The following is a 70,374-nucleotide window of genomic DNA, read 5'->3' as shown; positions in this document are numbered from 1 at the left end:
TTGGTCATACACTGTCTTTCAATCCCTGCCTCAAAATATTGTAAATTTTGCTTCCTCACCCTGTATGTATTCCTGTAGATATGTATTTTAACCCAGTGATAAAGTGGTGCACAGGAAAAATTTGAAAATGACCCTTAAAACAGCTTGAAAAGTACTTGAATTTGACCTTGAAAAATGTACTTTTATTAGACTTATACAGTGACAGCGCTAAGTTAACAAAACAAACAATAATACTGTTAATCACAATTATTTGTATCACAGGTTTCAACATTGTGACAGATCTACCATTAACTGGGGATTTCACTGTCCTTGTGTTTATACAACTTGGAAAATACTGTTTATGTTTTATTTTTACGTTGTATGTTTACAGTTAATGTTGTTTTATCACTTCACATCATTGTAAATGAGGGTCAGTGAGGAATCAAAGATCATAATTTTAATCATCAAAACAATAAATTACATGATCACCTTTACTTTTTTCACATTTCTGTTCATTCCAGCTATAGACAAACAAACATTTGGAAAGAAAATAATTTCACTTATTTGATTAAGTTCATTTAATTACCTTGGCATGCCAGGGTTGGAGGAGTCCACTGACCGTTTTCATTACAGACTGATATATTTGATATATTATGTCCTCCATTGTAATAAAAGCCGTCTTTACACATATAAAGTACCGTGCTGCCAGGGGTCGAGTTACCGTTCCACATCTGTTCTGTGGACTCAACTACAGGGGGATTTCCACACAAGATCTCTACATGCAACCAAGAGATGTGATAACAAAAGCCATGTTATTGCAGAAATTTGGAGGAAATTGGACTTCCACTAAATCTAAACTATCGGATAAAACAGTGACTGTACCTTTGCAGAGGACAGACGGTCCCTCCCACTGTCCAGCAGCAGAACAGGTAGAGACACTGCCCTCTCCAACATTACGATATCCAGAGTTACACTGATAAACCACCTCAGCGCCCATCCTCGAGCTCTTATTCCACAGCATACGTGAGTGAGGCAGAGCAGGGGGGGGGCCACAGTCGACCTCTGAGAGCCAAAGCACTGACATGAAAGTGTGTTCGCTGGAAAAAGCTCCAGGAACAGGGAGAGTCTGGGAGGGTCTCATGATCCCTGCACCCCTGAAACTGGTAAAAACTCACTGTATATTTAAAATAATGCATATAATCATGTTACTGATCCCTCCAAAGAATTGAAAAACACCTCATTCCTCTACTGCACTTCCTGCTGCTTTGTCTGTAAGTGCAGTACCTAACCCTTTTACCCCTGACGCCCTGAATGTATGATTAATTTTAAATATTCAAAGCAATTCAACCATTTGCTAAATAGGAAAAAATTCAAAACATACTGACAGAAAAGACCTTGTTCTTTCCATAGACAACTGAGCATGCTCAGTGCGCCTCACTGCTACCTATGTAATGAGCGGCAAAACACAGAGCAGTAAGCAAGATGAACTTGCTGCAAAAATTGACTTTTTTTTTTTTACACCTTTTTCATGATTGTTTTTTTTGTTTTCACTGCTGTTTGCAGTGTTGTTGTGATTTTCCTTTTTTTTTTTTCTTTTTTTTTTTTTTTCCTGTGTTTTTACTGAGTTTTGACTGTATAACTGCTTTTTGGGGTTCAACCAGTTGCCAAAAAGCAGATGGACTGATTTAGAAAAAAAGAGCCACAAAATAAAGACTACTGGGCCAGAATTCAAATCCCTGTTATTGTTCAGTGTGTTCCAGTTCACAGTTCATGTTAAACATCCTAAATCTCTTATCGATGTCCATTCTGAGTACCTTATTTAGTAAAAACCTGTAAAACTTAAACTTCCTCTCTCTGTCTTTTTCTATTATTCCATCTGTTTTGACCCTAAAACACACAATAAAACAAAACCACTGAAGAAAAGAAACACAAGTACACACTCACAGCAGCTTTTATGACACTGAAACATATGCAAATTCACAGCAGCATGTTTACCTGAAATCATGTCTTAGGGGTTAAAGAGTTAATATTACTAGTGAAATGTGAGTGTCTTTAACTACCTGGCGTGTGAGAATACAAAATGAAATAATTAATACTGGATGATGAATCTAAACTGACTCATTTCAGCTATTTACAGTTTCATAATTAATTAAATAATTATTGTAGAAGTGGTGGAAATTAGTGGGACTATAATTAATGCTGACAAACAAAAGTAAGAAGGCATGTTGAAGAAAATGTAATGCACTGACTTTTAGAAAACAGCATGTTTAACTTTGCTAAGTGTTTTTTTTTTTTTTTTTTTTTTTAATGTAAAATGCCATTTACAGTCGTGGAAAAAATTATTAGACCATCAAAAGTCATCAAAAAAAAAAATGGTTATGCAATCAAGTACTAACTCCTGTGTGTATCATGTGACTAAAACAGACAGAAAAGAAAACATGGAATGCCTAAAAGCACTGTTTTTGTCAGTACAATGCCATAGATATTGATGTAAGAACTGAAGTGATTTTGGTTATTATCAAGAAAACATGGAAAATGGATAGATATCAGCTCTGAAATTAAACTATTATGAGCTATTTTTGTTGTTATCATTATATTTGTCCAAACAAACATACCTTTAGTTGTAACAGGCATTAAAATCAAAAAGAAATTGAAGAAGAAAAGGGTGGTCTAATAATTTTTTTTGCGACTGTACGTGTGGAAAAGAGGCCAAGTGTGGAGAAAAATGTCAGTATGGGGCATCAAGACAAAAAATACAACCCTATACTTTATAATCTCCCATTTGTATGAACCATCAATGAAATGAACGTCAGTTAAGCTAAATTATAACAAAACATGACATTATCTCAAAGTGCTTGTGTTAGTGCATGATGAAGTAAACATTTATCACATTTGCTGTTATTCTGGCATCAAAATCAGTCATATAAGGAAAGAAAAAAATAAAGGGGTTTATCTTGTGTGTTACCTTCACAGACCATGGTCGGTCGTCTCCACTGTCCATCAGCTCCACACACAGACGTGTTGTCTCCTCGTCTCCATAGGAAACCCTCGTCACAGGTAAATGTGGCCATGCTGTTGTATGTGGTCCCTGTGATCGACAGCAGTGTGGCATCCTCCACTGAGACCGGGGGTCCACAGTCAACCACTGAGAAGAATGAAGACATGAAAACATGACCGTCCACTGTCAGCATGATTTATTATGTCCAATAGATTATGCATGCATAATTGTAAAATGTATGCTAGTATTTTCTATATCCAAATGATCCTATTCATGTTCTGTAATATTCATATTTTTTTCTGAAATGCATGGTCACACACATGCATACACATTACATGTGTTTTTCTTATATATTTTTGTTTCTTGGATCATTATTTTTTATTACCTCCACCAAGGAGGTAATGTTTTCATCAGGGTTTGTCTGTTTGTTTGTCTGTTAGCAAGATAACTCAAAAAGTTATGGACAGATTTGGATGAAATTTTCAGGAAATGTTATGACACAAGAAACAAATGATTACATTTTGGTGGTGATTGGGGGTAGACTGATCTGCCATGGCGGTGGTCTGTGCTCTCCAAGTGCTTTTGTAGTTTGTTTGTTTGTGATCAGGGGGGATTTTTTGTTTGTCTGTCTGTTTGCAAGATAACTCAAAAAGTTATGGAAGGATTTTGATGAAATTTTCAGGAAATGTTGATACTGGTACAAGGAACAAGTGATTACATTTTGGTGGTGATTGTGGGGGTGGGGGGGTTTGGGGGGACTGATCTGCCTTGGCGGAGGTCTGTGCTCTCCAAGTGCTTTTCTAGTTATTATTATGCCATTTACAGGTCGGGAACCAATTATAGTAACTTCATTGACCTTGATTGTCTACATAACAATAAAAAATGTTGAAAAATTAATAACAAGTAACAAAGTCTTGTTAGGTCCTCCAATAACACACTAAGGCTGACATTTTGAATTTCAGAGTTTTTCTATGAGTGACCTATAAAGGGTTAAGGATGTTTTAAGTATCCCATCAGTGCTGTGTTACCTTCACAGGTAGCCTCGTCTCTGTCGGGCTGGAAGGGCTCGTGTCCATTGTGGACTCTGTATCCCAGTTTGCAGCTGCAGTCGTAACTCCCCTCCAGGTTCCTACATTCGGCTCCTTCTCCACACAGCCCTGTGATCCTGCACTCATCAATATCTGGAAGATGTTCAGGTTGGTATCAGTCATTTTACTCAACTTTCTGAGATGTAAATGGTAGTTGGTGATTCCAGTCTCACCCTGGCAGTGGGTGCCATCATTTGGGATGAAGATGGCCATGTTGTTGGAGGGGCTGTAGCCATCGAGGCAGGTACAGTAGTAGCTGCCAAATGTATTGTGGCAGGTTGTGTGATGTCCACAGATCTTAGTGGCTCCTATCTGACACTCATCTTTATCTGGAAAAAAAGCACTTTAGTATAAAATAGGAAGTGTCTCAATAGTTTTAAGATGATGAACCATTTTTACCAATAGATTTGCTCTAATATGACACACAGAAGTGATTTCAGGCAGTGGTTCCCAGTCTTCTCTATTTCAAGACCAAAAAGATAAATATTATGTCTCAGGACTCAAATTTCCATATTACATCTTGTACACTGTTTTTGTCTCATTGCATCTTTTATATCAATTTGGCATTTATGTTGTATTCACTTTCTTACATATTTTCTTGTTTATTATGCTGTTGTTTTTGTTTTTAAAATGTATTTTATGTATGTATTTTATGACAGAACCCGGTCCTCTGCATTTCACATGGTTTCAGGATAAATGTCAATATTTCACCATAGTCCTAACTCTATATTTGTTTTTACAATTTTTGTCTAATTAACTAAGTACCTGATTAATTTAGTAACATTTTCTCTTCTGACATGTTTTTGAGGAAAAAAATAAAATAACCTTGCAGAATGGTTTGGTTTGACTTCCCTAAAGTCTATTTTCAGTGAATAAGCTGTGATGGTTTCATGTTTTCACATTGCACTTGTAAAGTTGTTCAATAAATCTTGATTAGCACCAAATTTTTTGTGATGTAAATCCTGCCTGTAGGATTGTCCCAGAAGCTTAGATTTTCAACTCAGATAAACTTCACTGATAAATGTCAAAATACCAGCACACAACCACTTACACGATAATTCTGCTCTTTTTGTCTCTGATTTATAGTAAAACAGGATTCATACAGGATCCAATGGTCATGATCATAAAGACAGAGATTGATCATACACTGGGATTTGTACATGTATGTTTTGTACCTTGACAGAAGGTTCTTCCATTTCCAACAAAGCCGTACTTGCAGTTACAAACTTTTCCAGAGCCGTCAAGTTTGTCTTCACATGTGGCGTTAGCGTGACAGGAAGCACAAACATCCAGAGAGTGGCCTGCTACTGGCATGTCTGAAACTAGAGAAAAAACCCACAGATCAATAGTCTCTACTGCAGAGGTGTCAAACATATGGCCCGTGGGCCAAAACTGGCCCGCCAGAGGTACCAGTCCGGACCGTGGGATGAAATTAATTGTTTAATGCAAAAATTGCACTGAAGATACAATCAATCAAGATACAATCAAGTGTGTCACACACGGTCAAACACAGCCCAATTCATTTTAAAGTGGGTCAGACCAGTAAAGTACCATCATAATAACCCATAAATAATGACCACTACAAGTGTCTCTCTTTGCATTAGTGTAAATAATTCAAATTGCACAAAAATGTTTGCGTTTACAAACTATCCTCTCCACACAAAGTGAATAACCTGAACAAATATGAACGACCTGAAATGTCTTGAGAGTAAGTGCAATTTTAACAATATTAATCCTTCTACTAAATGTTTAGTGTAGATCCACTGTGATCTCTGAGTTGTAATGTGCATGTGTAAATTATAAACGGAGGCATAATATTGTTAAAATTTTACTTACTTTCATAAGAAATTTTAGGTTGTTCATGTTATCCACATTTTTTAAAGAATAGTTTGTAGATTTAAACATTTTTATAATTAATATTTACTGGTCTGGCTTGTTTGAGATCTAAAGCTACGTTCAGACAGCAGGTCTTAATGCACAATTTGGAATTTGTTGATGAACTCTGATTTTTTTGTATGCTCTCTCATATTACACATTAAATGCGACTTCTATCAGTTTTGAGTATGAACTGAATGCGACCCTGAAGTGACCCACATGCATAAAAGAGGTCCTGATGTAATGTGTGACCCTGCAGGCAGGCACTGTGTTTTCAGAAGTATGTTTTTCCCCGCTGCTTCTCCTCCTGGCACGCAGAATTGTGACATTTGGCGCATTTCAATGATGTAAAGGTCAGATAAATGCGACCTTTCAGATGTTTAGACTGAAATCACATTGCAAAATATTGGATACAAATCAGATTTAAGACCACATATGAAAGTGGCCTGGGTTGGATTTGAAAAAATCGGATTTGTGCTGTTCAAACTGTCTTTGACAGATCAGATGCAAGTCACATATGGGCAAAAAAGTTGGATTTGGGCCACATTTGCCTGTAGTCTGAATGTAGCCATATTGGACTGTACGTGGCCCCTGAACAAAAATAAGTTTGACACCCTTGCTCTACAGGTTTGTGTAGTTTGTACTTTTGATTTCTTTTATTTTCCCTCATCTTATTGGTCAAGGTGCTATTGGATTGCTTGATTCATTGCTTGCTTGACTGATTAAATGTGAGTAATTATTTCATCATTACTTCAAACACTAAAAGAAGAGCTAATATGATCAGTACACAGGCAGGTATGTCAGTGTTAAAATGTCTAAAGCCATTAATATTCTTAATCTTCTTTGTGCATAAAGTGAAGCCCAGGCATTTGATAATAGACAATTATCAATTTTTAAATTTTTTTTTTTTTTTTTAATTTTCTTAAACATTTTCTGCTTATCTCAAAATATGAATCAATACCACCATCTGCAGAGAGATGAAAAGCTATAATGGTTTGCATTCAGAACAAACAAAGATATTTTTATATCTTTATTGTGCCATTCCAGTTGCATGATGATGGTGGGGATGATGATGATAATAATTATGATGATGGTGGTGATGATTCTCTGTCAGCTAGCAGTAAAGTTGCAGATTGCCTCATCCTCCGCTACAGCAACCACCAAAAATGTCTAAAAATGTGAAATTAGAGCTGTTTGTTTTTTTCATTGTGTCCATTGATATTAGCTGTGGTCCTCATTCAAAAGAAGAGGAGGAAGAAGAAGATGAAGAGGAGGAGGAGGATGAGAAGGAAGAAGAAAAAGAGGAGGGGGAGGAGGAAGAAGAGGAGGAGAAAGTAGAAGAAGTACAGGGAGAACAGGAATAAGAGGAATAGGAGGAAGAGGAAAGTAAAGGAGAAAAAGCAGAGGTTGAGGAGGTAGAGGGAAATGAAGAAGATGAGGAAATAGATGAAAAAGAAAAGGAAGAAACAGAAGAAGAGGAGGTAGAAATAGAGGAGGAATAAGAGAAACAGTAGGAATAGGAGGAGGAAGGAGAGGAAGAAGAAGATATAGAAGAGGATGAAGAAAAAGAGGAAGAGGAGGAAACACAACAGGAAAATACTGCAACAAAGAAGAAAAAGAGGAAGAGAAGAAGAGGAAGAAGAAGAAGAGGAAGATGAAGAAGGGCACCGGTGAAAGCCTATTTCCATCCCTCTGTAGATAAACTGAAGAAAACATGTGAATATGTGAATATTCCATTGCATTTCTGCAGTTCTCTCCCTTTAAACAGACTTCACACAAACACCCAGGACGACTCCTCCTGCTCAACCTCATGTACATGTGATTATTATTTATTTCACTGGAGTTTGATTTGTTATGCTTTTTCTTTTTCTTTCAGTCCTGTATTTTATTGCATCATTGGTTCATTTGCCTTGAGTCTACACTTTTATCCCGTTTTGATTTTCATAAAGTGACTTTTAGTTTCTACCTAATGACTATATCATACGTAAAAGAACAGATAAACTCACCTGTTGTGACGCAGAGCAGAAACACAACGATCATGGTTCTGTCATCCATCGGTGCATTTGTCCTCACTTCACCAGACACTCAACCTCCTCATCCGCACTGTGTGTGTATGTGTGTGTGTGTGTTTAGTTTTGTTTCCGTCTTGTGGACCATGGCAACGCTGAGCGGATTTGATAACCAGGATTAAGACGACACTGTGAGTGGATGAGCAAAGTTAAGAAATGGCTTCTTTTCTCAATGGTTTTCCTAGTAGCTGGTGGTTTTTGTGGTTTTATGTGTCAGACTCTGACACATTCAGTTAGTCATCACAAGTACTGATGATATGAACACAGCGGTGACTGATAACAGCTGGATTCAGCCCAGTGAGCCTGATGCTGACCTTTTACTGACAGTATAATATGAATAATTATAATAAAACTACAAAGCCTTTAAGTAACTGCTTTCATTTTTTTTTTTTTAAATTGTGTGTGATTATATTGTATGTGCAGCTTTTGTATGTTTTAATTACTTGTGCTGTCTCTATAGGATTGTACTGATGTTTCAGTGTTCTCTCTTATCTTTGATTAATCTTGTCTCTTAACTGCCTTAACTCTCTCTTTTTAATTAATGTAGTGTAATATATTGTTTTTTTAGGGTGCCTGTTGTCATCAGACTGGGGACTACAGCAGGATACTAGAAATGTTGGCTATAGCTGCCCTTTTAATTAGAATTGTCCATGACATACTAAACTAAACTAAACTAAACTAAACTAAACTAAACTAAAATAAAATAAAATAAAATAGTGTTCAGTGTTACTGAAATAAATAACTGAACTTACCTCAAACAGGTCATGTAGTTCACATAGACTCAATGTAAAATGTAAGTAATGTTTGTATATTCCACAGGGTAAAGTACTTCTCTAATATGTGTGTCAACTCAGTGAAAACCAACACCCTTCCTCTTTCTAATGGGGTTTTTCTGAGCGCTGGGGCTCTGTCAGTTGTCAGCTGTGGGAGTGGGAGATAAGTCTGCTGAGCTGCTATCTCTCTGCCCAGCAGGGTAATGAGTGGGGTCTTTCAGTCACACTGCCAAAAGGCATGGCGACAAAGTAAAAACCTTGTCTTGTTCCTGGGAAATGAGTCATATTTTTGGCTACTCATGAGAAAAATAATCTTGTTTGGCATGTTTTTCCACAAATAAAGTCAATTCAAAATTAGATATGTTAACTTAATATGATATTCCAGCTAATGCTGAGATAGATTCAACCATTTAAAAGCAAAAAAATAATCACTTACACATCTTCTCAATTAACAGTATTAGATCTATCTAAAATATATGTGCTTTTAGTTGTTGTAGTAAACACAACTTGCTCAAATGTTGTCATTGCAGGCTCATTAAGGCAGTAGTGATCTAGAAAATGTAATATTTGGTGACAAAATATTTACACTGCGTGGCATAAGAGAATCCCCATATAAATTGGTTTGCCAAAATCCTTAAAACACCGGACACTTGATCTGAAAATACTGACTCTTTTTTGCCTCCAAAACATGATTTCATTTTATAATAATCATGAAACATGCAGATGGTTGCACTGAGCACAACAAATATCAGATAAAATTAGTCCTACTGTTTCCTTAAAGGTGCGGGAGACTTTCGTGACCAATTTTTCATCAAATCTGTAAAACCCCAATCATAGCCATGGTCAAGTATCATGAATCTATAAGTCTTTCTGTGATTACTCACCTGAATCTCTTGCACTACGGTGAACAATTTTGAACAATGTCATCCACCATAAACAAACCATTTGTTTACAAACCGAGCCAGGAGGTCACTCGGGCATCTTTGGAATTTTGTCACGACATGCATTGTGGTAAGTGAAGGCTTGTCTGGAACAGACATGACGCGGAAACGGCAGTAGCTCCCTTCCCTCTATGCATATTCCTGCAGCCATTTCCACGTTTCAGCCGTTTCTTCGTCGTGTTTGTTTCATCCATATAATACCAAATGGTTGCGCTGCCGCTGTCAGGCGGCTGCACGAACCTCCTTTTCCCACAATGCATATTTATTCTTTTTATCTTTGTTTTTTTAAAGAGCTCATGGCGCGGCACCCCTCATGAAATGCCACTCAGGGCAATTGCCCAGGCACGTTGAGTCAATCTATCATGGTGTGTTAGGGAGTTAGCAAAATAGCGCCCTCATTGTTTTGTAGGAGCCCCTGATTGCTGTGATGTTGCCATGCGGTGCGTGCACAGAAGCAGTGAGAGAAGGGGGAGGGGACAGTTCACCTGTGGGTCTCTCAGGTGTCCAATTTAGTAAAAGAAGAAAAGGGGAAACGGGCAAAAAATAAAGGTATGCAGCTGTTCTCTCCATATAACTGTACATGTCATGAAAACAGGGCTAAGGTTAATTAGGCAGGTTCTAACTCTTATGTTTGTTAGCTTTTGCTATGATACTTGCTCTGCTCTACTACAATATTTTGTTTGAACTGAACTAACAAACATGATATACAATTTCACCATAATGTGTGGTGGATCAAGACTGTTGGTGCGACAAGTTCAGTTAATATTTATATTGATCATTTGGGTTAACATCGTCTGGTCCTGTCCTGTAATTATGTAACGGAATTTACAATGCAGTAAAGTGGTTTCAAAGATGAACATTTGTTAATTGCTGAAGCTCTATTTGGTGGTGAAGGTAGCCTATATCTTAACAAGTTATTATTGAAAGTGTGCCCTGTTCCTCCCTGAAAGTTAGATTAATAGTGTTTAAGGACAGGCATTAATAGCATGCAGTGGCATGTTTCCTGCAAACATTTTGACCAGACAACAGCTATTTTATGTGATTTTAATATTTCCGATCATGTCTGTGTTGGCTTATGTGTTATGTTTCACTGTTTTGTGCTTTGAATAATGTGCCGATACGCTGTCCAATAGAAATGCCTGGAGCTGAACCCCCCACTGACTCACACTGCTGAGCATGAGCCTCTGTCAACTGACCCTGCCAATTGGCCCTCACCTCTGACTGACAGGATGCAGACAGATTTGGTTCACAGAGGACCCTAACCCTAACCCCTAACCCTTGAAGGGGGTCTCGCCCAGGTTGTCATTCAAGTTAGAACCACCACTGCATGGCTGTCATTTCTGAATGATAAAGTCCCATTCATTGTTGGATAGACTGCTGGAGCGGTGCAGACCAGAAATACCAGTGATTTTCCCCCGAACACATCCCCATATTCACATCAACAGTATTTGTCAGTAAAATGACAGAGGGAACTAGAAAAGCACTCAGAGAGCACAGACCTTAGCCAAGGCAGATCAGTGCCCCCCCCCCCAATCACCACCAAAATTTAATAATTTGTTCCTTGTGCCAGTATCAACATTTCCTGAAATTTTCATCCAAATCTGTTCATAACTTTTTGAGTTATCTTGCACACGGACAGACAGACCAACGTCGGCAAAAACATAACCTCCTTGGCGGAGGTAATAAACTGACCTGTAAGATCTGTGAATTAGAGTTTTGGTTCTCCTTGTTGACCATAGGCGTAGGAGGATCAACTCCAGACTCACTATGTGAGCCAGTCATTGGCTGGTCATTTTGCTAAAAAGACAACTTTCTTCTTTTGAGGGTCAAGGGTCTCCTTGGGGTCTGTCTCATGGTCATCAAATCATTAAAACAGCTCTTTGGTATTCACTGGTATGCTGTACGACAATCACCGATCACTTCTGAAAATAAACACACTGCTAACCATTTTTACAATTAAGCTAGGAATTAATGGTACATAATGGTTTAACGATATCTGACAAGTGTCAATGTAAAATATGCAAAAACCTATGAGATTGTAATATTTAGATAAGGTTAAATCTTATCATGTTATGATTATTTGTAACACTTATCCTCTGGTTTAGGCCGTGTTATATTCCAAGTAATTTTTCAGATATGAATAGTGTTACCTGGACACAGAGCCGCCGCTGCCATTACATCATTACACAAGGTGCATAGGGCATCAGATGCCTGGGGGGTTAGCGGGGGCACCAAAATACCTCGATGAAAAAAAAAATCAAAGCCATGTCAATTATAATTATAATTATAATCATATTAATACTTCCACTATATATTATGCTACTTCCAGTTCTATGAATGTATATTTTCACCTCACAAACAACAAAAAAGAATTAAAAAAGACATAAACTGTGATTTTTTTTCCTTTTATTAGAGCACCTGATCTTTTTCCAGACCTTCTGTATATTTCTCATAAAGTCTATCATCCAGATCAAATGTTAAAGGAACATGCAATTCAGAGTATCAAAAGTTTATTATATAGATATGAGTATTAATCTAAAAAATAATCATCCGTCACAGCCACACATGCATGTATGCACACACGCACACACGTCACAGTCGTATTAATAAAGAGTTTTACAAAACACACCAGTGGCTGAAGTTTGAGACAATAAAATGACTTTGCTGACTGAAAACTTACATTGAAACTAATACTAACTGAAAAATCATTAAAATGTAATTTTCCTTGATGAATAACAAATAGTGCAACATAAACTAAAATAAAAAAGAAATGCAGATTCAACAAAGTCATATGTGGTGTCATCCTCTGTTTTTCAGCATTTGTGCCTGAAATGCATCTGAAATGAAGCAAAAATAATTAAAAGAACTTCATCTACAAAATCAAGAAATAAACTGTACGATTGTATAAAATAAATACATCACAATGTTTGAAATGAGTAAAAGCACAATAGTAATTTGTCAGTAGGATGAAAAACAATGAAAAACTTAAAGTCTAAAACACATATGGCTTCAAAACTCCAGTGAACAATTTCTGACTAAAAACTAAAATGAAGCAGAATAATAGATTCTAGGACCTTAAATTAACAATGTTGTTTATGAATCATATTTGATGTTATGAGTTGTTTGCTCGGACTTTTTCAGGTTCGGTTATTCAAGGTTTTCCTCCTAAAATTAATCTAAACTAAACCCAGTCATTTCTTAAGCTGAACGTCTAAAACAAACTGAAACACTAAATAACATAAGAACTAATAATAACTTCTGATATAATTTTTAATCATTATGAAATGGTATAAACAGAAAAAAGTGAACAATAGAAAAGAAACAAAATCAAAAGCTGTTAATATGTTGAAAACAATACAATCTACAACAGATTTCTTTATCTCACTCAGAGTTCTGATCATAAACTGTACGTAATAAGTCATCCTAGAGCTGGAAGTGACTGTATTTGGACAAAGGAGGCGGAATTATGGGAGCACAAGGGGTCAGAGGTCAGCTAATGCTAAACACTGAGCTTTAAGTACTGAGTAACAACTTTATTTTTCAGTCCTGTTATTGGTGAAACTGTCTGTCAGGAAAAAAAATATTTCATTAAATAAAAAGAAACCATTTAAGTCCAGCTCAGCAGGTGAGGGAGCTGTCAATCAAAACCCTGAGATGTGATTAATGGAAGAAAAACTGAAAGATGGACCATGAGGTTAGTTTTTAGAGCTGATAAGACTGGAATGAGTCCTGAAAAAACATTAATAGCTCAGTTTTTCAGAGAGAAGTTTGGAGCCCTTTAACCCTTTCATGCATGACATTACTGCACTGGACAGTTATTCAGTCTTTAACTAAACCTATATTATTTGAAGTAGTGACTCTTAATTGTATTTTCTATTTGTTACATTGACTTTACTGTAAATGCTGCTGTGACACTTGGATTTCCCCACTGTGGGATAATTCAAGCCTTAATAATAATAATAATAATGATAATAATAATAATAATAATAATAATAATAATAATAATAATAATAATAATAATAATAATAATGGTTTAGATTTATATAGGGCTTTTCTATGAACGCATACTCAAAGCGCATACAGTGAATCCATTATTCATTCGCTCTCACATTCTCCCTCTGGTGGTGGTAAACTACATTTGTAGCCACAGCTGTCCTGGGGCAGACTGACGGAAGCGTGGCTGCCAATCCGCGCCTTTTGGGAATAGTTTGTTCACAGTTTAATCCTTATGGTTTTTGTCATTTTGTTTCAGTGATTGACATTTCCCAGAAATATAATCTGATTCATGACAGTTACATTTTACACTTAATTAATATTGCACATATTGCATCTGTCATTTTAACTAAATAACTAATCTATCACCAATAACTCAATCTGTTTAACTTCACTGTTGGACCTTTATTGTCCATTTATTGTCTCCTTAACCCCCTGCTGCTTATAGTTATACTCTATATTTATAGTTATGTTGCATTCTATTTGTTTTCTATTTTTCTACTATGTTCATTTAGCACCATGGGGCCTTAGAGTTTTGTCATTTCAGTTTTCTGTATGCTATGTACAAATGGCAAAACTGACAACATAGCTGACTGACTTTTTTGGACTTTGACTAATATGTTGTCTTAAAGCAGTGATGTGTTCTCTTTGTGGAAGGAGCTTTATAGATGTGTTTATGACCACCATTATATATTAAACTGGTTGAATGGAATCCACTACGATGAATAGCAGTGTATTATGCTAAAGAAATAAGATATTGAAGAAATCCAATTGGATATGCTTTATCAAAAAGCAAATATTTATGATTTTTATCAAAAATACTTTAATAATTCATGCATGAAAGGGTTAAGATACTTCCACATTGGCTTCATTCTGGATCCAGGTTCTAGCCCCGTGGTCCTGATCCAGGACTCAGACCTGCTCTGCACTGGGTCATAGAATAGAGCAGAAACAGCAGTGTTTCTGTGTGTTTGGAGTCTGAACTTCCTCAGGAGGAGGAGCCTCAGCAGCTGGAGTCTCGTCCTTAGACTGTGACAGCGACCCACTGGAGGTGGACAGCAGCCTCCCACAGACCAGCTCCGCTGCTTTCCCATCCATGACGGACAAATCTGTGACCGTTTTCTCCCTCAGCGACATGTCTCCATCATCATCATCATCTATCAACACAAATTCCTTGAGATAAACCATCCCGACGCCGTGGAGGCTGTGGTTCTCTTCCATGATGTGTGCATCCACAAAGGTCAGGGTGGAGGTCTCCGTCAGGGTCTCATGTGGGTCTGTGGAGTTGTCCTCGGGTCCTGAATAGGCCTGGCTGCTCGAATCCATGATCCACATGGAGTTCTTGTGAAAACTCTCGTCTTTCAGGCTGTGTCTCTGGTCTGGGCTGTTGGGGATAAGGTCCGGCACAGAGACCTGGTGCAGACCTGCAGTCCTGGTCTGAGAACTGGTCTCTGGGGTGTGGCCGTTCTCAGAAAACATCTTAAAGGCCACCTGTTGGTATTCATGGTAGACCTGGACACTGCTGCTCCCTGTTGGGGAGGAGAGGGGGATGCTGGCACTGTCACACTTTCCCTGTCTCTTCATGAAGCTTCCTTTGCTGAAGAAATAGTGGAGACACATGCAGTATTAATTTACTTGATTACTTTGGTGACAGAATTTTCAGGCATTTGTACTTTACTTGAGTATTATTATCATCATCATTATTATTATTATTATTATTATTATTATTATTATTATTATTATTATTTTGATCAATGTATTTTTATTCATATTCAGTCTTTCAAACAAACAAAAAGTAAAACAAACACTGAGACATATAAGAGAGGTATAAGACGCCAATATATAAATAAATAAATAAATAAATAAAATAAAATAAAAAAAACAAATTAAAAGGTTCCACTATGTAATTACCCAATCACTATGTACACAGCATACATTAACCAAAGTCAAGGTGCATTGTCAGCTGTTCTACATAAGAAATAAAAGTTTTCCATACCACATTCAACATTCCCATTGATCCATTCAATTAGTATCTAATCTTTTCTATTTTAAGGAAAAAAATGACATCACATATCCATCTGCCAAAGGAGGGAGGTTTGTCATTCTTCCAATTTAAAAGAATGAGTCACTGTGCTAAAAGGGAGGAGTAGGCTATACTATTTAATTGTGGCCTTTGTAGAGGGAGATCTTCTAACGGTACGCCAAAAAGTCCGAAATAAGGGCAGGGGTCAATGGTCAGACCTGAAATTGCTGAATACGCTTCAAATATTGAAGACCAGAATGCAGTTAGATAGGATTAACTCTTGGATAAATTTTGGATAACTTAACTTTAGACATGTGAAGTCAATGTGTTTAAACTGAATAAGACTATGCCTTGCACAAATACAAGTGGAGTGGATTCTTTGAAGTATGCTTAACCACTGATCATCAGTAATATTTGTGCCTATATCCTTCTCCCAGTTTGAGTATTTATTTATTTATTTTTGATTTTACAACCTTTTACTTTTACTCCCAACATTTTAACACAAATAAAAGTAGAAGTTACATGAAATAGTTGGCGAAATACAGTTACCTCACATTTATACACCACCTTTGTTGTTTTTGTGTAATAAATAAAGCATTTGTACAGAGGCTTCGCAGCCTTCAGAGCCAATATTTACTTCAATAATTTTTAATAAAATATTGCATCATTTTTGTCTATGGAGCAGGATACGGTTTTAATTTAATCATTTTTACTTCTAGATGCTCTGTATAGTTGTTCATTATCTCTATGTATTGTTTGATTGTTGTATTAACCCTTTCATGCATGAATTATGAGAACCTTATAGTTGAGGTTTTTTTTGTTTTTTTTTGGAGTGTTTTTATTCCTCCTTAGGCATGAAAAAAACAATGAGATTGAGGGTTTTTTTCATAGATTTACAAAAATGTCCACTCAGCTACACCATGAATTTTATTCTTGAAGCAAAGAAACATGTATTTAAAACCCAATATGATAAAGTGAAATGAAAACAATGAAATGAAACCATGTTTAATGCAGCTAATCTGATGTTTTCTCACATTTTAACATATTCTAACACTAGTTATTATTCACTTCATGGAGATAATATGCAAAAAATAACAATTAACAATTGATTTCCACTCAAGAACCAATCAACCACAGCAAAGTTACAGTAATGGTATGAATTGCAGTTTATGAGATGATGCATTAGTGTCCACTGTGGTGGCTGATATGGAACTAAAACAACTAAACCCATGAATATACAAGAGAACAGCTGGAGAAGAACTGTCCACTGGAGTGACCACTGTGCATGAAAGGGTTAAGTTAGAGATAAAAGTGTAAAAGCTCTTGAGGGGTAGGATTAAATAAGTTTATACTTCTTCCTACTCTTTTTCAACTGTGCAAAATTCAGACTTGCACATACTTGAAGATAGATTCTGTTCATTTAAATGTTATTTTGTTTTTGTCTTAATTTTCTTTGTTTTGTTTTATTTTGTAACTTTGCATTTTCGAAATAAATCTATCTATCTATCTATCTATCTATCTATCTATCTATCTATCTATCTATCTATCTATCTATCTATCTATCTATCTATCTATCTATCTATCTATCTATCTATCTATCTGCTGGGGTAGGTAATAGTAAGACGAACATCAGCAGATGGTATGAAACAACATGCTGTCATTTAGTATTGGCCTCAGTGAATAAATAAATGAAGCTGGTACTTTTAAAAGAAGTAAAAATAACTCCAATTCCCCGAGGATCAGCTCTTTGAGGAAAGAAACAGATGAACCCAAATGAAGTGCTCTAACCTAAGAAAGAGTGAGTGTCTCTAAAAAAACCCACTTTACTTCCATGAATGGACAGAAACATCAGTTTTTCAGATGAGGTGCATGAGTATAACACTGTAAAACACAGCTGAGGCACCATATCAGATGGGTTGTAGGTTCATCTTACTGTACAAAATTCCCATCAGACGGAGCGCAGTAGTATATATGAGAAGATAATGTTTTATATTTAGTGAGGCTGATGAAATATTAACTGTAAAGACACTGACATTAAATACACGAGTAAAAGGCTAATTTTACAGCTCTACATATTATATTCAGAGCACTCCGTACAGGAGCTTAACAGACTGACCTTGTTACACTTCACTGAGTTATATGCATGACAGAATCAGGACTCTATAAATGAATAATAACAGCGACGTCCATGTTCAGGCGGCCTCTCCAGCTTAGCAACAATAGATGAAAAATAGATACGATTAAAAACACCGTTGTTGCATTACTGCTTTGGCTTACACTCGGCTGGTGGCGGCTTTTGTCTCAGCAGTGACTACAACCACAGCGACAGTTTCATCTATGTCAGGGGAAACTTACACCAGCAAGACGAGGGATATTAGACAGTCAGGTGATTTCTGTTACTTATAGGAAAAAACACTTCTTTACATTAAAATCTGTGGCTCTGATTGCACTAACTTTACATTTTCTCACTGTAAATCACTCATTTGTAAAGCAAAAAAATAAATAAAACATAGAGGTTGAGGTTAAACAGTGAGGTCTTTTGTAGAGTTTAACACCTGAGGTTTAATATTGAGACATGTAAAGAAGTAAAAAATGTCTACATTATGTGGACAAAAGTATTACAACAAATCAAATTCAGGTGCTAATGACATCATGACTTTATATAGTGATAAATATTATTGCAATAAACATTTTCATCAGGTCTTTAGGGTATTTTTTTTTGCATTGTCATCTTAAATAAAATGGTCCAATGTTGATTTTCTTCATCGTTATAATTGTTTTAAACATCCTTTTCTGAATCATAAATAAGCATTCTATCTATAATCCAAAATGTTTTTACCTTAGTCCTTCCCAGTCGAAGCCTTCCCCGAATTTCTTTAATAAAAATCACATGGCAGAGGTGTGATGACCCGTCGTGTTTCTGCAGAACAGCTGCTGGAACTGATTTCTCCTCCGTCGGTGACCAGACTCTTCACTAACTCCCCCTCCCTTGATCTTATAAACTCCAGCTGCATGCAGGCTGTGCAAGGGAGGAAGTCACGGGATGTTCCGCTGATTGAAATCACACTGGGAATACTGGTTGTTTTCTTCTAGGTCAGGGGTCGGTAGCTGTCTAAGTAGTCATTTCAACCACAAAGTTAAAAAAAAAAAAAAGCACTTTAAATACAGGTGTCACAGCCTATTTAGTCAGTCCTTCCACAACAGTGCAGGTGTGTCTTTGGTTTGTTTTCTGTAAAATTATGGTGCATGCTGGGATGTTTACAGGTTCTTCTGTACAGTGACATTGCTGCAAAAATAGCTGTGATTTTTTTTCCTTTTTCAATTGAGGGCAAGTTGTTCTGTATGGGAATAAAAATATCCTGCTCTGATTGTGAAGAGGCTCAGGATGTTTTATTCCACATACCTCAAACTCACAGTCCAAACAGTAAGAACAAAACTGTAAGACATTACAGAGGAATGGAGAAGAAAACACACACAAACCTTTTACTCTTCTTAGTACCCATGACAAAATAAAAACATGCAACTTGGCTTCTTTGCAACTAAAGACATGTGACTTTGATGACTTATGGCTGTTTTTCCAGGGGCTTGTTATGATTGGTAAAATTCGTGGGAAATAATCAATGAAATTTGCTGAAAACGTGCTCATTTTTCAGCAAATTATCTATATCATAAAAGCCAAGTAGCCTCTTTGTGCGTGCATATGTGTGTGTCCGGGGATTCACACAAAATCCATTTGGAGCTGACTGCTGCAGTTTGGCATACGTATGTATTCTTGGTCAAGGAACAGACTAGCGAAAACGACAAGTTGATAGGACCAATATTTTGGGAGATAATAGTAATTTTGGAATACAACAGCCTTACAATCACATTTCTATGGCCAGAATGCTTTGGCGGTGACTGCTGGAGAAATGCGGTACAGCATGCACGAATACACAACAGCATAAAAAGTACCACATCTAGACCCTGTGGAGCCCCATGGGTCAATGCACAAGTAGTTATATATAGTTTTAATTAGAGTGACTGCAACATTGCATTTTCTCATTTAGGACTGATTAGTCTATATGAGTATTCATTTATATTTTTACCACAAAATAATTTCTCTGCGGTTGTAAATTTGTTATTATTTGGTTGTTCAACTTTGCATTTATGGATTATTTTGACAACAGTGCAATATTTTGATACATTTGGGAAATTAGAGAACTGTGATAAAAGAAAACAGTTTATATTTTTATTATAAAGCTTAGACAATATCTGGGCTGTCATTTACTGGAATGCAACATACAGTACATTCACATTTTAGTTAACGAAATGTTAAAATGTTGTTTTATTCTGGTCTCAATGGATGCCTTTAAAGAGATTTTAAATTACATGGATACTTTTGGCTGTCCATGTTTTAAGACTGGAACCTAATTTATATAAATACTTAAACATCTTTTTTGCATTTATTATCATACACTTGCCTTGTATTTTTATTTTATATGTTGTCTGTGTATATGCATGTCTGATTGCTACCCTTTCTGTAACCTGGTTAACAGTGCAGCTGCTTTTTTAATCTCATTGAATCCTTCCTGGTTAAATAAAGTTCACACTGTATGTATTGTGTATTTTGCAAAATTTTATAGTTCATTACAACTCCATCTTACTTGTTTATTTTATTGTATTTCATTTTATTTTAATTTTATTTCTTACTGCATGTTTCTTACACTGTTCTATGTATATACCAAACCAATGAAGCAAATTCCAAGTAATGTGAACCCTGTTTATTTACTATAAACATGATTCTGATTTTGATTATAGAGGTCAAATAAACTAGTAGATGTTTAGTGTATTCACTCTATATTTTTACGTCAGGGTGATGTAAGAGTACCTTCACACCTTGAACATATAATATCAAATGCAAATAGCAAAAATGTTTAAAAACTAATGTTATTCATGTCCACAGTATTTTTTTTGTTTCATTGTTGGAGATCCATACATCACCCAGCCCATAATAAACTTAAATAAATGTGTTCCCTCTACATCCAGTTGTGATGACTGTCCAAATTAAAAAATGCAATTAATCAAAAAATTTTATAAAAACTCATTCTTTGTAAACTTGATCATTAGGTTTTTGATATATAAAAAAGAAGGTTTTCCCTCTGATATGGAGATTATCATTCTAGTCTAGTACAGAAGACACCATGCCCAAATGCTCAAACGCTACACTGGTGCAGGGAGGCATGAAAAGCCACTTCTCTCAGTCCCATGCACTGAATGTGTTCCAATAAATAATACAGCAGGACAGACTTTCACATACATGAAAGCCACAAACAGGAATATCAGAGGGATCAAATATTAAAAAGTCTTCATTCTCTGCACGGATGGTAACTGCATTGGCCTGGTATATGTCGATCAGTACATATAGCCTCAGACAAAATGCTCATGTACAGCAGATCCATGAAACGTCTACAGCAAAGAGTTCTGAAGATGAGCAGCAATGACAGCATTAAATACAGAGTGAACAGCTGTGATACTGATCAGTTTACACATAAATATGAAAGGTGCATTTTAGTTTTAATATCTGAATGTATTCTGATGCTGAAATGTATGTATTTTTAATTGAGTAAATGTTTACAAGGGGGACTTTGATGTAGTAAGTTTATTCAGACATTCAGAAATTTCAAGCATTATACATTTGTGCAAGATATGATGTTTAAAAACAAAAGAGTGCAAAGGAATAGGTTGAAGCCTAAGCTTATTCTGCTGACCCCCCTATTCATATCACAAGATGAAATCAAATAGCTACCAATACCTTAAAATGAAATCAAATAGCTACCAATACCTTTTGCTTAGTAACAATATCAACAACAAAAATCAAAACAATTCAATAGTTGGAGTAGTGGAAAAATTAACATTTATATTCTTCATATATTTTCATGACATTTCTTTTAAACATAATTTTAAACTTAATAACGCTGTACAGTCTTTTAATTCAGGATTTAACTTGTTCCAAACATTTACTCCAACACACAGACTAAATGTCTTCACATTTGTTCTACCAGAAGGTTTTTTGAACACATGACTTCCTTTGAAATTAGAAACACTTTCCTGCATTTTAAACAAGCTCTGAATATGAACTGATTACTTTTCATTTTGAACATAAATTGTGCTGTTTTAAAGTGGACTAAGTCACTAAACTTTAAAGCTTTTAACCTGATAAAAACTAATGAGTGTGATCCCTGTAGGACACTTGACTGATCATTGGTATTGGCCTTTTCTGAATAACGGTGACTGGATTTGTATTAGTTTTGTAAGTATTCCCCCACACCTCAATATCATATAGGGGAGAATTACAGAGCCATACGGCAGATAGAAGGGAGATGGGTTCAAGAATTCTTTGACTTTAGAAATAATTCCTAATGATTTTGATATTTTAACCTTAATGTGGTTTAAGTGTGTCTTCTCACTTAACTCCTTGTGTATAGTTATTCCAAGGAATTTGATTTCATTTACCCTTTCAATCTCTGTATTATTTATACTTTAACTCATCACAGAGTACTTTTAGATTGTGCAGCGTTCCCACTCCTTCCCTGAAATTATTTTCCAGGACATTTTCAGCTGCTACAGAGACAAGTTATCATGTCATACACTAATCCATTCCCCCTCATTCTTTAGAAGTGTTCTTTTCTACAGTTGTACCTTGCATTTATCCAGATGTTTTGGTATAACTCAGACATTTGATGTGCAGTCTATGGCTAGAATTTATCTATGAAAAATAATTATGACAAATGTATCATAGAATAATGCAAACACACCCATAGATTATAGCGTAGCACTTCATTAGCATGACAAACTGGAGTTACAATGTTCAACTGGACAATTCCCAACTCAACTTTCTCTTCTCTCTTACTTTCTCTCCTGCCCTTCCTCTAAAAATATTTGTACATTTTCAATAAATCAATGAAAAACAATTTCCTTTGTTTCATCTCAGTTTAGGCACATAAGGTCACAAGGTAGGGGGAGGATAAATAATTTTCCAGGATAACTCATTTCCAGTACATTTGAGCTTTTTTCTCATTCTCCATATATTTTCCATGACTGAAAAATTGGTTAATCATTTTCCAGGTTTTCCAGGACGAGTGGGAACCCTGTTGTTGTAGCACTTGTTAGATAAAAGATCTGTGTGCTTCCTTCACAAGCAGCAAACACATCAGAAATCAGAATTTCATCTTCTTTTTCCAGGTTAGAGAGCTCTTAATATTGGCTGTCAAACATTTTATATGAGTAATTAATCAGACCCCCAGATTTTCACTTATCTTACCTCACTAGAGTAGGCTTGAATATCCTGTTTTCCTGTTGAATTGACCATTTTGCAAGTTTGCAACACACTCAAATTTTTTCTTAGCACTTTAATATTCTGCTTATCCTGTCTGACTTTGAATTTATTAGTTTTTAGTTAAGTTACCTTGAGTTAGTTACTCTTGTTCAAAATCAAATATCAAATTGTTTCCTTTTATTTAGATTAATAATTTCAGGCAGTTAGAAAAAAAAACCTCATCGTTGTCATTTTTAAACAAGAACCTTTTCCTCAAACAGATGCATCCTCTATCCATGGGTCATAATTTTCAGACTGTTCCATCAGTTTCTAATATTTATGTCCAGAAATGTGTTTTGACCTGGACTTTGGCCTTTAACCTTTGGCCGCCAAGATCTAATTATTTCATTCTCGTTTCCACGTAAGCATTTATGTCTATTTAGGGAAAAAGAAATCCCCCCCAAGATGTTCCTCAAACATCACATTCATAACAATGGACCTTGACCTTTGGCTACCAAAGTCATTTTAGTTCATCCATAAGTCAAATTGAGCATTTGTGCCAAATTTGTGACATCTTGTTAACGATGAACATTTCATAAAAGAAATGCACTTTGGACACATCTTTTAATGACCCTTCAGTCGCCGCTTTTGACAATGAGGCCTGCCCTGCACCTATACCCCTGTTGACCCCTTACCAGTATCACTATCCCGTCTCCTCATCTGTGCTAGTGCCTTCTCTCCCCCCCAATGATCATGCATTGACCCTGAAACATCTGAAAAACTTAGGTTAATGTTGCCATCCAAATTTAATGCTTAAACCCCAATTTAACTTAGAAAATGAAGATCAAGGTTGACATCCAAAAAAATTTAGCAAAGAGCTTACCAAGTTGCACCTAAATACCAAAAATGAAGAAGATCTGGAGGCTTGGGCAGGGTAATCACGTTGACGCCATTGCCAAAGGCCAAATTTGATGCACAGACCCCAATTTTATCTTGAGAATGAAGATAACGGTAAAAAAAACTGAAGTAAAAACGTCATTCATTATTATTTTTCTAACATAGCCACTGGCAGTGACATGTATCTGCACTTCTAACGAGTGGCCAAGGCATTAACACATAATCTTATGAAAATAGATTAGATTCTATATTAGAAATAAAGATTTACAACATTTTAATAAGCAGCTAAGACTAATGATTTAATAAAAGTAATTATTTGACTGTTTGCTTATTTTCATTGCGTTTTTTTTATCAATTCAACAAATTCTGTAAAGCCATGTGAAGAGACCTTGTGATATTCGGCTCTGCAAATAAGATTTCATTGAATTGAAAGTGGGGTCACAATTAACTATACAATACACCACCCAGTGCAAAAGAGAAACATTCCACATTTTTCTCAGCAGTATAGCCTCAAATCTTATAAGGCTTTGAAATCAGCCCGACCACATGCCTTTTGTTGCCTCCATGTTGCTGCATGCGGAAGCTGAGGCCTTGAGCAGAGGATGGATTCCCCGGTTCAGTTCTGTCCCAAAACCTGATGTCCACTTTGCCTGACGCCAACACAGGCTCCGTAAACTGGGCGGTGACACTGACTGGAGCTGTGATGACTTTAACCCCTGATAACACAACACAAGGAGAAGTTCTGATAAGAATAGCTGACAAATGATATACGTACTGACTGATAAGTAATCATTTTAATCAGACAGCCTTCACAATGAGAGGATAGTTGTGGATTATTTTTAAAACAAATACGCCACTAAGACATTGTTAGGTATCTCAAAACCTGGCTTGAAATGAATCAAATGTGTTGCCATGCGTCACTGCTGCACACTTGCATTGTCTGCCCTCTTTTGCCTTCTGGCGCTGAGTCAGAATGTGTATAAGACTCTGAACTGAACTTTGATACTTTAATAACACTCACCAAATAACTGAGATACTTGTTACTTATTGTTTACTTACTTATTGTTACTTATTACCCCCCCCCACCCCACCCCAGGGGGAGGCAAGGGGTATTTTTTTTGGTTCGGTTTGTTTGTTTGTTAACACTTTAGCAGCAAAACTATTGGTTGAATTCATAACAAATTGGGTTTATAGATTACCAGTGACCAAGAATAGATGTGACTACATTTTGGGAAAAGTAGGTCAAAGCTCAAATTTTTTTATGAATTTACGCCCCCCCCCCATTTACTTATAATGAGTGAAATTTGTCTATGCTGACATCAGCACACGAATAGACATGATGACATCAGCTGGATCAATGCCAAAATAAGCCAGAATACATGTGAGGGGCGGGGTTAGTTGTGCCTGGCACCACATGTTTTACATTTAGTTTCAATACCTAAATATGCAGCACGTACATGCATCTTTTATACGTTCCCATTCATGACACTGTGTCATTAAACAAATTAAAGTTGCTGTTTTATTGCCTTAATGGTTAACTTTACATTTGGTTAAGAGACAACAACTGAAAATGACACATGTGGCACACTGGGGCAAATTTACAGAGATGATGATTAATGTGAAATGAGTCACCTTTGTGTTTCTCTATTTCAGCAAAGCAGACTGACAACATCCAGAGAGTTGGTGGCATCTTCGACCTGTAGCCAAAGAGTCTGGCCGGGAGGGAGAAGAGCTGAAAGGGAGAGTATTCAGAAGAGGACAAGGCGTTCTGCATGCAGGTAACTCTGGGAACTCTGAGCTCTACTTGCTTCACATCATCTGTTTCATCTGCTTCATCTGTCAAAACAAGGTAACAGCAGGTAAATTGGCTACAAAGACACTTCAACATGACAGTAAATGGCGACAGCATTTTAACCAGAAACACCACTCACTTTTATGTTCATAGACGGGGGAACACCTGCTGGCTTTGAGCTTGTTTTTGGACATCAGCGTCAGGACACTCTCCCACACTAAGCTGCTGCATCGAGAAGAGGCGGACAGACAGATGTCCACCTCCACGCCTGCATCAACGTGACGGTAGTTCAGGATTCTGACCTGCAGCGTGAACAGGCCCTTCGTCAACTCATCAACTGGCTGCAGGGTTTTTAAGGTCTGACGCACTCGAACTAGACCTAGAAAAGCGAACATGGTCACAGAACTGACAGCACCGACACTGAAACCACATTTCAGACACTGCACTACAAATAACTTTAACCCTTGACATCTATTTTTGTGTCAAATTCCAAATTAATTTTGGAATTGGTGAAAACAAGCATTTTTAACCACTGTTATTAGTCAAATGATATGGGTTTTATTGGTGAGTCAATGTCACAGAAGATCATGTTGTTTCCATGTTCACTATGAAACCTCTGAATGTCCGAAATGGGTCATATCTGACGACGATGAAAAGCTGAGAAACTGCATTTTACCTGAATTATTTCGCTGTATTGAGAGGATTAGTGGTTCAAACATTATTAATCATTTCTGATCATCATTGGTCATTGGCTGCTGTTTAGGTGTTTGAGGGTTAAAACAAGAAATGATAGAAACAAGAATCCACATCCTAAGAGTATGGATTAAGGCTCAATGAATGGATCTATGACATGTATGCAGGGCCAGAACTAGAATTGGTGAAGCTCTGAGGCCCCCACCCCTTTGAAATGACACCAGCTGGTCTCAGAAAGCTTTAAAATATATTGCCTTTTAATTTTTATTAATAATATTCAATAATAAAGATCATGTTGTAAAATCGCAAAAATTATATTAGAGAATCCTCTAAATTACAACTCGAGACATTTTTCTTTCTTGATTTCACTAAAGCAAAATCTTTGATTATGTCATCACTATATATACTATAGAACTTATCACTTTTTATGCACATGATAAGAAGTGTAGACAATTTTTCTTGAGACATAGTTGCTCTCAGTTCATTTTTTATTCTCCTTAGCGGTGAAAATTATTTTTCTAGTGAACAATATGTTGTCATCAGACACAGAAATAGTATTGCTTCCTCATTAAGTAAAACTAAATGAATTTTGACAATGTAAATGAAGATGATTTGATACAGATCTCTGAACTGAATTTGTTCTTTTCCAGGATTATTCTGCTTGACATAATCATGGAAGTGCCTCAGTTCATCCGTGAGGTTAAACACAATTACATACATTATAATTCAATGAATCATCTATAGGCTACTCACACAAAGAACATTGATACTAAATATTACACATCACCCATAATTCAGCAACGTGGTCAATGCAATTACTGATAATTAACCCATAAAGACCCAGTGGTACTTTCGTGGCCGTTCCCAAATGTTTTTTTCTCTTTATTTAACCTTTTATTATCATATCATCCTCTGAATTCTGCATTTTTTCAGTGAAAACAAGGAATTTTCCCATATTAAATTTACTGATCGTGTAGATTTTCAGAAAAACCTCAGATTAAAGTTGAGGGTTATTGTATCAGAAACAGAGAAACCTGAAGATAAAATGACTTTTTCCATCAAAGGTATCATTAATTAAACATAAAACAAGTGTCTCCATCCGCTGTCATTTATCAAACTCCACAGGTTTTACTGGTGAATCAATGTTGTAGAAGATGATGGTGTTTCCACGGTAACTACAGAGCCTCTGAACGTCCAAATGGGTCATATCTGATGACCATGAAAAGATGACAAACTGTATTTTAAACCAATTATTTACATGTATTGATAAGATTAGTGGATCAGAAGTTATTAAACATTTTAGATCAGTAGGTGGTTTTACTCGTCAGTGGATGTGTGGATCTTTATGGGTTCATTTGCAATTTTTTTATTTTATTTAAGACAACACATTGAGTAAAATTTTTTAAGGTCCCTGCAGATCATGATGCCCTGGGCTGTAGCTTATTTAGCTTGTACCTAAATCCAGCACTGCATATGGTTCTTTTCTTGTATACATAACACATTGGATATGTTCTAAAGAAGAGATGGCCTGATTGTCTTGTTTATCCAAATGTCCTCCAGAGACTCCACCGACGAGAAATGTCAAAGTATAAAGTTAAAAGACTGAGAAAAATGTCTGGAGCCAAAAGAGTCTTAATAGTTCTGTCCTACCTGCTGGACTTAACCTGAAGTTTCCATCAGTCAGGAGCATTAACATAGGCCTGAGAAACAGGCTCTCTGGGAAACACAGAGGGGTGTCTCTGTATTCACTGTCCGGATAATCCCAACCATATCCAGCAGCTCTGCAGAAGCTCCTCAGCAGGTGATGGTCCAGCCTTCAACCCAAACACATGAGCTCAAACCCACACACAAACACCATAGGTCTGAAACACCTGAAGTCTTAAAAACTCACCTGCAGTTTAGCACCGTGTAAATAACTTCAGTCTTACTTGTGTTGTAAATGGTTCCTGGTGTCCGACACAGGGCTTTGGTTAAATATTTAATGAAAAGATAGGCGAAACTCGGAAGTCTGTCACTACTGAGCACATTTGTTTTTAACAAACGATAGGAACAGTAAATATGACCATACAGTAAATATACGGCGCAAAAGCACAGCGACCCCATAACACAACTCTGTACACTCCCCATCGTTATTGCTTAATATTTGCGTTTTATTAAAGATATTTACACCTACAGATACATTAATGCCGTGCAATACTTTATAGTATGTGTGTATTTCAAGAAGGAAACAAACTATGAAAGAATGTGACTGCGCGTCCTCACACTACGGCATCAGCTGAGGGACAAACCAAACGCCTTCGCCTATTTCACTCAATGACGTACACAATGTGCCAAAATTTATCAACTCTTTATTGTTCAACATTCCGACAACATACCACATATCTTAGACTTAATTTATATCCTTCAGTTTTTACACTCAATTTACAGCTACCCACACAGTGACATGACCAATATTTCACATTGTTGATTCATCAGAGGGTAACTGGAAAAACTTTCAATCAAGAAGCAAATTAAGTGTAAACTATTAACCATTTATTGAACTTTTAAAGGGACAGAGGGTTTGCAATTGTTCATTTTAAGTTAATGGCTGTAGAAAAAAGGCTAAAACAAATGTCCCACTTTAAAGTGGCGCGATCTGTGTGTTAAAGAGACAAAATGTTTTTCTTGTTTTCCTGAGGTAATGGAGACATTCTCCGGACAGCAGATTTGTGTTCCCGAACTTCACTCCTCTTCATCCAAACAAAAGCAGCAGCACAATGCAGACTGAATTCACTCCGATCAAAGGCACTGCAGAGGCACAAACACAGATAGAGGCTTGTCATGTGATGTCAGGTTCATGTGTTACTCAATATATGGTTCCATCCATCCATCCGTTTTCCGAACTGTTCAGTCCTCATGAGGGTTGTGGGGGTACTGGAGCCTAACCCAGTTACCACTAGACAAAGGTGGGGTACACTCTGGATGTGTCAAATATATTTTTATTTGTTCTAAAACTATGTTCATTATGTTCCTCCAAGTAGTTTGGAAAAACAAGTGTCTGCACACCTCAATGAGGAACAAGTATGATGGAGAGGGTTAAACTTGAGAACAATGACAAAAGTCCATATGTATGCATGAGTTATGACAGACAGAACAGAGCAAGTGCATGACAGACAGTGTGTTATTGGTGCATTTTAGGCCTGCACTTATTTTGTTAAAAACTAAGGCTGAAAGTGTTTTATGCCAACCTTTTCATGTTTTAGTCATAATTTTATACTTGTTTAAATGCTTAACTGAAAATTTGCACAAACATAAATATAATCATATATGAGTAAATACCTTCTATTATTTAATTGTTAACAATAGTTAAAAATGTAAAGAGAAATTTTGCTAATTTATGAATTGGTTTTACAGAAAATATGCTATGCCACAATATATTTTGTTATCATAAAATGAAATGACATTCGGTATATTGGAATGTGAGGTTGGGTGCATATTACAAAGCCCTTTGACTTAACTTCTAACAAAACATCTGTTTGTGTCTTAGTTATTTTCATGACTTCAAACTGTACTTCTTTTGACTTGTTGCTCTCGCTTTAGTTTGATGGTCATGAATGCTGATGTTTGCTTCTTGTCTGTTTTATTGTCTATCATTACATTATTACATGGCCGACATAAAAAAACAAAAAACAAACAGTGAGTAACATGACATAAGAACAGTTTTTACACAGGGAAACGTTTTGTCAAATGTTTAGTCAACAAAGAGTGGCATGGTTACATTCATTTTGCACAAATAGAGCCTCCTAACTCAGAATGAAATTACAGTGAACTAGACTTTTGCAGTGAAAGGGACCCTCACCTCTCATCACTGTCCTCACAGAGCGGATTAGGTTCATCAGCTGCACTTTGATGCCTGGTTCATCACCAAAACCACCGATACTTTGGTCCACTCCCCAGCCAACTAAGCACACAGGTGTTTCATTAAGTTTTGTTAGTGTAATAAACACTGTGCCCAACTTTAATGGGTCTAGAATAAGCCAAAAAGCGAAATTGCAGTTGTCACATGACAAAATAATTCATTCCAAAATTCACTTATTTTACTGCTCGGTCACAAACTAAATATTTATATTAGTGAAGAGACATTCATCTCTTCTTGTTAATTCAGTGATTACAATTATTCTACACGTACATTGATGCTCTTTATAAATTGTGTTTTTAGTCAGAGGAAACAATACAGCGTTGAAAATCGTGGTGACACACTGAAATCTCCCAATTTGATGGCGAAATAACATTTTCAACAGATCACTCTCCACTAATAGAAATCGTATTCATATGCTTTTTTTCATTTATATAATTCCTCTAGATGCTAGTTGTAGTTGTTAGCTAGTTAGCAATAGCAGTTCCGAATGACATTTCCGAGTAAATAACATGGTATTTGTAGCTGCAGTCACTTACTTTTACTTAAAAATCTTTCTTCGTGCAGTACAGCCACAGCATTAACACAGAGGATCGCTGCTTGAATGAGAGAATATAGCGTAAAAGCCATGTTACCTACGCTACTGCAGCTAGCTTAGCTCTGAACTAACCAACAGTATTTACGTATGACGTAGCTTACGGTGGCCGAAGCAGGACAAATGTAATGGTAATTTAAGCGACACGGAAATTATTCCACTGATATGCTGGTTTATTTCAATCACTCAGTGAATTAATACAACGAATTTAAACGAACAGTGTGAAAATATAGCACTATTGGTACTTCTGAAAAAGTTACTCGTACCTGCTAAATATTACAAGGTATGGAGAATACCACCTTTAAATAATTTATTTGAATTATTTATTATAGTATTTGTATGACCAACAAATACACATATCTGCATTTAATGTTGTAATGTGCCAATGCAGTCACTCTTAGACAAGTGGTAAACCAATGGCTAGGTAAATTACATAACACTGCATCTTTAATGCACATTATAGGTTTTACTGTAAAGAGCTGGGCTGAGTATAATTAAAAACCAGTTCTAATATCTTGACTTCAATCCCAGCATTGTCTGCAGTCTGACTGAAACAAACACTTCAATCAATCATTTATGGGATAAGAAGATTAAGACATAATCTGAATTTGGGTTTAGCAGAACTTTATTACACGAGTCTCATAAATAAATACACAAGACAAAGAAAATCATGAGAATAAAAATCTTTATTAGTGTTTTATGAAGTCTGCATAATATGCCACACGCCTGAGAAGCTTATGGTCAGAAATAAAAGAACTGCTCTATCAATACCGCCCTCTACTGGTAAAACAACTGCGACATCTACTGTACTGACTGCTTTGCAAAAAGATTACTGTTAAATACACACATACTGTACTACTGTTATGTATATGTACGTCTGGTCCACGTCAGTTTTTGTAATGTATTTTTTTCACATTCATATGTTGTAGGCCAAAGATAAAAACAATGTAACACTGGACCCTAACACATGGTTCAGTCCCCCAAATCCAACTCACTAGGTGCACTTAGAGTACAATCACTAGTGCCATAAGGTAAACACATTTACATCAAAAAGAAGGGAGGGGGAAACATGTTAAACTCGCAACAGCCACATAATGACAAGAATGGCAGAGTTTAAGCTAATAAGTCTTGTTGTACATACTGTATTTTATAGACAGAACAAATACAATACACACATTAACACAGAATGTCCCAGTGTGCAGGCACATTCACTCTTTTCCCATGGAAGTAAAGTGGTACACTCCCATGTTTCTGTAACATTTTGAAAGCCAATTATATCAAGTTGACCTTAACCCGCTTGACTAAGCACCGAAAGGCTTTAAGAGGTCACATGTGTTCTCCAAAAAATGGTGAAGAGATGAATGAAAGAGCGGCCATTACCAAGTTTTACATGCCTCTGGGATCATTAAAAGCATTACAGGAAAGTAGATTCGGGGTTTCAGGCAAATGAGTTGCTTTGTGTACTTTAAATGCACCAGATTTCTTTGGAAAAACAAAGTACAGAATAGAGGCTACACGTCATGTGGGGCAGTGATTTCTTCTTCTTAAACCAACACAAAGAGCTGCGATTGGAAATGAATTTAAACTGAACCTGCTGGGCTAAACAAGGGAATGCTCCATGCCCTCCACATCACTTTAGAAACAGCTGTGGTCTTTAAAATATTACTTTAATAAAAAGTGAACGACAGAAAATTTTAAGTATATTTATATATAAAAATACATGAGAATACAAAAAGTAGCAAAACAATGGGGATATAGGCTAAAAACAGAATGAATTCATTGATACCTTCAATTTCTCCTGGTGAGACTTCTAATGCTTCACCTTGGAGAGCCCAGGACTCCCAGTGTCGTGTCAAAAAGAGAAAAAAGCTCTTACTAACAGCTGATATTCTCTGGTCCCTGCCCAGTGCACCCTGCAAAACCTGGCAAATGTCTCTTTAGCTTCCATACCAGGCTGCGAAGTGGGGATGCAAATCAACTAAACTAAGGTCACAAAGAGTGCCATATAATGACAACAAAATTAACTACAGCCGGACTGAGTTTGCAGTTTGTTTAAGTTTTTGATATCTTTTTTTCTTAAACTAACATTCCTATTCGTCCATTAAAGTGTATGTCTTACAACGACACACACCAAGGGTTTACAAAAGGGCCATACTGGCAAAGAGTGAAGTCCATTCCAAGACCAAATTTCATAAACACATTGTGGTGCTTCCCCTCAGAGGAGAATGACCACCAAGGCCATCGTTTCTTCATCGAGCTAACTCCCTCTGACAAAAGATGGGGCCAAGTTTCCCAGAAAAAAGTAAACTCAGGGACAGAACAATGGTTGGGGTGGGCTCGAACAAAATCGTTTTAGCATTCAAGCTTGTGTTACTCATACAAGCAAGTTTCAATACTGAGAAACTATTCACAGATATTTTTGGTATTTCCCCTACTTCCTGGACTAAAAACCAATATACATTTTATTTGTACCACAAATAGATCTAATATTAAGGATTTGGGGGAAAGCAATTTAACAAGGTGCATGACATAGATGGGTAACAAAGTGCCAAATTGTTTACTGAAAAGTCTATGTGTGTGTGTGTGAGTGAGTGCAAAAGTGTAGGTGCATTTGTTCTTTAGTGTATGCGTGTATGGGTGTGTGTTTCTGTGTGTAAAGTTAAAAGAGGGATGTGGAGCTGGGCCACAAATACTATGAAGTATGTTACAGAAAATTAATTCTGTGGGGTTTCCATTTTTTCCATGAAAGGACTCACAAGTTAAGAATTTGATGATCTTTGTAATGGGCTGCGTTTTTGGGCGTTTCCTTAGCTGTTTAGGACATACTGGAGCAGCGTGCAGAAGGGGAACCCATCTGGGTCAGAACCTTGTCCAGCCACTGCAGGGGTCCATTTAAATGCAGCTCGATCCAGCATGGAGTGCTTGTGACAGTCTGCCGTCTGGGAAACAAAGATGTAAATATTAGTGTCTGTGCTCTGCCGACAAAGTACTCAAACCCACAACCACCTGTGACTTGACACGGTTCACACCACTGTGGTTTGTAGAGCTTTATTTGAAATTCATGGTGAAGGAAATGGGTGTGAAAAACAATAGGAGGTGATGACTTCATCTTCCAAAGAACTGGAAACATTCCTTGGTGATATTCAATTTTTTGTACCAAGTGTCAAAATATACAGCCTGACAAAGAAAAACAAGTCCCACCTGGATTTAATTAAGCAAAATGTTAAGAGCCCAACATGTTTCGCCTGCAATAACTTCTTTATTCCTAAGGGATTCTTCTCATTTCTTAAACAGCCATCTATTTACCAGGGTACTGTGGAGCAATGGACAAAGGTCATGTGGCGCTGCTGATACATAGATTCTCCTTTTGATGAGGTGATGAACATGTCATCCTCAACATCAGAGAACATCATTTACAGTATGTATAAATGGAAAACAGGTGCATGTACAAAATATGCAACCTGTGATCAACATTATACTATATGTAGTATTTCTACACATTTCCTGAGCTACAGAAACAGAAAAACTATGCGCAGATTTCTACACGCCTTATGAGAAGCCCATAAGAGGCTGTTGGTCACTATGAGCTTCCACTGCTGCCAATACAGATACTTTACGTCCTATCGGCTCAGATTAATTGGCCATTAACTGGTCTAGCTTTAGTTTTTACTGCAGAAATGAAAAGACACAAGTACAGAGATTAGAAAGACAGTCTTAAAACAAACTGTCAGACACATAGTTTAGTCAAGTATCAACTTTTCTTGAGTGCCGCAAGCAGTAACTTAACATGTTAGATGGCTACATTTCTTTGTGAGTGTTTGCTACTGCTGTCATTTCTGTAATGTTGAGGACAAGCTGCGCATTTTCAAAACTGTGCCAGTTAGTATTCATTTTGTATCTAGAGCTTAAAACTCCATGTCAAACTATGATGACCTGTGGCACCCATTTTTAACATCTGCTGTTACTTCACAGGCTGTGCAGATATTTCTTTAGTGCTAGTTCTCACCTGTACTCGGCTCCCCAGCCTTTGACAAAGCTCATGCGGATGGTACACATCCTGGTGAGCTGGTAGACAGCTTCAAACCCCTGGTTGACTGACTGAGCCAGCAGGGCTGCAAATTCCTGGTTGTTGAAGATTTTTAAATTACAACCTGAAAAAACACACACACCAGAAAAAACAGCATCAGTTTATGCAATGCTTCTCCATGGCATTTCAGAAAATACCATGATGGAAAAGCTTTGACTCTCCCACTGACATTTGGCTGTCAGATGGCATTTGTCTGCTGCTGTGCAATTTCAGTTTGGACACCGTTAGCATTAGTGTTGCTTTGAGAGGATGATGCTGGATGAGTCGTTTCAGTGGGGACTGAAACATCTCCCAACAATTGTGTATGTATTTGAGATCTTTTAAAAAACGTTAATGTGGATCTGTGAATTCTAGCTGACACCAGCTGCCATCTCAGCATTTGTTAGTGAAGGAATAAGAGCTCTAGTTTAGTAATTGTGAACTAAAGAGCCTTTCAGAACATGTTTACATGTAGATAGTTGCAAATATTCACGGGCTATCTAATGTATTATTGAGCGTATTACCTGGAGGAATTTTACACACTGTTGCTGGATGCCAACCATACCGCTGGTTGCAGTTTGGACTCTGGACAAAGATGGCGCTATCACTCAGGCACTCAGCAAATACCTCTCCTCCAATGTAGTAAAGCCTAACTCCTCTTCCTGAAAGGAAACAAACAATGAATTGATGTGACAGAGGACCCATTTCTGAAAGACCAACGGGCTGATTAAAGTATTCCAACATACCTATGTGTCTCCTGGTCATCTCCACAGTAGCGTTCCTGTTGACATTAGACAGTAGACCCAGGCAGAAACGCTCAGAATTTGATGGATCTGTGAATCCATCCACTGTCAGTGAGGGCTGAGACGCGTGAAACGTTTCCCCAACACGCTGGTTCAGCTCGTAGTAGGCTATCGAGCACCAGAAGGCCGGCTCTGAGTAAGTCACCGGTTGCAGGTCTACAGCAGAGAAGGTTCATCAGGATGTTTGTCACAACAGTCTCTATTTGTACATTTGACACTGTTGATGGGACTAAGGCAAGTCTGAATAAAGTTCACAAAATACAGTCATAATGCTGACAAGAAGATGAAGATGCACTGAGATTATAATAAATGTTTTAGTACCATAAATCCTTCCATCTATTTCTTATATGTTGTCAGCTGGGTGTGCCTAAGAAATCCAACCATCAGCTATGAATCACATACTGATGTCAACAGAATATAAAAATCTGTTTCGTATATACCTATATCTGGTACAACTTGGAACTTGGCACGGTCCACAGAATGCACATTTAGTACCTTTGGACCAATAGGCATTATTACATCAGATGAATTTACTGTCGATGCTAAGGATGTATATCAAAGTGTGTCCATTGGCCTTTTAAATCAAAATGTCCCTCTCAACCTTTACCACTATGGAAGAAACTGAACTACAGAATGATGTAAGAAAGTAATGGCATTAGTGCATTATTTACACAGGTCATTTTTGGCTTGTGGGGGCACAGAGTACAGGCTAAAGGTGGCTACTGATGTATCTGATGAATCTCTCAGTTTATGCAGGTAGGGATTGAGGCACATGGATTCCATGGTCCATGACCAGTGGCACCGCAGCCCTATCGGCAAAACAAAAGCTTTGCAGCAGTTTTCTTACCCATGCTATGATTAACAGGAGACAGAGTGCTGGGAGACAGTTCTGCTGGAGAACCTAACAAAGAAAAACAGTACATCACTGATTTACTGAAGACAAGATGATGAGAAATAGGAGATGGACCAGATTAAAAAGTCACAGTAATGCAGGTAGCTATCACATAATAATAAAACGCCATCCAAAATGCATTCAAGGTGTGTACTGAGATTCTATTAAAGTTTTCAGTACCATAAATGCTAAACTCCAAATTCTTACATATTGCCAACTGTGTATACCTTTGAATAATTGACAATCAATTATGAGTGAACATATATGCATATATTCATGGGTATTAATTGGCAAAGGAAAAGGGATATTTTATCTACATTTTCTTCAGTTTCTGGAGGTAAAAACTGACAGAAACCGATGTTACTGTCACGAAATTTTCAGATGCCACTGAAATGACAATGTTCTCATTTGCCTTCTATTACAAGATAATGTAAATGACAGAGTAAAAAAAAATAATAGCAATACACTTGAACACACCATGTCAAAATCTCTATCTAGAGTTTATATTTCCCATAACAGAAAACAGATGATATATATATTTTTTAAAATCTGGACAAGGAGGTGAGGCAGACAGACATGAAGCAGAAGGAGAGGATGTACTAGTCTAGGGTACCTGTGTCCATACTTTGATTCATCTGTTGATCACTAGCCTCCCCATCCTCACTGATGTATCCTGGTGGAGGTGTTTCTGTAGAAATAATGCATTAGGAGGAAAAGCCTCTTATATGACGATAATGAAGCATGGGAGGAAAGACAACTCCAAAAGAGCAGTTTTGAAAAGCTTTGTCATTGCATCGCGTTTAATATGATTAGTCTCAGTGTAGATGAACTAACCTGGTATATAATTGTTTGGAGGTTCAATTCCTGCAGGAAAGTTTGTGTTCTCAGGTATGGAATGAGTGTAGTCGTCCAGAGGCGGTAGCTCTGTCAGGATTTCTGAGTGTCTTGGCACAAGAACAGGAGGCAGCACTACAGTGTTGGGTACAAAAGTCAGAGAAATGAATGAGACTCCGTAACATACTTTGAAAATTATCATCAGATGTTCACAGTTGTGCAAAAATAATTCAAAAACAAATACTATTATAGGGAAAAAATTTTTTGCTAAAGCATTAAGATAATGACGAAATCCTAGAATACCTCAGTGAAACCTAAACTGAAATCTTAAACTGATTAATGGCTGTTTTAAGTGCTGTGAAGCAGGATACATTGCGGATTCTACCATCATCTGGTTCCGAATCTTTCAACATGAGGGAAAGCTTCATTAAACAAAGGCTTTGCATTAGAGACTAGTTTTCCTTTTTTAAATAAAAGAGGAGGCCAAACCTCTGCCAGTAAGCATCAAACTAACAAGAAACAGGAAATACCATGTGTAAGTACAGTTAAGTTGAAAACATTTCTGTTTGGCATCAAGATAAATTTTTACCAATCTCAATAGACACCAAAATATTTACCCATGTTTTAGAGGGTTACATTTAAGACTTATTTTAAGCCAACTATTGGAGCAGTTTAAGGCACCCACACTGAAGGATATGAAAAAGTAACGAGAAGTATGAAGGATGTGGAAAAACATCAGAGTCTGAGAACATGTTGCAGGCTTTGATTTTCTGGACTTCCTGTTCGAATCCTATACCTTAATACCTCATTCTTACTTTCCTAATTCAAGTCTTTACTTAAGTGCCCTTCTCACAATGGAACTTGTTCAACTTAAAATTAGAGAGGACACACTCGGTAGGCTCTGTTAACTTCTGACTAAGCTGCACAGTTTGCATTTGTGGTTACTGGTTCCTTCTTGGTTTCGCAGTTTTGTTCCAGCATGATGAATACTTTTTTTTTTCCTCCAAAAAATATTTAAAAAGAGACTGACGTCAATGCCCCTTTATAAACATACTATTTACTGAAGTTTCCTTATCAAATCAGCTTTTATGACCTGTAAAAATCATATTCACTCATCTTAAGGCTTACATTTACAACCCGTTGGGTCTATATGTTAACACTGTTATACTGAAAACATATCTGTTTGGCATTCAGACAGCCTCACTGAAAAATCTCAAAGATATAGCTGTGTTTAAAATAACACAAGGTTGTCCATAGGTCCGTGGAGAGATTTAGCGCTAAAGATGCTGATAGAATTTTTTGGACTAAAACTTTCAACCAGTGTTATTACAACATTTATAGAATATTTATGCATTGCACTAACTTAGATGCTGCACTGGGAAAATGCCGGGAAACAGAACGTTGATTGTTGCTGATGACTTACCTGGGGTCTCCACCCTCTGATAGTGGTAGGGGTTGATGCAGACCTCATCCTTCTTGAGGTGGAAGGCATACTCGCAGGCCTCAATGGCTCGCAGCTCATGGTGGCTGTGGAGGTCTGGCCATCGCCACAAGCGGCAGTAAATAACATGGGGAAGCCCCTTTCTGTGGGAAACCTGAAGGCGTCCATCCAGGGATCTGATTGGACAGCAAACAGGAGATGGTGGTGAGACAGGTAGAAGATACACAGGGGAGGGTGGGTGACACATAATATGACCAGGTAGGGAAATGGAGATGGATTGAATTGAGTGGTGACGAGAACGAGAAACAAAGATGTTCTCAATGTCCGTCACTTTCAACACTGTAATCACAACTCTCCCACATCAAAGTTGTATGCAACACTATACAATAGTTGAGGATAGTCACCTGGTTTGGTCAGGGTAGCTGTATAGGCCTGATGTATCCCACTGTTCTATCGTATTTGGTGTACTCAGTCCCCATATTTCAGAGCAATTGCTGTGCACAGAGAAAACAACAAAACAAAAACAAAAAACAAATGATAAACATGGGACATGGCTCATTCAGAAATATCAGTATGGATAATGTGAACAGTAAAAGGCCTCTTTTATTGGAGTCTTATGGGAAACTAAAGACAAATTCATTTTCAACTGTGGAAATGAAAGATGGGAACTTCAAATAAGAGAAGCCTTTTTGTCAGAATTAAAACAAAACATGGACTCTGCTAAAACACAATGAAACTGCTGGAGAGACAAAGAGCATTCTTCAAATCTGTGGCATTGTATTGAACACTGAAAATAATTTTTACAGTCATTTATGTCAGCACTTATAGTGAGACACTTGAATAAACACTGAAGACACACAATGGCACGAAAAGGGGAGGAAATTAAGGAAGAAATCATGGGGGGATATTTCCATTTTAATCATTCTCAAAAAATTCACAAGAAAATGATGAAGAAAAAGTAAAATGTGAAATGAGGAAAAAAATGAGTCGTTGCTTCTGAATAACAGGACAATAACAAATTCTACATGTTACATACTGCAACAACACAACATGTACTGACTAAAGAATTACTTAAGTGGGATTTCAACTACTATTTAATAATGCAGTACTACTAATATAAAAACCTGAGGAAACCAGCTTATATTCAGCAGCTTCTTAGACTTCTTAGGCTTCTTAGTTGAATATTCTAAAACACAATTACTCTTTGCACTGTTCTAGGACATAATATGTTTAGAAAAGCTTAAAATTGCCTGCTTTGGTAAGAGGAGGAAACAAATTTCCCAATCAAATCAAAATGTTTTTGGCTGGCAGCAATGCTCCACTTGGAACTCAATTAGAGTTTGTAATTAAATTTTTTATCATGCAGTTATCCTCCACAAAAAATAATTTACTCCCGCTGAACCAGCCTCTCTATCTCTACAAAGATGATAGAGCAGCCTTGAACAATTCTCAGGCGATAACAACCAGTCAGTTATCTATAGACATCCAAACATTACTGAGGAAGGAATCTGTTAACATGATGTTCCCAGTAAGCATGAGTCTGGACAATCAAGGCTGGCTAGCTGATAAAAAGAACATCTTTTCTCACCCTTGAAACATATCCACCCCAATGGGAGCAATACAAATGTTTTAACGTTAAGAAGAGTTACAAATAGACAGGAATTTAATTATGATTTCTTGCTATGATCGTTAAAATAAAAAGCAATGTGTGATTTTCTTTATCTCTGCCATCCCTAACTCAATCCAAATAAAGCTTTAAACAGTTTTAACAGTTCAGCAAATGTGCAAGAGCAGAGACTTTTACTGACCATCATTTCAGCAATAACTGAATACTGTGCAGTGTACCTGGGGATGGTGACACACTTGGTGTTGCAGTTCTGTGTGGTAATAGCTTTCTCCAGCTCATCAAGCTGGCCTGTCTTCTTCAACTTCTTCACTAAACTCTTCACAGCCTTCTCACACCATTTCTCCTCTTGCCCGTTCTGCTCTCCGCCACCTGCTCCACCTGGGCCACTGGTCGACTTCTTCCAGCCCAACAACCTCTTCACCACAGGAGGGGTGAATGGTAAGATGGAGGACATCTTAGGTGGACAAGCTGGGAGTCTCCAGAGGACCCAACACAAGCTCTCACACACACAGGCTGGGGAAACCTGGAGCTACAGTTTTGGGCCCTGGTTCTGAGGGGGCCCCTCTACTGCTCAATGAGTCACAGTGCGGAAGCCAGTGTTAGCAGGATATACTCAAAAGAGACGGACACCTTGGGAAAGATCCACACATAAAAAACTTCATTAACACAACATAAACAACACAATGAAAGAATGACAATATTTGCCATTTGCAAATTAAGGAGCATAAAGCAGTAACTACAAATAGAAATAGTGAATAAAGCCGTAAGATAGCTTGATTAGATGCATTTCACATTGCACAACAGCACACCACGTAAGTAAAACATTTGTTGAATGTAACAGAAATTACCACTTGACGTTAGCTTCCCACAAACACAGCTCGATATCAATGCTAACTAGCCTTCAAACTTACAAAGTTAACCTGAGGGGTGTGCCTCATACTGCCGCATACAGTGTATACAAGCAATCACGACGAGCTGCTAACGGACTTAATGAATAACACAGACCAGTGAGGGTTGTCAGATACATTTGTAATATGTTATATTATGACAGGCCCCCCAGAGCTAACACCAACTGGTTTGTGAAGGCCGGCTTCTAGCTGCCCGGTGGGGGGGCCTGTTTGACTCAAATCACAACAATAAGTCCACTAATGTTAGCTTGACGCTAGTTCCGAGAGCTAAAAAACTAAATATCAAAACAGTCTCAGCCAGAATCAACGTGTTTAACTACACTGGAGGTAATTCATGGACATGTCCTTAACTAGCTAGTTCAGCTAACGTTGCCATTAGCCTAACTGAGCTAGCTGCCAGCTTGTTATCAAAAATCCTTTTGTTGTGATCCACGAAAACCCTCCAATGCGCAACAGTCAAGTCGCGCTACTTTGCTACCAAACGTCAGCCCGTCCAATAAAAATCAGGACCCATATCATTTCCTAACACAGAACGTTATTTGATAAATCTATAAGTGATAATCTTTCATTTCCAAGTGTTTGAGACTTTTAGTAAAATAGAGGTACGGCAGCAAAATGAGTTAGCATCTCGGACGAACTCTTCCAAACTGGCTCTGGCTGGCTAACGGAGCTATATTTCTAACACATAACAACATCCTTTAAAGTCGAGCAAACAACTGAAAGCATTTTAATATTTACCCCGGTTTTACAGTCCAAAACTCCACTTTTTCAAAGAGAGGATGTGCGCAGCGCTGTAAACTCCTTGTTGACATAAAAGTGGCTGAACTGTGTTGCACGACAGCTAATTTTGACAAGGCTCGGAGGCTCTTCTCAAGTTGCTACCAGTGCTACTGGAGCTAGTTAGCCCGGGTAGGTAGACCGGAACAACACAACAAACATGCTGGCTACGTAGGACCTCGTAATCCCTCCTATTCATTAAATGATTGGAGGATTTTAAGGAGCATACCGTACATACTGGTTCATGTCCTTGACAATCCTTATTGTTTATTTGACTTTTTTTCCACTATTACGAGTGTGTGAAGATAAAAAGTTTTATCATATCTTTTAAAGACGCTGACCTAATATTTCTATTCACAACAAACAGTAAAACAGCCAAATTATATTTAGATATAGTTTTTTTTTTCTTTTTGTTTTTCTTATTGGTTATTCATTATTTTAATACAGGTGGGATTCTTTGTTGTACTTAATCTTGAATTGTGATTATACTGAAATGGAGTCAGTAGCTCCTCCCCCCTCAGGTGCTCAATCAGGTTGTATTGAGCTCACCTGTTAACATTATAAAACTCACCACAGTGGCACTTAACAGCCTTTGGTTCTGTATTAGCTATGGGTGGATATTTTTTTCTTTGTGTAGTGTTGTTACAGCTGTCAGGGCCACTACAAGGTGAGTTAGGTGTATCAAAGCTGCTCAAAACAAAGAAACAGACACAGAATATAGCACACATTATCATCTGGATCTTTTACATTTTCAGTGAATGAGTTTCGTGCTTTTATTTCCATTTGATTTGAGCAGTTGCTTTGGCTGGAACAAGCCCTCTGAGGTGCAAATTTGGCACTACACTGTGCAGCGACGGTTCAGAATGTATACTTTACAACCATTTGTGTGATGGAGAGCCTGACTGCAAGGATGGGTCTGATGAAGAGAACTGTGCATCAATATGCAATGAAGGTACCAGGCACTGCCCAATTTCAGATTACATTTTACTGGAAGGGGATGAAAACTGCATTTCCCAATATTTTCAAGTTGAATGTTTGTGATACATTGAAAGATTAAATGTCCCTTTATGGGTTGAAGAATTCTCCTTAACCACTCAATGGTCTAAAGTTGTTCAAATGAGCTCATTTTTCAACATCCACTCTGGTAGGGCAAAGGCAGAATATTCATTAATGTGTCCGGAAACATCACAGTGACTGGGCAAATCTTGTAGCACAATGACTAAATTTTCTTTTCATTCTTTAAGAACATTTTGCTGATAAATCATACTTTGAATGCTGAACCTTTGGCTGTGGCAGTTTACTTAACCTTTACAGACCTAGAACTATTTTTGTGGTGCCTTCCAAATTAATCTTTCTCTTTATTTAAACTTTCATTGGTGATTTGCCACCATTCATTGTAATGTTATCCTCTGCATTGTGCATTTTTACTATATTTAATTCACTGATTATGTGCGACTACTATCATTGGTCAAACTACATGGATTTATTGGTGTATCAATATTGCAGAAGATGACTGTTTCCATGTTTGCTACGGAACACCTATAAGGATCATATGTGATGCTGCTGAAAAGCTGAGAAACTGCATTTTACCAGAATTGTTTCAACATATTTAGAGTCAGTGGTTCAAAAGCTATTAAACATTTTAGATCAGTAGATGGCTTTGGTCGCCAGTGGACATTTAGATCTTTGGGGGTTAAGGATCTGCATACCCCTTTGACTTGTGGCATAAATAGCTTGTTTATATGTTTGTGTCAAATGTTGATATAACAGACCAGTTCCAGTGTGCCCACGGGAAGAAGTGCATAGACAAGGACCAGGTCTGTGATGGCATATCTCAATGTCAGGACCGCTCTGATGAGAAGGACTGCTCAAAGAAACCTGAAGGCTGTGTTCACCACTGTGACAACAGGAATCGTTGTTTGCCTGCAAGCTTCCTCTGTGATGGAGAGAAGGACTGTTTAGATGGCTCGGACGAGGCCAACTGTGGTAGGTGGCAATGATTGAAGAGGATACATTTTTACTTGAGAGACACACTCATGCAAATGATAGAAAATACAGTCTTGAATTGTACTGTTTGTCCATTTTGTTGACCTGTGCTTGAATCAGACAAAGATGAAAAGGAAGAAAGGATCACTGCAGTGTCTGTGCCAGCTACTTCTACTACTACCTCCTCCTATCCAACTGAATGTTCCTTGGGTTTAAAACTCTGCAAAGACAAAACAGAATGTGTCCGCCACAGTCATATCTGTGATGGAGAACCAGACTGCAAAGATGGATCAGATGAAGAGGAATGCTCAACACAATGTGAAAAGGGTAAGTGGCTGTGCTGATGATTTGTCAATGGGTTATCAGTGAATATACTGCCCTCTAGTGTGTGTAGAGTAGTAATGCCATAAGTTTAGCTTCATTCTCCAGCTCTGGAAACAAAGCTGGGTTTACAATTCTAGGACATGTTTTTGTTGTCTTCTAGAAATGACTGATGACACGTCCCCAAAACCAGCTATTGGGGCACTTGTTTATTTACAAACCTGCATTGTTTTTTGATCTTGAATGAAGAAATGAGTGCAATCTTTTTTTTTTTTTTTTTTAAACTGCAAAAAACTTTAACAGTAAGTAGGACAGATTCAAAAACAGTATTACATGTTCATGCTGATGTTCAATCACTGCCCCTATGCATCTTGGCTTGAACTTCCTCTAGACCTTTACATTTTTATTTGATGCTTCAGCTTTGTCTGATAGTTTGTGATGTCCTCTTTTTCTTCATTACATTCTAGTGTTTTTTTAATCAAACTTGGGCCTAAAATGTGGTCTTATTTTTTCCCTACAGCTATATATACTGGCATTCACATTCATATGGATGCAGAAAAAACACATGGCTCTGAAGTTGTGTGGATTGTGCAGTTACTGCAAGGGAGCATGGCACTGCCTAAAATATTAATGCATAAAAATGGAAACAAATGCCATAAGAATAACAATAGCTTGGAGTATGGAGTGCACTTGGTTATTGGTGCAGTTAAAACTGTTTTATTTATGTGCACTCTGTCTATATATTTCTATCCAAAAGTGACTTGCCTTCCATTGATATCTGCACTAGTCTGTACACTACCATCACTGATTTGATTATTTTCAACATTAGCTAGTATTTCTTGAATACATCATCAACACATCCTCATATGCCATCATGTCTGAAATAATACAGACATTAGACAGTGCTATACATTTGCCACTAAACAGGGTACAAAAGCTTTTATGCACTAACAGTATTTTATTGGGCCCACCATGATGCTTTGGTTTATTTGCTTAGTCTTTTGTCTCGATGTAGTATATTGTTTTTTATTGTTGGACTGTCTTTTCTATGTAGCACTTTGAGATTCTGCTGAATGAAAAGTGCTCTATAAATGCAAATTATTATTATTAAACAGTAATGCAATAAAAAAAGGAAAAACATGGCATGTGTTTCTTTTTTTTTTTTTAAACCATTGTTTCTGATGAAATTAAAACAGAAATAAATGTTTTAAGTGCATCATCATATTAATTGGTACAATACAAATGATGATTATGAATAACATGATTAAAAGTAACACAAACTTCTAATCCCAATATGCAAAGTGTCCTAGAAATTGGATGTTAATATAACGCATTTAAAGATTTATTTCTGTTTTTAATTCAACCAGAAAAAATGGTAAAATGTTCCATGTTTTCTTTTTTCAATGCATTACAGTGTGTTTATGGAAGCCTCGGTGTCTTGTTTAGTGCCAAATATGTTTTATTAACAGTAGTAATAAGATTGAGTTGTGGATGTAAAAGCAAATAGATGTTCACTTTGGAAAATGCATGCCATTATGTGTTATTGTTGCTGTAAAGTCTTGCCATCATCCTTACTTTATGGCATCTGTCTGCAGACCAGTTCCAGTGTGCACATGGGAAGAAGTGCATAGAGCAGAGCCAGGTGTGTGACGGTGTGTCCCAGTGTCGGGACCACTCAGATGAACTGGAATGTTTCAAGCCAACGAAAGCCTGTGCCCATCAGTGTGGTGACAAGAACCGCTGTATTCCCAGCAGTTTCATCTGTGATGGGGAGAGAGACTGTCTGGATGGAAGTGATGAGGCAAACTGTGGTAGGTTGCATTTTGCTTCATGTATCAGGATGAACTGGGTCTATTTGAATAAGGATAGAGATACTGTTTGTTTATATTTCATCTCCATAGGTGTTGAGGTCTGCAGTGCCAGTGACTTTAAATGCACTAGTGGAGAGTGTGTATCAGACAAAGTACGTTGTGATGGATACCCAGACTGCCAGGACCATTCGGATGAGGAGAAATGCCTCAAACCACCAGTATGTATCACCAAGCAACGCTGCCCACAGAGCAAAGAGTGTCTGGTGCAGGAGTGGATTTGTGATGGACATCAGGATTGCAAAGATGGCACAGATGAGAAGGTGAGAGTTTGTGTATTAACCTTTCAGCAAGATGAAAAATACAGTCCTGGTTGGCTGTATTTGTTTAGAATATGTATAAACTCAGATAAAATATTTGCAGCCTACTGTGTCATTTAAAGATGCACAATATTTACTTATTTGTTTGAGATGCGAAAGTAAAAAAGTTTCCTCTCACAGGACTGTCCCGTGCCTCAAATAACCTGTGGTGAGTTTCAGTGGTCTTGTAAATCCAAGACCAAGTGTATCCCCACAGCGTGGAGGTGTGACGACATGATGGACTGTGACGATGGCACCGATGAGGCTGAATGTGAGTAGTTACACATTATGTTGTACCAAACGTGCACAAAAAAGGCTTGTTATTGTATTCCCTCTGTTCTGTACTTCAATATCACAAAGGTCATGTAAGACTAATTTAAGAACAGAAGAAACAGGATGGTCAGAATTTTTGTATCTTATGACTCGGTTAAAATCACAAAATTTTACTAATTTTATGGTAAAGTCTGTGACTTTTCTTTAAAAGTACAGTGTAAAATACATCAGTATTGGAAAATGCATATAACTGACACACATGGCAGAGAATTTTTTTTTTGACAATGAATTTTGTCATTACAGTTCTATAGTTTATTTTATTTAACCAAGAAGTCCTTTTAAAATTGAAAACTTTTTCTGAAGAAGACCAGACCAAGAAAGCACACAATTATTTACAGAATGTGTAAAATGTAACATGACAAAATATAAAGGGTTCTATTGTGCTTTCAGTGTCAGAAAGGTGCGACTTTTTTTTTCCTAGTCACATTGCAGCTGAATATGTTAAATTCTGCACTAAATGTGAAAACCAGGTGACATGGAGGGATGCCTTCCTCACCTGTTCCAGTGTGATGATGGGGAGTGTCTGGACCCTGTCCTGGTGTGCAATGGTTTTCCAAACTGTGCCGATGGCTCAGATGAAGGAGGAAGCTGCCAGATTAAATGTACGGATGAGGATAATGGCTGTTCTCAGACCTGCTACTCCACACCACAGGGAACGGTGAGGAACCATGAATTTCCACTAGTTGGTGTGCTTGAAGTTCACCTGCTCTTTCATGGTAATCTTTCTGCAAAAACAATACACTCAAATATTACTCACTTGCTGTGTAGAGTTGTGGCTGTGGACCTGGATACAGACTGGCTGAGGACGGCTTCACCTGTGTTGACATAGATGAGTGTGAAGGGCAGAGTCCAGGTGTGTGCAGTCAGATCTGTGCCAACACTCCTGGTTCCTATCAGTGTGACTGTCACCCAGGCTACGTAATGGAGACCAATGGACACAACTGCAAGATCATTGGTAACATCCATCAGTGACTATAAATATGTACATTTATTCACAGTGTACTTCAGGACAATTTCACATACTTATGTTGAAATTTTACACTTTAAATCACTGTTTCTTTAATATATTATTTATTGACATTCAATCTCAGACATTCGCATCTGGTACATCATATGTACATTTATCATACATCTGTTGTCTGCTTTAAAAGCCAAAAAAATATGTTTCTTTTCAGTGTCTGGACATAAAATAAAGGCAGATAACCAAATAAAAGAGAGAGAGGAAAAAAAACTATGTACAAGTAGGGAGTGATCTTTTCCATACCACAACATCACAGCTCACTGCTTCACTACATCTCAGGACCATTTGTTACGTTTTATTCTACTACAGCTGTCTGACATCTGTAATTACCTTTTAAATAATGTGTTTATTTGACGGTATATTACTAATTTACCCAATAGTGTCCATATCTAAGCTGGTTTCTTACTCACAAATGACACAATAAAATGCTGCGCTGCTTTGAAAGGAGTCATTCTTCATAAGGAGTACTTCTCTTTTAATACTTTAAAGTACTTTTTTGCCTATACTTTTGTACTTTTACCTAAATTTCAACTCCAAGATATTTTAATTGAAATAAGGCATCTTCATCTGGATGTTTATAGGATATATTGGTGTAATTGAAATAGATTAATCCATACTGCTTTGCAGCTTGGGCTATCTGTAGTGATCGTCTTCCCATCATCCCCCAGGTGAACCGCTCCTCTTGTCTTCCGTCCTAAATGATCTCTTCCTGATTGGCCTGCACAGTGGCAGAGTAGATGTGTTGTCCTCCTCTGCTGAGAAGGCCATCCTCTCTCTGGACTATGACTGGAAAGAGCAGAGGGTCTTCTGGGATAGTCTGGACACTGCAAGCATCGGCTGGTCTTCACTGGAGCAGAAAACAACTGGAACTCTGATTAAAGGTTGGTTCAATATAGCTGATGAGGACACTTAATTTTCATCAGTCATCCTCTTTAATATACAAGTGCCAATAAGGAACAATATGGAAAAAGCTAAAAATATAAAAGTTATTAAGTCAACATAGGACACACTTTTTTCACTTTCTAGTGGAACTAACAAAACAAATGTGCTTTGACACAGAACTCTGTGATAAACGTCTGACTTTCCCTCTTAGTGGGGTGTGAAAATCATTGTTTTTCTGAACAACAGTTAAATCAGAAGCCTTACATTTGCGAAACTTATACTAACTTAAGGATAATTCGTCAAAAGAAGCCCATTCTATATTTGACTAAATTGTGAGACATGGTAATTTACGAAAATGGTTGTAATCTTGGCACATCTGCCGTTCCAATATTGTAATTAGTGAATACAGAGAACCCTAAAGCAGTAGTGCTACATCAACTTTGTAAAGAACTAATATTTTCAAGGTTTTGCTTCACAATGTTTTCATTTTTGAGCTGCAGGTCACATAGGTGATCACTGGGCTGCACTAAAATAAAGTGTCACATCATTCCCAGGTGTGCGAGCTGATTCTGTAGCTGTGGACTGGCTTGGGAGGAACCTGTACTGGATAGATGGGGTCAACAGTCAAATTGTTGCTATCAAGCTGCCCACAGCCACGGTGAACTCACTGGACCAAAGCATCATCCTGGATGAAGACTTGGATCAGCCTCGCTCTCTGGCACTGCTGCCACAAAAGGGGTATAAACACAACATTTCATAAAGAAGTACATTTCAATGTTCATTCGCTGTAATCTTTGACTTCCATTGATCAGAGTTAATTTCTTTGAGGGGTAAACCTTCAGTTTTCACTTACAGCTGACAAAGCTCAAATCAGGGGCAAAAAATGCCAAAATGTGAAAATACATACATTAATACTGCAGCTTTCTCCACTCGGTCCAAATCAAGAATAAATATTAATGACCTGACACTATTTCACACCACTGGGACACGTTTCCAGGCTTCTGTGTTGAACCATGGAGTAGACATTTCAAGTTGTGTCTGACAGAATGTGATGAGCAGTCTACAATTATAGCTGTCAATCACCTATTCCTGACCTGACTTCGATGCGCTAAAATATGAGCATCACAGTGTAAATCTTCTTCAGCCCAAAAACCGATATAGGTATAAGTTCCTTGTCCTCTCAGACCACTTAAATTGCAATATGCAATTTTTTTCTCCCAAGGATATCAAAAACTATCAAGCATTGCAGCTTTAAAATCTGAATTAAGTGACATACTTACTGGTGCGATTTGTGATGTCAGAAACTTTTTAGTGCAGATTGTTATTGTTATGCAACTTGAAGCTGTCAGTGCACAACGAATGAAAGTGGTGTTTTGGGCTGTGTTCACACTGCAGGCAAAAGTGGCCCAAATCTGACTTTTTTTTTTTTTTTTTTTCCCTTCTTCACATCGGACCCAGGCCTCCTGTCATAGTCCTAAATCCAATACACATCTGATATTTTGCAAAGTGACTTCAGTCTGAACAGTCATGTTGCATTTCCTCTGGCTTTTATGTCATTGAAATGAATCCAAAATCCATATTTACCTCTGTAAATGCAGTTTGCTGCATGTGACATCACTACTTCTGTATATGCGGATAACTTCAGGGCTGTAGACTGTTCACACATGGGTCTGATGGAAGTCGCATTGAAATTATAATGTAAAGAACCACGCACAAAAAGGATTTCAGCAAAAAATCTGAATTGAGCATTAAGATCTGCAGTGTGAACGTAGTCTTATTGAAGTTGTCAACATCTAATACCCAGTCGATAAACTCTATCAGGGCTAACGTTACTTGCATATCTGGAGATTCAAATTTTTCATCAAGAGTGCAGAATAATAATATGATATGGAATGACGATGATAATAATAAATACCCAATCTCAATGAAAGTAGGAAAAAAAAGATGTGGACAGAAATGCATATTAAACCCATGTTCTTTTTCACATCAGAATATTATTTTATGTCTTGTACCTGCTTTTAAGGAAAAAATCATTGTTTTCCTTTTTTTTTTTTTTTCTCTACCAGGTTGATGTTCTGGACAGAAATTGGCAATGCAGTGAAGATAGAGCGTGCTGGGATGGACGGGTCAGAGCGGCGAGCTGTGGTAAACTCCAGTCTGGGTTGGCCAGGGGGTGTTACTGTGGACCCCATGTCTGACAGAGTTTACTGGACAGATGTGAGGCTGAGAGCAATCGGATCTGCAACACTGGATGGGGATGACATAAAGGTGAACCTTTGGGAAAGGGGACCAGTAGTGAGATACAATTAAATGCATTCATACATATACACAGCCCTGAAAACTGAAGGAATAAACATATGCCTTGTGTTCTCTCCTGTTCAGATCTTACAGATGAAAGAGATCGCCAACCCATTCTCCCTGGCTGTGTTCAATGACATGCTTTACTGGTCAGATTCCAAGAAGCGAATGGTGCAGGCAGCACATAAAATCACTGGCAAAAAACGACGAGTTCTCCTGAAAAGGCTGAGACAACCTTTTGCTTTGAAGGCAAGGAAGATATGAATTATTCCAGGCAGGATGTCGAAATGATGCTATGACAGTATAGTCACTGAGATGCGGTTACTAAATTTGGATCACTTAACATGTGTGAAGTGCTCACAAGGGCCGGATAAAGAGCGTACTTAACAACTATGGTATGCTGTACGTCTCCAACAGGAGCCGTTTTTGGTGAAATCAATAATCCCTGCTTGTGTAAGAGCAGCTTTTGTCACTGGTTTTACAAAAAAATCTGAATTGTACTGCTATAAATCAAGGCAGTCACCATTTTTACTGCAATTACAGCAGAACCAGATGGTTTAATTTGCATGAAATTGCAGTGTTGTTCAAATTTAACTTCTCCTGCAGATAATCCACCCACAGCTCCAGATGGAAGCCGAGAACCCCTGTGAGAAGAGGGACTGTTCCCACCTGTGCAGCCTGGCTCCGGGGCCCACGGCTGTGTGCAAATGCCCCTCTGGTCTTTTACTGGCTGAGGATGGTCTGACCTGTTCCAGCCTGGTTAATTCAGCTTTCCTGTTGATGCAGTCATCTTCCACCATCACCCAGGTTTTGTCAGAATTATAACAGAATATTTGAAGTTGTTCAGATATTAGTGTTTCCTGACATGCGAGTTGGAGTTGAGTCATGTAATTAACAATTTTACCCAAGAAAATCAAGATTTAACTGAACTTGGATGTGGATTTGGACAAAAAAGGATAAGCAGAAGATTCAAAACTGTTAATTGCGTCAAAATAACATTAAAGATCCCAGACAATGGATAAATTGTTAGTTTTGTCACACAACAGCTTGGCTGTTTTGTTCAAGTTCACTATGATGAAACCTTTGTAAGATGGTAATCTACTTCTATATCTAATGTAGTTTATAACTTATGCAGATTTTTCCTGTTGTTTTTACCTCATCAGAATAGAGAATCATATCACTGCTTTTCGAAAACAAAACACGATAGATGGATAGATGGATAGATGGATTGATGGATAGATGGATAGATAGATGGATAGATAGATACTTTATTGATTCTAAGGGAAATTCAAGTATTCAGCAGCTTTGCATACAGCACAAGATGACAAAAAACAAACAGACCAAAACACAACACAACAGTGGGTTAGCAGCCAGGTTGACATTAAGGTTAGTACATATACTTCAAAAGACATTACCAGCTCTAGTCTGTTTAGTCACAGCAAAATACAGTTTAGTGTGGCAATATTAGTAGATAATATGTCCACAGATGGACATTGGACAGTACTGTGCATAAAGCTGATTAAATGTGACACAAATAAACCAGATGTGCCTAATGAATAGTATATTTTTATAGATTTCATTACTGTTTAATGCATGGGACAACCATGTAGGATTCAGAAGTCAGGGCTGGTTAGAAATACTTTATTCATCCCAGTGGGAAATTCACACTATTAATGTCTGACACTCTGAGGTGGAAATCTAACTCTAGGGAGTGTTTCATGTTAAAATTTCCAACTTGGAAATCGTTCAGTTCAATGGAAAACACTTTTACTCGTCTTGACTTTGACTCAGTTTGAGACTTGGGTCAAGACTCGATTTCAGACTTGATAAATGTCAACTTTGTCTGATTTAAAGATGTTATTAGTTGTGTTTTAATTTATTTAACCCTCAGTGATCTCTGTAGATCTACTTGCAGTCCAGACATACGGCATCAGACCTGAAGGGCTGGCCTGAACACGTGGCCCTACAGTTGCCCAGCATCAAGGCTGCAATCCTGGACTACAACCTACGAGACCACACCCTGTATTTAACAGATGACAGCACAACTTCACTCAGCAGCTTCAAACTGCAGGAGTCCAACCTAACCTCCCACAGTGAGCTGCTGAAGCTCCTGGGTGACACCATCACTGCCATGGCTCTGGACTGGGTGACGCTCAATATGTACTGGAGCAGCAACAAACAGCAGCGACTGCAGGTCTCGTCCTTCACAGATGCATGGACCACTGTTGTCATAAAAGACGGTATTGGTCGGATAGAGTCCATCGTGCTTCACCCTCAAAGTGGGCGCGTTTGTTTCACCAACCTGGTCCTGACCGGCACAGACACTGTGGTGACTGTGGAGTGTGCAGACATGGACGGTGCTGAGCGGAGCGTGGTGTGGAAGGATGGTGTGAGACCCACATCACTGGTCTTCTCCAGCAGCGGAGAGTCTATTTACTGGGCTGACACCAGTAAGTGGCTTTTGTCTGTAGTTCATTGTTTGTAGTTCATTTTATTGGTTCGCACATAGTCTTTATAAGTGTTTTAATCTGTTTGGTATTGGATTTCAGTTCAACATTATAAGCTGCAGATTGTTGTCAAAAATGTATTCAGTAATCTGAGTATTTTACAGTGATTCATCAAAATAATGTAATTACATTTTATTTAACAAATGTGGAAAAGGTACAAAGAAATTATGAATGTTATTGAGATCTGAAACCACCACATTTTGATAACTAATTGAATAACAAATTTGCTCTTATTAATTGGAACAGACTGTTATTAATTGTTTTTTCTAATTTAACAATGTAGCACTGTTACATGCAACTACTTCCCCCACACCTTTTTTTTTTTCTTCGGTGAATTTCAGTGTTTCAGGGGTTGGGCATGCGAAAAATCTTGTTTTATAGAGGTTAAAAAATGTAGGATGAGAAAATTCAGGATGTCATATGATATACAAAGCCATTTTTTCTTTAATATCCCACATTGCCAGCCCACATGGTCCAAATCAAGGGAGGAAATTAAGCTAATTTTACCTGCAGTTGTACACAACCTGGGCAAACACTCCTACCCTCTAGCCTTGGCCTTATTTCACCTTTGGCTCTGGTACATATTCACTGTCGCATTTGTCATTCTTTTTGAAAGATAATGTTGCTGACTTGACCAACTGAAGCTACCTCAGATTATAACACTGCTCCCACAGGCTTGTACTATAAGTACTCGGCATGATGGGTAATCCCTTCACCCACTTCTCTTCTCACCCTGATGCACCACTTACTCTGGAACAGGATCAATCTGGACTCAACAGACCACATGACCTTTTTTTTCACTGAAACACAGTCCAGTCTTTACACTCTATCAAATTGATGGTTGTTTCAGAAATGAGAAGCCAACTCATTGCACTTGTTATGGTTGTAGAACTCTTTTCCAATTAAACATATTAATCACAGCAGTAATTATGCAGTGGAACAATCTGAAACATTTGTTGAGTTAAATCCAGGTGGGGACTTTGTTGGCTAGACTATGTACAATATTTCTCATTAGATTATTTGGAATTTATTAATTTTAGTCTTAGATTTTTCTTCTATTTGACAAAATTAGTGAGTGCGTGATTGGAATTCTGCGGAGAAGGACTGATATCCTTTAACAGTTTGATTGTTCTTCAGGTTTGGGAACAATTGGCTCTATCCAGCTCAATGACCATAAATACAGTGAGTTGAAGGTTGGCGACGGTCTGGCCGCTGTGGCTCTAAGTGACTACCTGCTGCTCTGGATGACTGTTTCTGGTAATGGCTTTTATGATGTGTACTATACAAAAGAACATGTGTTGGGTTGGAAGCACCAGGAGCTGATGTTGTTCAGCAACACATAAAGGTCATGAATTTCTCACTGCACATATCTTCAAATAACCTCTTGAATTTTTAACGCAGCCGCATTGCGTTTTGTTTTCTTACAGATAAGACGAGGCTCTGGTACCGAGATGAGCATCAACAGAGCAAACTGTGGTTTGAGGTTGGCTCAGAAGTGATCAGCTTAAAGGCGTTCAGCAAGTCCAGCCAGACTGGTACATTTTGGAAATTCACTCATGGGTCAGATCATGAAAGAAGCTTTAGGGCCCATGTGATCGACTCCATGTTTGTCATCTCTTGTCTTTCTTTTGACAGGTTCAAACCAATGCTCACACAACAATGGGAACTGCCAGCACTTGTGCCTCGCCACCCCAGGAGGTCGCACATGCAGGTGTACCCATGACCACGTCCTTGTGAATGAAACGCTCTGTAGCCCAGACCAGCAGCACTGCCCGGCTGGAAGCAGGATGTGTCTGGATGGACTCTCATGCCAACCTGTTGGCAAGTTCTGTAATGGGCACGTAGACTGCACCGACCACTCCGATGAGAACTGTAAGTCTGTTTGGAGGTGGTATGGGGGGGGATTAAGGAGGATCTAACTGCAAAAATTGGTTGTTATAGTGTTTTAATTGGTGCATCATCACTTGAAAATAAAAATTGTCCTGTTTTTGGTATCTTAGAATGAGCTAGTAATATGTACAGAAGGAGCAGGTTGTCATTATTTATGGAGTCTACCATGATGCACTTGCATGTTTCTGTAACTCAGAACAGACTTCCGCTTCTTTTCAGTGGGTGCCATCCAGGGCTGGTGTGTATTACTATCACTTACTGCGTCTCTGTGGATCAGAGTTAATACTTCCTTAACTTCAAAAAAAAAAAAGGTCCTCGGCTGGTCAATGCAGATGACTATCCTCTGCTTGAGGTTTTTGTCAGTTAAAAGGACATTTTATTCTTGCCACTGTCACCAAGTGTTGTTCCTGGAGGACTCTACTGGGTGTCTGTGAATTGGCTTAAGAGTCTCGTTTAGACCAACTCTAAACGTAAAGTGTCATAAGATCAATTTTGTTATGATGTGGCATTATATAAATAAAATTTGACTGATTGACAGAACCTGATAGGTTAATTGGTTAATCTAAATTGCCCATAGCTGTGAATACGAGAGTGATTAGTTGTTTGTTTCTGTGTCAGCCCTGCAATGAACAGGTGGCTTGTCCAGGGTGTACCTGCCTTCACCCATAAGTAGCTGGGATAAGCATCCAGCAACCCTAGTGAGGAAAAAGTGGGTTCAGATGATGATGAATGAATGATTGACAGAACAGACAAAACAAACACTGGCCGTATTAAAGACCTTACAGTATGTGTTTTTTAGTGGCATCCATATTGAGTGAGAGGGAATTGATTTAGTTGGAATCTAAAACTTCACTGTTCCATTAAAACAACCTTTTTGTATCTGTATGGCTTTTGTAATCTCTTAGGTTTCAGTGTTGAGCAGAGGTCAGGTGATGCCCCTGGCCCCACTCAGCCCCAAAGCTCAGCTTCACCCCTTCCGTCTCTGCCGTCTGTGTCAGAAGAACCTGGTCTGACCACAACCCTGAATATCAGCATCCAGCTCACGGACCTCGACGTCAAAGAGTGCAGCGAGAGACGGTGCAGCGGCAGAGGACAATGTGTGGAGGTCGATGGGAAAACAGCATGTGTGTGTTCACTGCTGTACAGTGGAGACTCCTGTCAGGACCATCTCCTGAAGTCCATGAAGAGTCCTGTAGTCTACGGGGCAGCGGCCTGTGTATTATTGGTGGTTATTGCTGTGATAGCAGTGGTGTTAAAGAAGAAGAAAGGCAACTCAAGGTTATTCTGATGTCCTTTCTGTTAGAGCATATACTATGAATCTGATATGGTTTAACTCCATACAATGAACATATTAAGACTAATAATCAACAGCTATTTCATAATCTCAGTTAGCAACAGTAGCATTTTGTTCTAAACACAAATTACAGCTGAGGATAATGAGAATTAATTTGTCTGGTCATTAAGTGATTGGATGTAAATTATCCAAAATTTGAGATACTTCAGTCTGGAAATAAATGTATGTAAGACAACATAATGCAAAAACATGTAGTTATCACAAATGACTTGCAAGAGAAACTTTTGCAAAATGATATGAAGAAATGCAATGCAATTAATTAATGGCTTATAAGATATTCATTTTATCTCTGGAATGATATTTATCAGATAAAGTGAGTAAACACTAAAGGTCCATAACATACACTTATTCAAATGATTAATAAGATTAAGTCAGTTGACTCATTAAAACACTCCTCCTATATGACAGACAAACCATATCTAATTGCATTTTATTTCTGCAATTACGTATGTGTGAATCAATTTACCTACGTTAATTAGAAAAGTGCTGCATCAGTTCAGTATCATCCACTAGAGGATAACAAGCTCATCAATCTGTTCTTCATTGCAATTTATCCAGTAGGTGGTTAAATTTCCTTCTGTGGAACACAGTAGCAGATTAACCAACCAGCTTAAACTGATGTTCTGAGTAAAAACTGAGTTCTGTCAAATACTCCAATTTTAACAACATGGTGTCAAAACAAATTTTACGAGACTGAGCCTCCACTGTATCTTGACATCTGATGATTTACTTACTGTAAGTGGCACCACTACATTTTTGTATTTCCTTCCTGCAGGAGAGCGAACCCAGAAAAAGAAACGAACATGACCAACCTGGAGAAAAAAGCCGAGTCCACCCCCAGTACACAAACTGCCCCAGCAGGCGCAGACAAACCAGAGGTGGACCTCCCAAACACACAAAGCACAGTTTGTCTAACTGTAATTTGAGGGATAACAGTCTGACTTTGACTTCTCTTTCAGGAAGTGGTATCTTCTGTGGACTGAAGCTGATTTACAGGCAAGCTGGGTTTTAAATAAACAGTTGGCATTTTCCACTTTATCAAGTGAAGTTATTGACCATCACTCAGATGTACTGCATATGGTGACAACAGAACTCATAGACAAAACAAAGTTTCTAATAGGGGTGTTTTTATTCAGCACTGGTCTTTTTTTTTTTTTTTTTTTTTAAACACAAAAAAATGTATATGAATGTAACTTTTGTGGTTGGGGTTACACAACAATGATAAACAAGATCTGCTCTTAATCACACAGGCTGATCCCAAATCTGAAATCCGAATTTCTCCTGCAAATCAGGATTTTGGACGAATATATGTTTAAAAAAAAAGTACAGCTTCCAATCTTGTGCCAATGGCTTTTATTGCATATACACAATCTGAGTTACATTAATCAAATGTACAAAACTTTTGGGTTTTTTAGTGGAACCCATATTGAAGGATTGAAGGAGAACTTGATTTGGTTGACATCTGAGACTTCTCTGTGCCTTTTTGAAACAGGCTTTTGTAATCTATTTCTATGCACAATCTGAAGATATGTGCTGAATTCATCACATGTACAATATTTATAGCTCTATTTGAGTCAGTTTTATTTGTATAGCATCAATCAAAACACATGATTATCTCAAGGCACTTCACAAATTCAGATCAAGACCTTAAAAACAGTATTTGGAGAAGAAACCCAACAGTTCCTAAAGGAGCAAATCCAAGGTGATAGTGGGGAGGAAGACCTTTTTACAGCAGAGCCGGGCCGTGGGTAAGCGACCATCTGCCTTGACCGGCTGGAGTTAGTGGACAGAGGAGAGAGAAAAGACCAGCATAAAGAAAGAACAACAAAGACACCAGATGGAACTGACAAATACTGACCAAGATGAGTCCAGAAGCAGAAACCTGCAGAGCCCAGCTTGGCTGAAATATTTCCAAACTTTGATCTTGTGGTTGTGACAGTTTCCAGCTGTAGAACCAACAATAATCACCATCATGTTTGGGTTGAAGCCTCTGGGTACCTGATTTCCATTTCATAAATATTTAGCATATTCATCACTTGCATCACCCAAACCTTGAGTGAGTGTGAATCCTGTGTGGTATTCTGCAGCTCATCTGTCCATATGACTTTAGCTGATCATGATATGGAGTTTTATGGTTGCATCACTTGCATAACTGAAAACCAATCGGTAAATTCTAAGGAACTAAACTCTGAGGGGAATACAAGATTACTGATGAGTTTTACAATCTGGGGTCCAGTGAAAATTCCAGCTTTCAGCGTTGCATCACTTTGGGCTGAACCGAATCTGTGTATCTGATTTAGGTAAAATGTGTTTTCTCCTGGAAGCAAAATCATCGTTGGCCAGTGTATTAGGTAAAGTCTCCAAACCAAGTAAGTTGTGAGTCAAAAATACAGATGTATACTGTCTCAAATGTGCAGAAAGTTTAAACATGATCAGAAACGTTGCTGAAACACAAGATCTGTTAAAGTGAATTTGTGGAATGATTTGGAGAAGGAGTAGAAAGAATGTATGAACTTTAATGACTTAAAAAAATGTAGAAAAACCTTTTGCTGAAGAGATGCAATATGGAACTGGTAAAACTATTATGTTGTATAAAAAGCATGAGTGAGATGGTCTTGTATAAATTATAAGGAAGGTTGTATATAATTATAAATCATAAATTATATATTTGCACACATCTAGTGGATTATGATGTATAGTTATATATAAGCATTTTATATATATATATATATATATAATTGTTTGTGTGTTGGGAATGAGTTGAATTTGGAATAGGACAGAATAAGCTTTTACTTCAGCCTAATCCATTTTAGCCCAGTGAAGAAATTATATAAATTTATGTGTTTGTTGTATTGTTCTACATGTTTGAAACAAAGATTGTATTCATTCATTCATTCATTCAAATCAACAGCTTTATAATTCAATGAATGAATTAATGTATCAGAGATGTGAATTAGTGCCCCATGCATATTTACAGAGACAAAACAATTTAGATTATTTGGTTCAATTTAGTTCATTTGTATGAATATTTTGGTCCTTTTTGGCAATTCTCTTGAATATTTTGTTCTTCTTGGTGATTTTGTCCATTTTGTTTATGATCAATTGTTCATTGTGTATATCTAAATAAATTCAATATCTTCAACATTCATTTATCTTATATTTTACAGAAAACAATGCTTTATGTGAATTCATTTTCAGTTTAATTTAAAAAAAAAAAAAAAAGTTGTTCAGCAGTTTGTGATTTATTTTTTTGAAGTTTGGGTCCTGAGGAGATGCCACTTGTCCCTTTTGGGTCTTGAGCTAAAAAAAAATGTAGGAACCACAACAAAGAAATATGTAGCACAAGTACAGGCCACAGACGAGAACAAACACAGTAGAAATTAATTTTTGCAGAGTAAGGCTGCCACTTTCCTGTCTGTCAAATTATGATGAGATGTGAAAAGGAGCGGTGGACTGTATTTAAAGTCTAAACCGGATTCTTCTATTGTGATTGCTACAACCACAAAACAGTTGTTTACTTTTCTTTTCAACAGGCATTTATGGGGGATTTATTCTCTTATTATCTCTAAGAATTTTTAGCACTCTATAATTTCAGTGTGTCTGACGCTTTAATGATTTAGGTTTAATTGTTAGTGAATGAATGACTGGTAGACTCTGCCCACACATCTCAACAGCCGTATATAAAGATGTTCCACTCGGAGACATCTATGAAGAAAGGAGCACTTACTGTGTTGTATTTGCATATTCAAGTCAGGCTGGTATGTCTATGGTGAGCAGAGAACAGGAGACTCAGAATTTCACAGTAAGTTTTAAACCATTTATGTTCTTCTGTATAATATTTCAAAAGATATTCAAAGATGTATGTATTTTTATTAGTTGAGATATCAAAATAATGTGTAACTATGGTTTAATTCTCTCAGCAAACACTCAAAACACAACAATGGCTCCTCTGAGGGTGATACTTTGTGCTTTTTTCATTGTGACTGGAGTAACGTCTAAACCGGTGAGTAGCTGCAATACTGAAATTCATTTACTGTCATTAGAAGCAGTGTTATGATAGTGAGATTCAGATTTGCAGATTTCAGTTCAGCCTGATGTTATCTACATGTGAAAAAAGAGGTAATATCCCCTTTTTGCATTTTCACAAATAGAATATAATAATAATAATAATAATAATAATAATAATAATAATAATAATAATAATAATAATAATATTGTTTTTACACATCACAAATGCCAGTCTGGGATAATCTAGTTCTGATTTGACTTCATGAAGTAATTAAAACCTGGTCAACAAGTGGAAATGCACATTAAATGTTCCTTTTTTGCATTTTATGAATAGAATAAAGGTTTCACAAATCAGAAATAGTGTTTTCAAGAGTCTCCAGCGTCTTTGGGATGATCTAGTCTACATTTGACTAGTCTTTCTTATATATACATATGCCTAAAAACAGTTAAATATGCATTTTTGGATTTTTTTAGACAGCTTTGACCTGTTTGGAACAATATAGTTAATATTTATCCTGTATAGGTTTTGTGATCTGAACTTGGTCTGATGTGGTCCAAATGTATTAAAAGCACTGAAATCTTTTGTTTTTGCATTTATAGAAACAGAATTAACATTTCACAAATGTGAAAGTGTGTTTCAGGCAGCATTAGGGCTTTAAATAAAATAGTGAAGTTGATTTTAAAATATTAAGAAGTAGAAAAACTAAGAAAAAGTTACTGTAAATGAAGTTTCCCTGGAAGCTGCAAATCAGATGTTCACCTCAGTGTTGTAACTGTGTGACATGTACTAAAATGAGAAACTGTCCATACAAAAACAGATCGATCTGAGTGCAGATGAGAACTCATCAAAGTGCTCAGAGTCCACTGAGGCCAATTCATCTGAGGAGGTTGTAGCTGAAGGCAACACATCTCAGGAAACTCTGCTGCATTCAGGGACAGATGTACCTAATGCTGTGGAGCCGACGGATCCCCCACTCCCCTCCCCTGATGCCACGGCCCTGCCAGATCCTGAGACCCTCCTACCAGATACTTCAGCCATGCCAGATCCTGGTCAGCTTCAACCTGATACTTCAGCCTGGCCAGATCTTGGAAACCCTCAAGCCACAAACACTACAGCATTACAACTGATGCCAGATGATCCTTCACACACTGTCCTGGGTGTGGATGTGTCTCAGGATATGCCCGAGTCCGATCCTGCTCATGACAAAGTAAATGCAGACACTGTACAGGTTCTACCAGATATGGACCTTAGTGGCACTCTAACAAACAAAGGTCAAGCCACCATCATCACCACATATCATGGATACCCCAAGGGTGCCACTCCACCCTTTCCTCCACACATCTCAACAATACCTCCAAATTTCTCTAGAACCCCTCCCGCAGGAATCCCCTTCACAACTAGTATTCCAGTTTGCTTCACTTTCCAGTTTAAAACCCCCGAGCCAGAACCACCAAGAGGAGACATGTGAATTTAAGACTTAACAGAATAAAACAGCACTATTGCACATTGTAGTTGTGCATATACTGGATGTAATGTTTTTTGGATATTATATAATGGCCTTTTTCTCATAGTGGGCGTTTTAACACTGCAGTAAAAACCTAGGTGTTCAATTAATTCAGTCTGTGTAAACTTAAGTGGGAACATTTGGGTTTTCTGCAGTAATGAGTCAAAACAGCTGCTGTAAAAAAGCTCCATTATGTCAAGTTCTGATACTCGATTTTCTCTTGAATTGTTTTTGCAGTGTTCAATACTGAAGTACTTATGACTCACTGTATTTTATTACAATTAAAATAATTAATACAGCATGTGCTATTGAAAATGTGTTGTATTCAATGAAAACACACACAACATACAATACAATGTTTAGTAAGTTATTTAATCTTTTTTACTATCAGTGTAAATTTAACCAAACAGCAGATATCGGGGTAAAAATCTTAGAATTACCAACGTTTGTTGCAGCTTAACAGAAATTTCTGTATTTTGTACCTGTGTAGCATTCCAGAAAAATTATAAATGTATGTATTTATTGTATTGTTCTGCATGTTCGAAACAAACATTTCATTCATTAATTTAATTCATGTCAACAGTTTCATAATTTACTGAATGAACTTACCAGTTTTGTGAATTGGTGTCCTATACACAGACAAAACAATTTAGACTTTTTTGTTCATTTTTGTCCATTTTAACATTTTGTTTAACATTTCTTTTCATTTTTAAAAAAATATTTTGTGCATTTTATTAATTTTGTTTAGTGTTGTTACTTTTCTTGATTTTGTTTTTTGATTTTGTCCATTTTGACAATGATCATTTGTTCATTTTGAATATCTAAATGAATTCAATAACTTCAACATTAATCTTATTCATTCTTCATATATTTTATTTTGGAGTACGCCAAACAATGCTATATATTACTTCATTTTCAGTAAAAAATAAAATTTTTAAAAAAAGACTGTTTAGCAGTTCGTGATTAATTTTTTGAAGTTTGAGTCCCGAGGAGACACCACTTGTCCCTTTTGGGTCTTGAGATGAAAAAAAAAAAAAAAAAGGAACCACAACAAAGAAATATGTAGTACAAGTACAGGTGACAGACAAGAACACAGAAGGAATTAATTTTTGCAGAGTAAGGCCGCTGCTTTCCTGTCAGTCAAAATATGATGTGCGACAAAATGTAAAAAGGAGCGGTGGGCTGTATTTAAAGTCTAAACTGGATTCTTCTATTGTGATGGCTACAACCACAAAACAGTTGTTTACTTTCCTTTTCAAGAGGCATTACTGGGGGACTTATTCTTATTACCTATTGTTAGCACTGTCAGCTACACAGAAATTTCTGTATTTTGTACCTGTGTGGCATTATGACTGTATGAAACAGAAACATTGAGCAGGTACATCATAATGCAAAGTGAATTGATGCGTTGTTACGACTGCATTACAAACATTACTGGTGTTAACATTTGGAACTGTTGTATCAGATTCTGAAGTTTGACTCGATTTAAGGAAAATAAAAGAACAATCATGTTTTCTGCTACTTTTTGCTTGTAATTCAAAGGCAACATGTAATTCGTATTCACTGTGCCTCACATCAAAACAAAAAAAAGATATAAAACATTACATAATGTTAATTTAATTTCTTATCATATTAGCATTTAACAGATCATTATAAAGATCGCGACCCACAGACTGACATATTCAGAAAAATACCCACTGGTGAGACAAACATATTTGGATTGTAAATGTACCAAAAATAGTCCACATAAGCTTTTAAACACAACTTTTAAACACAGACTCAGACATTACAACCTGTATAAGCCCTTATATTTCAATGCACAGTCCATGTTGCACGAATTTAACTTTTGACAACTGACCAAGTTTAGTTTCTAGTATTTGTTTGGGTCTGACATTCTGGGTTCTCTGGAGTGGTATGGAGTTACATTTTACTGTATAATTGGCATATGACAAAAAAAAGACACAAAAAAGTATCTTGTTGTGTGTTTGTGGAAGTACTTCTTAAATGTGACGTATGATACATATACCGCTGGAACGAAAACCAACCACAGCTGGTCTAATACCGTAACCTCAAAGCACCACCACTTCTTCACTTTAAATATTTTAACATCCTCTTGTTTTACACAGTGTTTCTCTGTGGTTACACTGTCACTTCACAGTTCAGACCTCAGATTGAATCACGCTACCATCTGGAAGCTGTCTGGGCTGAGTTTATATGTACTTCCCTCAACATTCTAAAATGTAAATGCACATATTAGCAGTGTAATCTAGAAATCCAGATCTACAGTTACACTTAATGCAATTTACTACAAGTAAGTCGACCAGCCAAATGCCTCAACAACCCTGCACGGTTGCTGGACGGTGCTAATGTGACGTGGGGGACTCAGGTGGGTCTTGCGGCTCTGGTTCCATGTCCGTCTCTGCTTCAGTCTCAGCGTCCACCTCAGTCTGCTGTGGTGGATTCTGCTGGATGAGTCCTCCATCCTGCGCTGTGTTATATGAGCCACAGCCACCGCATTTCATCCCCAACACATGGAATGGCACCGTACAATGGGCTTGGCAGTCATTACATATAATCTAGAGCCAATTAAAAACAAAATGAACTGATTACATTTAAAAATAATAACATGATAATCCATATTACAGCCATTAAAGGTCTAGTTTTATGAATATTATACTGGCTTGAATGCAATATCAACCTGAAACACACCTACCCATCTCTATCTTATCTATATGAAATATTTAAATAACTGTGGTCTTACTCTGACAGTTGCACCACGATATTCAGTAGGCATCGGTGATTGGGCAATCTCCTGGTCTATCTGTTCCCACTGGTCCTGCATGTTCCAGGCAGAATGCATACACAAAGGGCAGCGATACGCACTGCAACAAACATGGGGGAAAAAGTGTTTCATCAGTGGAGGAACACATATTTGGAACCATGCTTTAAAGGAGTTGTATTTTGCTTTTTTTAAAAATGGAATTATAGATTTTAAAACATTTCCCTGTGGTCTACATAAACTGCAAATGCTATGCTTGGGTCTGAATTCTTCATTAATTCAACTCCACAGGTCCACCTTCAACCCTATTTCTGACTAATGACATGAGACAGGTTGTTTTGAGCGCTGGCCCTTTAAATGCACATGAGCCACTTCATGCCCCACCCCCTCCAGGTTGTTGGTTGTGCTGCTCTGTCCAATTCAGCCAACAACTGAACATTTTAGGTAATCGGCTCAAAGTTTGGACATATTTTCAGTATGGACTACAACCGCTACTGCTGACAAACAAATACAGCATACTTGGAGAAATGAAAAAATAAAGTAAGTTCTGCACAACCTGTGAGCTCCCAAAGAATTTATTTCCATAAGTGATGTTTCATAAGTGAAGTCTGATGAAGGGCCTCAGCCCGAAACGTCACTTATGGAAATAAATTCTTTGGGAGCTCACAGGTTGTGCAGAACTTACTTTATTTTTTCATCCAATTTTTTTGGGATCCTGCACATCTTTCATTTTCTGGATGTGCGTGTCGATCACCTCTCTTCAGTACTTTGAGAAATGTTCATTGGAAGTCTTGACCTTATATGTGCAAATGTCATGATGTAACTAATTATAAAACGTAACAAATTAAGCAGGAATTAAAACAGGTTGTGGAAATCTACTTGATTTTTTCTGGAATGAATATAAAGATAGCTTTACAGCACCTGAAAGGTTCAAATTCAAACTTTTTGGACTATTAGGGTCCAAATACACAAATAAATGAACCAAAGACTAATAAAAATGGGTTTAGCAAAATATGACCCCTTTAAATGTCTACATCATCTAAATGAAAAAAGGAAAAGGTAATCTGAAAGAGCACTGCTGTTAACCATGTGAGCAAAAAGAAACACCTTTCTAGACGTACCCTGTTCTGATCATGTCATCAAAACAAGTCCTGCAGAAAAATGAGAGCAAATATGGGCATTACTGTTGCAGATTTTGATGTATAATAATTGCCACATATGAAAAAATAAAAACTCCTTTTAAATAACCTTTCTTACTGTATTGCATGCAGTATCTCAGTACTGACTTTTCTTCTCTAAATGTTGTTAAAAACATCCTAATTTGATTCTTACAATACAAACCATAGCTACATAATATGTGAGTATTTATGCAAATTTGAGCTTCTTTTCCCCCTTAAAATAGTAATAACATACATCTGAAAACCCACTTTGTCGATGTGGAAAATTGTGATGTGAACAAAATAAATTTTAACAAATTGTAAGATCAGTTTGCAACACAATGAACTATGAAAAACAGCCTGAAATCTGAAAATATTCCAAATGCTAATAAATAACATACATAATCTACTACATAATGTAATCTAAAAGTAATCTGTATTGGTGAGAACAATATTCTAGTATCTAGATGAAGTGAAACCTAGCTCATGTTCCAAGCCATTTACTAATGACAAATTATAGAGAAATGAGTCATACTTATGTAGAAGGTGACCACATGGAAGAACATGGGCTCCAATTCTGGAAGTATGGATATCCTGTGTTTGCAAAACAAATGTTAATAATACAGCCATCCCCTGCCATCACATCCTCCAATGGCTTATGTTGTTCATTACCTCCATGCACACTGGACAGTTCTGCCTTGAAACATTTTCAACACACTGCCAAATAAAAAAAGGAAGATAGAAGTCAGAATATTCATTTTCTTATAAGAATACATAATGTTTAGCTGATGTTTACACCTGACATTGGTGGAAGACAATATTTACCTTGTGGTTTCCTCGCAGGTCCTGGGCTAAACACAAATTGCACTTCTCACAGTGAAAATACTTTTCCCTGGGTCCGATCCTGTGGAGGTCAAAACCCAGTGTTACTGAGACATATGACAATAAATTTATTCATGATGAGTAACATGTGAATGCACGATAGATGACAACACTTGACTTTGTCCTATACTGAAATGAAGAAAATGTTCATCCATTTGGAAAGCTGAAATTTTCTATTCAACCTGTTACAACTTACACTTAGCTTAAATCAGATCTGTGAAGTGACATTATAACCACCAAGTCACCACAAAGAATGCACTTTTTAAATAAATGTTGTCCTTAAATGATCACAACACAATGCTTCTAGTGTTTTGTATACTTTTGTTGAAATTTCACTTGTGCCACAAGCCAACAGTGGTTGTTTCAACCACAGTCGGTCTCGTACTGTCCCACCTCTACAATCACAACTTCCGTACTTTAAATATATTAACAGCCTCTTGTTTTACAATGTGGCTCTGTGGTTATACTGTCAGTTCACAGTTCAGACCTTCCAGCTGGTCTGATTCTGCATAATCTGTTTTAGGTTTGTGGCTAAGTATTTCTACATATGCTACTGACTCTAACACTGTGATAAAATGCCATGCGAGTCTAGAGAACACCAGTTTCCCCACAGAAATAAGTTTCTAGCTATACTCTTTGTAAAGCATGTGGCTGTAACTATTTACATTATATTCCTTACCTGCATATCCCACATGGTTGACAGTGGTACTGCTTCTTATCTTTATCAAACAAGTGGCAAATATCACAGTAATACTCTCCAAACTGTACATTGCATTGCTGGCAGGTCTGCTGTGCCTAAAAAAGTGAGACAGCTATGATTACAAAGGTTATTTATTTATTTATTTTTAATCACCAATTGACTTAATTAGAAAAGTTTCAAAGCTGCTTCACATTACTGCAGTGCTGCACCTCTCCAGTGGATGGCCCCTGTACTGCTAGAACTTCACTCAATTTTCTTTTCTCAAAGTAGCCTTTTTTAAAAAATCATTTCTAGAACACTCCAATGTGGATGATTGTGCTGGATTCCTATGCACAGTTGTGATACGGAAACATTTGGCATTTTTATATTCTCATGGTGAGAAATGGGTTCTAGTCAGGGGAAATTTTCAAAGATGCTGCTGGAGTAGGTGTATTTTGTAAAATTCCCAGGTAGCGCATGCACTTTTCCTTGACAAGGAAAAATTAAACACAATGCAAATATCACATTATCACAATGCAGCTCCATAGTTAGGAAAGAACTCAAATTTACCCTTACAGTCAGAAACACATTGGCTATGATTAGCCCATGGCTTATACACATTTCCAGAGGTGAACACTTTCCTGTAATGTTATCACACTTTTGAATAAAACTAAACAAAGCCATCATTTTAAGGTCTGATTTCTTCTAATGTAGGCTGAGTGCAAGTTGACTGATTATGAAGCTTTCTCTTATGCTTGAATCCCTTTCATAGAGAAGCATAAATCTAGAAAGGTAAGAAAAAACCTTCACCTACACAGAAGATATGCCTCAAATATGACATATAAATATCACTTCTATATTTTCTTTCAAGCCTACTGTTATTAAAGCAGGAGCATCATGCCTTTTGTGGAAACAGCATAAATATCCTCTGGAGTCATACCATTCTTGAGCAGGTGCATGAAAATTCCAGTGTCAAATTATACTGAGTTTTACAAACATTACACATCAGCACTGTTTAAAGTAGTCTATTAGCAACAAAATGTAAGCATATGTGGAAACAAACTATACAATAAGTTAGCCATAAAGTTGAACTTAATGCATGTTTACTCCATCTGGCACTCTTATTTCCCAGTCAGTCTATGAACTTTTAAATCTATGTTTGTATCCAACAGGAAGCACAGGGCCAGCAGAATCAGGTGACATTTGTGCTGCTGCAGATGCTCTTTTCTCGCTTACCTGTTGAACTGTGTGACACTCATTGCATTGCACCTCTCTGACTTTGAACCGGTCCATTTGGTGGTTCTCCTCTGCATCATGGCACAGCCTGCATACATACAGTTTACCACAGCAAGGTGCCTGCAGAGCAAAGGGACGTGATTACATGAGGCATGGAGACATGGGTAGCACTGACAGCCTTCTAGAAAGGCAGGACTCACTTAACACATCGTCTCATAATATTTACAGTTCGCTGATGTAATCCAGCAAACAAAAGAAACACACATCGCTAAAAGAATCATCTGAAAATAACAGTCCTGGATTTAATCTGACTGTGAGTATTTTAGAAAGTAGCTAGCGGTGAGTGCTAACACAACCAGAAGCGGATGTCACAAAGTAAAATACAGCTGTATTCAAACACCAGCGTGTCTCCACCATACAGAGATAATATAAACGTAAATTCTATATTTAAAAAAAGTTGACTTACTTTCAATAAACAGCTACGCACATAATGTTCACAGCCAGCAGGTGAAGCCATTTTTATTACAGAAAAATACTCTTCGTTGGTTTTACTGGCGGTTTTCAAACTGTCCATACCGCCACCTACTGACCGGAGGCTGTCATAACATGCTTCCACAGAGAAGCTGCAGCCCTTCTGCAGAGGGGTTTGTGAGGTGGCCCTGGTGTCAAATTTTGTCCTGACAAAACTCTGATTAGCACGATTTTATATCAAGGATTACACTCAGCAGATGCTGTCACTTGCACGTGCGACTACAAAATCACACCAATAATAAGTCATTCTTTTTTGTTTTGAAACCCTTCAATAAATTATAGGTAATGACATAAAAAGAAAATGTAAACCTGTAGTCACAATAAATGACATACACTACCGGTCAAAAGTTTTAGAACACCCCAATTTTTCCAGTTTTGTATTGAAATTCAAGCAGTTCCAGTCCAATGAACAGCTTGAAATGGTACAAAGGTAAGCGGTGAACTGCCAGAGGTAAAAAAAAAAAAAAAAAAAAAAAAAAAAAAAAAAAAGGTAAGGTTAAACTAGACTGAAAAATAATGTACATTTCAGAATTATACAAAAAGGCGAACAAGAAATGGGTTAACAACTTAAAGCAGTTCTGCAGC

General features: G+C 37.4%; 7 protein-coding genes across 9 annotated transcripts in view; 1 reads left to right on the top strand and 6 right to left on the bottom strand.

Moving 5' to 3' along the window:
* The window catches only part of susd1 (sushi domain containing 1), a 22,113-nt gene extending 13,218 nt beyond the window's left edge, over positions 1–8,895 (bottom strand). Inside the window, exons 1-8 of the mRNA XM_030143684.1 lie at positions 8,762–8,895; positions 7,947–8,138; positions 5,241–5,387; positions 4,239–4,394; positions 4,006–4,158; positions 2,945–3,124; positions 862–1,041; positions 566–754 (exon numbers count right to left, since the gene is read on the bottom strand). Of these exons, the coding sequence (XP_029999544.1) occupies positions 566–754; positions 862–1,041; positions 2,945–3,124; positions 4,006–4,158; positions 4,239–4,394; positions 5,241–5,387; positions 7,947–7,995 (1,054 nt within the window). The 5' untranslated portion in view covers positions 7,996–8,138; positions 8,762–8,895. The remainder of the gene's footprint in view (positions 1–565; positions 755–861; positions 1,042–2,944; positions 3,125–4,005; positions 4,159–4,238; positions 4,395–5,240; positions 5,388–7,946; positions 8,139–8,761) is intronic.
* A 5,429-nt stretch (positions 8,896–14,324) lies between these two features.
* LOC115425921 (paralemmin-2) lies at positions 14,325–18,696 on the bottom strand. Of its 2 annotated transcripts, none has more exons than XM_030143792.1 (2): positions 18,579–18,696; positions 14,325–15,313 (listed from the first exon to the last, which is right to left on the bottom strand). In XM_030143792.1, the coding sequence occupies exon 2, from the start codon at positions 15,298–15,300 to the stop codon at positions 14,650–14,652; it is 651 nt and encodes a 216-aa protein (XP_029999652.1). In that variant the 5' UTR covers positions 15,301–15,313; positions 18,579–18,696; the 3' UTR covers positions 14,325–14,649. The 2 variants fall into 2 exon arrangements, with proteins under 2 accessions (XP_029999652.1, XP_029999653.1); XM_030143793.1 differs by having other exon boundaries at positions 14,325–15,245.
* Positions 18,697–23,042: 4,346 nt separating this feature from the next.
* On the bottom strand, positions 23,043–28,631 carry LOC115426173 (uncharacterized). The gene is made up of 5 exons (XM_030144172.1): positions 28,307–28,631; positions 28,066–28,229; positions 25,862–26,101; positions 25,563–25,766; positions 23,043–24,646 (listed from the first exon to the last, which is right to left on the bottom strand). The coding sequence occupies exons 1-5, from the start codon at positions 28,540–28,542 to the stop codon at positions 24,441–24,443; spliced, it is 1,050 nt and encodes a 349-aa protein (XP_030000032.1). The 5' UTR covers positions 28,543–28,631; the 3' UTR covers positions 23,043–24,440.
* Positions 28,632–28,746: 115 nt separating this feature from the next.
* Positions 28,747–31,003, bottom strand: LOC115426174 (immediate early response 3-interacting protein 1). Its single transcript, XM_030144173.1, has 3 exons — positions 30,850–31,003; positions 30,254–30,355; positions 28,747–29,202 (listed from the first exon to the last, which is right to left on the bottom strand). Exons 1-3 carry the CDS (start codon positions 30,938–30,940, stop codon positions 29,147–29,149), a joined length of 249 nt encoding a protein of 82 aa, XP_030000033.1. The 5' UTR covers positions 30,941–31,003; the 3' UTR covers positions 28,747–29,146.
* Positions 31,004–31,573: 570 nt separating this feature from the next.
* LOC115425515 (mothers against decapentaplegic homolog 2) lies at positions 31,574–42,393 on the bottom strand. Of its 2 annotated transcripts, none has more exons than XM_030143143.1 (11): positions 42,215–42,393; positions 40,787–41,198; positions 39,346–39,435; positions 38,924–39,117; positions 37,501–37,635; positions 37,280–37,354; positions 36,622–36,675; positions 35,718–35,930; positions 35,496–35,633; positions 34,912–35,056; positions 31,574–33,844 (listed from the first exon to the last, which is right to left on the bottom strand). In XM_030143143.1, exons 2-11 carry the CDS (start codon positions 41,020–41,022, stop codon positions 33,721–33,723), a joined length of 1,404 nt encoding a protein of 467 aa, XP_029999003.1. In that variant the 5' UTR covers positions 41,023–41,198; positions 42,215–42,393; the 3' UTR covers positions 31,574–33,720. The 2 variants fall into 2 exon arrangements, with proteins under 2 accessions (XP_029999003.1, XP_029999004.1); XM_030143144.1 differs by having other exon boundaries at positions 37,292–37,354.
* Positions 42,394–42,862: 469 nt separating this feature from the next.
* On the top strand, positions 42,863–58,024 carry lrp13 (low-density lipoprotein receptor related-protein 13). The gene is made up of 19 exons (XM_030143142.1): positions 42,863–42,920; positions 43,050–43,205; positions 46,156–46,371; positions 46,462–46,691; positions 46,869–46,998; positions 47,531–47,718; positions 47,829–48,015; positions 48,750–48,962; positions 49,518–49,701; positions 51,030–51,231; positions 51,346–51,510; positions 51,868–52,068; positions 53,165–53,711; positions 54,906–55,025; positions 55,196–55,303; positions 55,404–55,640; positions 56,564–56,936; positions 57,788–57,890; positions 57,972–58,024. The coding sequence occupies exons 1-19, from the start codon at positions 42,863–42,865 to the stop codon at positions 57,993–57,995; spliced, it is 3,642 nt and encodes a 1,213-aa protein (XP_029999002.1). The 3' UTR covers positions 57,996–58,024.
* A 4,854-nt stretch (positions 58,025–62,878) lies between these two features.
* Positions 62,879–69,823, bottom strand: rchy1 (ring finger and CHY zinc finger domain containing 1). The gene is made up of 9 exons (XM_030144279.1): positions 69,725–69,823; positions 69,259–69,378; positions 68,023–68,138; positions 67,287–67,365; positions 67,134–67,178; positions 66,997–67,055; positions 66,426–66,455; positions 65,287–65,407; positions 62,879–65,101 (listed from the first exon to the last, which is right to left on the bottom strand). The coding sequence occupies exons 1-9, from the start codon at positions 69,773–69,775 to the stop codon at positions 64,889–64,891; spliced, it is 834 nt and encodes a 277-aa protein (XP_030000139.1). The 5' UTR covers positions 69,776–69,823; the 3' UTR covers positions 62,879–64,888.
* Between the last annotated feature and the right edge of the window lie 551 nt (positions 69,824–70,374).

The sequence above is a fragment of the Sphaeramia orbicularis genome, chromosome 9, assembly GCF_902148855.1.
Source record: "Sphaeramia orbicularis chromosome 9, fSphaOr1.1, whole genome shotgun sequence".
NCBI lineage: Eukaryota > Metazoa > Chordata > Actinopteri > Kurtiformes > Apogonidae > Sphaeramia > Sphaeramia orbicularis.
This window is presented reverse-complemented; position numbering and strand designations above follow the sequence as displayed.

Bases quoted from the DNA above. Each gene is read 5' to 3' on its own strand.
- lrp13 (XM_030143142.1), top strand. From the start codon at position 42,863: ATGGGTGGATATTTTTTTCTTTGTGTAGTGTTGTTACAGCTGTCAGGG. The intron at 51,511-51,867 runs GCAAGGAAGATA...CTTCTCCTGCAG, and splicing joins GACAACCTTTTGCTTTGAAG to ATAATCCACCCACAGCTCCA. The intron at 57,891-57,971 runs GTGGACCTCCCA...CTTCTCTTTCAG, and splicing joins CAGGCGCAGACAAACCAGAG to GAAGTGGTATCTTCTGTGGA.
- LOC115425515 (XM_030143143.1), bottom strand. From the start codon at position 41,022: ATGTCCTCCATCTTACCATTCACCCCTCCTGTGGTGAAGAGGTTGTTG. The intron at 39,436-40,786 runs GTACACTGCACA...CTCTGTGCACAG, and splicing joins AAGTGTGTCACCATCCCCAG to CAATTGCTCTGAAATATGGG. The intron at 35,931-36,621 runs GTAAGAAAACTG...TCTCTGCTGTAG, and splicing joins TCCTGTTAATCATAGCATGG to ACCTGCAACCGGTGACTTAC.
- LOC115425921 (XM_030143792.1), bottom strand. From the start codon at position 15,300: ATGAAGAGACAGGGAAAGTGTGACAGTGCCAGCATCCCCCTCTCCTCC.
- rchy1 (XM_030144279.1), bottom strand. From the start codon at position 69,775: ATGGCTTCACCTGCTGGCTGTGAACATTATGTGCGTAGCTGTTTATTG. The intron at 67,179-67,286 runs GTAAATATTGTC...TTTATTTGGCAG, and splicing joins ACCTGCGAGGAAACCACAAG to TGTGTTGAAAATGTTTCAAG. The intron at 65,102-65,286 runs GTAAGACCACAG...AATTGGCTCTAG, and splicing joins ATCGTGGTGCAACTGTCAGA to ATTATATGTAATGACTGCCA.
- LOC115426173 (XM_030144172.1), bottom strand. From the start codon at position 28,542: ATGGGGAGTGTACAGAGTTGTGTTATGGGGTCGCTGTGCTTTTGCGCC. The intron at 26,102-28,065 runs GTAGGACAGAAC...TCGCTTTTCTAG, and splicing joins CTTCAGGTTAAGTCCAGCAG to GTCTAGTTCGAGTGCGTCAG. The intron at 25,767-25,861 runs GTGAGTGGTGTT...TTGTTTTGACAG, and splicing joins CCCCGTCTATGAACATAAAA to ATGAAGCAGATGAAACAGAT.
- LOC115426174 (XM_030144173.1), bottom strand. From the start codon at position 30,940: ATGGCTTTTACGCTATATTCTCTCATTCAAGCAGCGATCCTCTGTGTT. The intron at 30,356-30,849 runs GTAAGTGACTGC...CTGTGTGCTTAG, and splicing joins AGAAAGATTTTTAAGTAAAA to TTGGCTGGGGAGTGGACCAA. The intron at 29,203-30,253 runs GTGAGGGTCCCT...GTGCCTCTGCAG, and splicing joins TGTGAGGACAGTGATGAGAG to TGCCTTTGATCGGAGTGAAT.